The 72,089-nt window shown below is 35.5% G+C and overlaps 2 protein-coding genes and 1 non-coding gene across 5 annotated transcripts; 2 read left to right on the top strand and 1 right to left on the bottom strand.

Annotated features, from left to right (window-relative positions):
• The first annotated feature begins 36,403 nt into the window (after nucleotides 1-36,403).
• Nucleotides 36,404-36,509, top strand: LOC142523501 (small nucleolar RNA R71). Its single transcript, XR_012814691.1, has one exon. It is a non-coding gene; the product is annotated as a small nucleolar RNA R71 (small nucleolar RNA).
• A 12,523-nt stretch (nucleotides 36,510-49,032) lies between these two features.
• LOC142522955 (uncharacterized) lies at nucleotides 49,033-53,542 on the bottom strand. Of its 3 annotated transcripts, none has more exons than XM_075626565.1 (11): nucleotides 53,404-53,542; nucleotides 52,049-52,144; nucleotides 51,829-51,899; nucleotides 51,694-51,743; nucleotides 50,866-50,939; nucleotides 50,722-50,784; nucleotides 50,329-50,416; nucleotides 49,839-49,901; nucleotides 49,626-49,705; nucleotides 49,451-49,522; nucleotides 49,033-49,373 (listed from the first exon to the last, which is right to left on the bottom strand). In XM_075626565.1, exons 2-11 carry the CDS (start codon nucleotides 52,078-52,080, stop codon nucleotides 49,292-49,294), a joined length of 675 nt encoding a protein of 224 aa, XP_075482680.1. In that variant the 5' UTR covers nucleotides 52,081-52,144; nucleotides 53,404-53,542; the 3' UTR covers nucleotides 49,033-49,291. The 3 variants fall into 3 exon arrangements, with proteins under 3 accessions (XP_075482680.1, XP_075482679.1, XP_075482681.1); XM_075626564.1 differs by having other exon boundaries at nucleotides 52,049-52,105; XM_075626566.1 differs by having other exon boundaries at nucleotides 52,049-52,100.
• A 4,273-nt stretch (nucleotides 53,543-57,815) lies between these two features.
• Nucleotides 57,816-58,436, top strand: LOC142521944 (uncharacterized). Its single transcript, XM_075625116.1, has one exon. It carries the CDS (start codon nucleotides 57,816-57,818, stop codon nucleotides 58,434-58,436), a length of 621 nt encoding a protein of 206 aa, XP_075481231.1.
• The last annotated feature ends 13,653 nt before the right edge of the window (nucleotides 58,437-72,089 follow it).

Raw genomic sequence — 72,089 nt, 5'->3', positions numbered from 1 at the left:
TTATCGTTTCTTGATGATGTTGTGGAACAGGGATTTATTTCATTAGCTTCGCGAAGGATGTTAGTTTCTGCTACATGTGAAGGTGAACTTATTGATTTACTGCAAGGATTTAGTCATGAACCAGATCCATCCTTATCTCAACTTAATTGGCCAACATCCAAGAGTAAGAAAAGAAAATTCATGTGATGCTAAACTTGTGATTCAACGGTATGTTTTAATGTTTTTCTTTAAGGTATGAATAATTTCTTCTTCTTCTCCTCTTAGTTTTTTTTTTATATAAAAAATTAAAATATATACTTATATATAGTAATAATAATAATAATTTTTTAGTTCAATGTCGAGTAAGGTGTCAGTAAAATGCACCTGAGACGCATTAGTTAATAATTATTGGAAAATCACAATACACTAGATTTTAATATTCATTATATTCAAAATACAGACTAAAAGAAAAATTAGTTTTTCATATGTACCAATTTATATATATTTTTTGATCAATTAATATAAAATATATAATAGATGTGTTCATATATATATATATATATAATTGTATGTGTTTTCAAATAAAATAATTTCTAAAATTTTTATGAGAATATAGTTAAAAGATATAGTTTGTATGGTTGTTAACATGTATAATTGAAAGAATTCTTTTGTAAAAGTATAATATATACTCACACATCTTTTGTGAGTGAGTGGTGAGAAATGAGAAAAAAATTAATAAACTTTTATTGATTATTAAAAAATGGTTAATTACAAGAATATAACTCCCCTAAAAAAAAAATATTTATTGAAAAAAAAGAAAAAAAAAAGAAGAAGTAAATATATAACGGACTGCAAAATACTTTATTCATTGTAATTTTTTAGATTTGATTAATGTACTATCAATGTGTTCTAAAACATCAATATTGTGTTAAAAAAAAAAAACAAACAAACAAAAAGATTTGTTTGTGCTAGATAAGTTTCAAAGGTAGTCGGATGTATCCGTTATATAAATGTTTATATATATACATATATATACATATATATATATATATATATTTATGGTAGAATGTTTGGATAAAAAATTTTATGTTATTGTAAAATTTTGCAGTCACGTTATTTAAAAAAAAAACAATAAAAAAAAAAAGAAAAAAAAGGGGATTTTTATTCTTTGTAAATTTTCCTATTTTGTTTTCAATATTAGTTTAATTAATTGTCTGCTTTAATACTTAGTCTTTTTCAATGAGAGTTAATATTCATTCCAACTCCATGAGTGAAAACTAGCTATTCCTTAAACATTTTGACCTGAAAGAATATATGGAGTTGAGGCTTTTACAATAATATTCTTGATATTATACATGTTATGTTGGGTGGTGTGAATTATCTTTTTGACTATATTATTATAAAAAATTTAGAAATTTAAAAAAAAATTATATATATATATATTGTTACTTTATATATTATGAGAAAATAATAATAATAATAAAAACACATCTAATTTATATTATTATATTAAACGAAAAAATATATATATATATAAATCGGTATATGATTTTGTTTTTAATGAATATGTTTGTATTTGAATATATAAAAGGAATAAAGAATCTAGGTTGTGATTTTCCGATAAATTTTATTACTAAGGGATTAGTAATAAGATAGTGTGGGGGTGCCAAAAACTTGCTACTACTTAAATAATAATTCACCCAAGTGTAAGTTGTCTGCAAGTAATATATTTCGTAAGTACGAGATCGATCCACAGAGAGGTTATTTTGAGTTTAAATTTAATATTTTATAGATTACCAAATGCAAGAATGAAGTTTACAAATTATAAATTTTGTCAAGGCTTGAGGATTTATTCTTGGTTTATGTAATATTGTTTAACTAAAAGTAAAACAAAAGAAACCACCATAAATAATGGTTCCAAGAAAATTAAACACACACATAATATAATATAGTTCCCACTATAGAAAATAACGAATTAACCGATATTTTATATATGGTACCTATGATTATAATTATGACTATATAAATAAATAATTGCATAGAGTAAATGTTAAATTAAATCATTATATTTCATTTAGAACAACCGGCAGAGCCACGCTATTGCCTAAATGAAATATATTGATTTAATAAGTTAGTTGCGGTAAAGTAAAAGTTAGTTGCGATAAAGTAAATGTTAGATGTTAGTATTAAATCATAATATTTCATTTAGAACAACCGGCAGAGCCACGCTATCGTCTAAATAAAATATTATGATATTATTATATAAATAGATATATATATATAGGATTTATTTTTGGTTTATGTAATATTGTTTAACTAAAAGTAAAACAAAAGAAACCACCATAAATAATGGTTCCAAGAAAATTAAACACACACATAATATAATATAGTTCCCACTATAGAAAATACCGAATTAACTGATATTTTATATATGGTACCTATGATTATAATTATGACTATATAAATAAATAATTGCATAAAGTAAATGTTAAATTAAATCATTATATTTCATTTAGAACAACCGGCAGAGCCACACTATTGCCTAAATGAAATATATTGATTTAATAAGTCTACACTTGGGTGAATTATTATTTAAGTAGTAGCAAGTTTTTGGCGCCGTTGCCGGGGAGGTATAAATTATGTTTATATTTGTTAATTATGTTTTATTTATAAGTATTGTGTTTTTTTGTAAACTTCATTCTTGCATTTGGTAATCTATAAATTAATAAATTTAAACTCAAAATAACCTCTCTGTGGATCGATCTCGTACTTACGAAATATATTACTTGCAGACAACCTACACTTGGGTGAATTATTATTTAAGTAGTAGCAACTGATCAGTTGGAAACTGATTAGTTGCTACATTCAGTTGTGAGCTTATCAGATGATCCTTCAGCTGTACACGTCATCAGTTATCGAAAAGGACTTTCAACCGGCAACAGTACAAGCAAACTGCAACAAATAGTGGGAACGCCGCAAAGCTGCAGTGTACGAATGTCAGAAGAATATTGACGTGGCAAACAACAGATATAAAGATTCAAATTACATTGATTATTACCGTTGAAGAGAAGCCTATAAATAGCAGAGAAGGGCACTTGAAAACCACCCTAACAATCAACGAGTTACTATTTTATCAATCTTTCTATTACTCTACTGTCTCGCTCATATCAAAAGAATTAGAAGCTCACACTTATCATATTTATTCGTAGCATTCTAGGATACTTTTCGAGCTTTCTAGCACAAATTGTTTTGTTGTATATTCGATCTTTAAAAGAGATCATTTGTGCTAAGTCAAGTTGAGTACTTTGAAACATTTTGTAAACTAAGAGTCTGTACAAGTGTTTGTATTGATTAAAGTCTTTTATTGGATATCCTATCCTTGTGATAGAAGGGGTGACGTAGGAGTGATTGAAATCTTCGTACATCCATAAAATCTCGTGTATTCTCACTTCAGTTTTATTCTATCTATCAGTCAGTTTATTTCCGCAATTTATTGTTAACTAATTGATATCTACTGACAAGATTTCGAGTTTCATTTTGTCACTAAATCGACTCAACTTTAAAAAAGATTCTGAAAAACAGTGAGTGTTTATTCAACCCCCCCTTCTAAACACTCTTTCACCAGTTAATCGATCCTATCAAGTGGTATCAGAGCAGTTGAATCTTGTCTCAGAATATTCTTATCCACAAACTGATCACCATGTCTTCATTCAATAAACTACAAATGTTTTCCAGAGAAGATTTTGATGACTGGAAAACCAGAATGCAGGCTCATTTAGCTGCACAAGACGACGACATGTGGTATGTAATTACTGAAGGTCCCATGAAAATCTTAAAAGCAAATACAACAGTTGCAATAACTGATGGGGCACCTCATCGCATTGAGAAGCCCAGAGAGGAATGGACAACTGAGGATAGAAGGAAAGCCAACATTGACAATGTGGCTAAGGAAATCTTATATAAAACGCTGGATAAAGTCACTTTCAGCAAAATCAAAATGTGCAAAACTGCTAAAGAGATATGGGAGAAACTGATTCAGCTTTGTGAAGGAAACGAGCAAACCAAGGAAAACAAGCTATCAGTTGTTGTTCAAAAATTTGATGATATCAAGATGAAGGTTGGAGAATCGATGCACAAATATGATGAGAGGGTCAGTGGATTATAAATGAGCTGAATGCACTTGGAAATGTGTATTCTAATAAAGAAATAGCACTGAAGGTGGTCAGAGGTCTTCCCAAAGAGTGGGATGTCAAGACTATGGCTATGCGTGAATCAAAGAACCTTAACAAGGTTGAACTTCACGATTTGTTTGTTGATCTAAAGGCATACGAGTTTGAACTACAAACCAGAGAAGGGGAACCTTCTACATCAAATGTCACAACTACTTTAACTACTGTCAAGCTGGAACCAACTGGTTCAATTGACAAATCTGCTGATCAGCTGAGCGATGACGTAATGTCATTATTTGTCAAGAAGTTTGGAAGGTTTATGAGAAGAAATCAAGGAAACTTCCAAAAGGAGTATCAGAAAAATCACTCCAAAAAAGAACCTTATACTTGCTACAACTGTGGCAAGACTGGCCATTTCATTGCCGACTGTCCCAAGCCAAAGAAGGACAGTCGAAGATCAATTGAAAAGGAAAAGAAGCCCTATGAGCGCAGAAAAAGAACCAAAGATGACAAGAAATCTCTCAGAAAGAAACATGAGATGCTTCTAGCTGAGGAGAGTAAGTCAAAGTGGACAGAAACTGACAGTCAGGAGTCAGAACCAGAAAACCCAATCAGTTCAAGTGATGATGAAGAAGTAGTCAGGTGCTTAATGGCAGATGATGCTGAACTGAAGTCAACAAGTGAACATGTATTTGACTTCAGCTCTACTGATTTTACTCGTGAGGAACTCATTACCACACTACATAACATGGTAAATGAGTATCACAAACTTGCTCGATCATTTGATAAGGTCAAAGATGAGCAAAATGATCCCAATAATGACAAAACTAAAACTGATGAGTCAGTTGAAGTGTTGAATCTAAAAAGGGAGATTGCAAAGCAGAAAACTGAAATGATTGAGAACCAATCTTTGATATATCAGTTAAAAACTGAGATTTCAAAACATACTGAACTGATTCAAGCTTGGAACAATTCTTCAGTTGCATTAACTGAAATGCAGAATTCACAAAAATCAGTTGATGATAAAACTTGTTTAGGCTTTAACAGTCATGTTGAAAATTCTCAAGTGATACACAGCCAAAGTTGAATAAAAACAAAGGAAAGTACATTACCTTTGTAAAATCAACTATGGTAAATGAATTCTCAGAACCAAGTAAACCAACTGTTTAATCGACTGAAAGTAAGAACAGAGCCAAACGGTATGGAATTGTATATAGCTCTGAGAGTTCAACTGATTCAAGAAACTAGTCACGTAAACGGTTCGGTTACAAAAATCAGCACTCAAGGAATGACTATTACAATTACTACATCTGTAAGCAGTTCAAAAACGATATCAAAAGAACAGTCAGTGAAAAAAGGGTATAAATCAAACTGTTTCTTCCTCACACCACACACTTAATACCCAAAAGACGAGAAAAAATATTTGGAACACAATAACTGGAAAGTCAGTTAGATTGATCCAAGTCTGGGTTCCTAAGGGACTAATCAGTTTAGGACCCAAATGAATATGGGTACCAAGATCATATATTGTGTGTGATTGCAAGTGACAGGTACAAAAAAGGAATCCACCTGGTATTTAGACAATGGATGCTCACGGCATATGACAGGGGATGCAAATCTGCTATCTCAACTCTTCAAATACACTGGACCAAACATCAGTTTTAGAGACAATTCCAAAGGTAAAACTGTGGGTAAGGGTAAGCTTATCCATGGTAACTTTATTGTCAAAGATGTTTTACTAGTTGAGAATTTGAAGTATAACCTGATTAGTATCAGTCAGTTATGCGACAATAATTTCTCAGTTAAGTTTGACAAACACACTTGTTCAGTTAGAGACTCAACTAATGAGGTCATCCTAACTTGCAATCTTTGTGGAAATACTTAAAAAGTTAGTTGGACTGATCAACCTTATGCACCAGTTTGTTTCATTGCTTCCAAATCTTCTAAAAACTGGTTGTGACATAAGAGGTTGAACCACTTAAACTTTAAATCTATTGCCTATCTGAGTAACGATGATCTTGTAACTGGTTTGCTAAAAATAGATTTTTCAAAAGATAAAATTTGTTCAGCATGTCAGTTTGGTAAGCAAGTAAGATCTTCATTCAAAAACAGAGGTTGTAAATCATCATCCTGATGCTTAGAACTGTTACATATGGATCTTTTTGGTCCAATATCAGTCATTAGTTTAGGGAGAATGAAATACACCTTAGTAGTCATGGATGATTTTTCAAGATTTACTTGGATTATTTTTCTCAAATCCAAAGACCAAACTGCTGCACAACTTATTAATCTTTTCAAAATACTTTTAAATGAAAAATCAGTTGGAATTGATTGAATAAAGTCTGATAGAGTGACTGAATTCATCAACCAAAATTTTCAATATTTTTAGAAAATACTGGGATCAAGCATGAGCTCTCTGCAGCCAGAACTCCTCAGCAAAATGGTGTAGTTGAGAGAAGAAATCGGACCCTTAAAGAAACTGCTAGAACAATGCTTGCTGATTCTGGTATTTCTCAAAGGTTTTGGGTAGAAGCAGTAAACACTGCATGTTACACTCAGAACAGATCAATGGTTAATAAGAATAATTTGAAAACACCTTATGAGATCTGGCATGGACGCAAAAGTGTGGTTTCCTATTTCAAAATATTCGGCTGCAGATGTTTTATTCTTAACAATGACAAAAATCATTTAAAAGCCTTTGATGTTAAATCTGCAGAGGGAATATTTCTTGGATATTCTTCAGTGAGTAAAGCTTATAGAATTTTTAATCAAAGCTCTTTAAATGTTGAAGAATCAATACATTTTGTATTTGAAGAAACTTTGCTAAGTGATAAGCCAACTGATCCAGTTGAGCTAGTTGATTGATTTACAGATATCAGTTTGGAGGATGATAATGAAGAAGAAAATCATATCAATCGAAACATCCTTCAAAAACCTGAACTAGAAGTACTAGATCAATCAGTTGAATATGAAGTTGTTCCTGATAATCAGTTGGTGGAGCCTATTGATAATATTCAGTTACCAACTGATACAGCTCCAACTGAAACTAAAGAAAACGTTCAGTTGCAAATTGAAGCAGTTGCTGATATGGATGCAACAAATACTGAGCTAAGATGGAAGAAATCACATCTTCCAGAATTAGTGATACGTGATCCATTTGATCCGGTAAGAACTAGAAATCAAATGCTTAACTTATTTATTCATTCAGCTTTTGTTTCACAACTGGAACCGAAGAAAACTGGTGAAGCTCTTGCTGATCCTAACTGGATAAATGCAATGCAAGAAGAGCTCAATCAGTTTACCCATAACAATGTCTGGAACTTAGTTCCAAGACCAGTTTGTAAAACTGTTATAGGTAAAAAGTGGGTATTCAGAAACAAACTAAACGAAGATGATTCAGTTGCACGCAACAAAGCAAGACTTGTGGCACAAGGATACAGACAAGAAGAAGAAACTGACTACGATGAAACATATGCACCAGTTTCAAGACTGGAAGCAATTAGAATGTTCTTTGCCTATGCATCATTCAAGAATTTAAAGTCTACCAAGTGGACGTGAAAAGTGTCTTTCTGAATGGTCAGTTGCAGGAAGAAGTTTATGTTGAACAACCACCAGGTTTTATCAATCACTCTTTTCCTGATCATGTATATCATCTGAATAAAGCTTTGTATGGTCTCAAACAAGCTCCAAGAGCTTGGTATGAGACACTTTCTAAATTCCTAACTGATCATGATTTTACTGTTAGATCAGTTGATAAGACTTTGTTCAAATTCTCTAAGAATTATCATATTTTACTTGTGCAAATTTATGTTGATGATATTATTTTTGGGTCAGCTAACCCCAAATTATGTGAGAAGTTTGCCAAGTTAATGCAGGACAAATTCGACAGGAGTATGATGGGTGAACTGACATTTTTCCTTGGTTTGCAAGTGAAGCAACTGGAAACTGGTATTTTTATCAGTTAGATCAAATATACGAACAAATTTCTTAAGAAATTTGGCATGGAAACATGTTCAGCTGTAAATACTCTCATGAGTTCATCAGTTAAACTTGACAATGATCAAGGGAGAATATCAGTTGAGAGGACACTCTATAGAGGTTTAATAGGTTCCTTATTGTACCTAACTGCTAGTCGTCCTGATACTGTATTTGATGTTTGTATGTGTGCTAGATTTCAGGCAAATCCTACGAAATCACATTTTTCAGCTGCCAAACATATTTTAAAATTTCTTAAAGGCACACAAAATGTGGAATTATGGTATGCTAAAGACTCTTCTTTCAATTTAGTTGGATATTCAGATGAAGATTATGCAGGATGTAAGCTAGATCATAAAAGCACCAGTGGATCTTGTCAGCTTCTAGGAGATAGATTGATCTCATGGTTCAGCAAGAAGCAAACATCTATAGCTACTTCCACAACTGAAGCATAATATCTTGCTACTGGAAGCTGCTGTGCCCAACTGCTCTGGATTCAGCAACAACTGAATGATTAAGGATTCGATGCAAAATAATCTTCTATATTTTGTGACAATACAAGAACAATTACGATCACATACAATCCAGTTCTTCACTCAAGGACCAAGCACATTGATGTAAGGTATCACTTTATCAGAGATCATGCTATGAAGAAAGCAATCAGACTGGAATATGTGCCAACTGAACAACAAGCTGTTGACATCTTCACCAAACCTTTACCAAAGACTAAGTTTTCTCACTTTCGCAATATTCTTGGTTTAATTGACTTCTCTTAATTATATCAGTTTATTGTTGATATGTCAGTTGTTGTTTATTCAGTTAGTTAACTGTTTATCAACTGATGTCAGTTAATCATTTATCAGTTACCTAATTCAGTTAGTTCTTTGTTTGTCAACTGATGCTAGTTAGTTTTGCAGATAAGAAAAGAAACAACAATATTGAATCGTAACAAAATTTTATTGCTGATAAATTCGAAACCAAGTTACACAATCCATGTGTAGTGCAGTGGAATCTTGCCAAACAGTCAACCAGTTATTCAAATCATGACTTCTGATACTCCTGAAGGTTTCTGTAGTAGAAATAGTTTCAAGCAAGAACCACTCCTTCCTGAGCATCATATGGATCAGCACATCAATTTTAACAAGCTCGGAAATATGATCGACATTAGCAAGTCTCTTATACTTCCCGGCAATTGATCTCTGCTTTGCAGTAGCAGGAAATTCACCACTGTGAATTGATTGGAGTTCATGACCTGTGGTCCAAACGGACATAACTTCCAAAAAGACGTACTTTTCAACAGCCCTCTTAAATCTTTCAAAATGATGAGGAGTCAATGAAGGATGAGGGACGTGGGAACTACTTTCACAATCTATCGTAATTTAAAATGTTATTTTCAAATAATAAACAGTATGATTTATAGGTAGCTATTGAAGAGACATGAGGAAGACGAAGAGTAATCAGTTACCAAATAGATTTAACTGATCCAGACTAAGTTTCTCTTACCCTTGTTTTAAATTTTATGCATTTTTTGAGGGAGAATATCAAATAAATGGTTAACTGAGAAGACAATAGTCAGTTGGTCCTTAACTGAAATGATTCAGCTCATAACTGGTCACTCAGTTGCCGACCTTACTGATCTTCTCCAATAAGTTAACTGATTAATCGAATAATATTCTATATTACATGATGTGACTGATTGTTTACGCATTTAATTGTTGTCTTTCAATGAATAGTGTTTTGAAACGTGGACCCACGTGATCCATTTATGTTCTATACACGTTTTCATCACATACACATGCTTTTATTCAAATTTTCTTGGACTGACACGTGTCCAAAATTTGAATCATCACATACATATGTACTATACCCAGCTCCATTTCAGTTTTCTTTCTTACGCGTACATCAGCATTTAGAGCAAATCACTACGCAAAGCTTATTCTCTTTCGCAGATTACAATTAACTCAAATGGCCAACCAAGTTCCTGCTCACATTCTCAATGCTATGGTTTTTGACTTTGATTCAGTCTTGACTGTGAAGGATGAAGGAATCAAGAATATCTTTCTCAAACTGGAAGCAGCCGGGCTAAAAGGATTACTAGGAAAATTTTCCTAAGAAATTTATCTGAAGGAGATTCAAGACTTCTACGCTAATGGATACATCACTACTGATGGCAAGATCGCTACTACTGTCAATACTCAGTTGCTGATTATTGATGAAGACTTCTTCAGCGATCTTTTTCAGCTGCCTACTGATGGGCTTACATATATCACTAAAGTGAAGGCATCTGATGTTGAAGAGATGCAAACTGTTGGATCGGGAAAATCCTCTAAAAACGTTGATGAGCTGCAATAGCTCATGTTCTAAGAAAATATACACCGATGAATTAGATCGAGTTTGGTATTAAACCAAGCGGAAAACACTCGAAATAATCCTTCGTTGAGAAACACTTATATATTTTATATCTTGTGCAACTGAATGAATGGAAATAGTTAGGGATCAGTTATGGCTTAAATCAATTCAGTTATGGACAGAACTGAACTGAAATCAGCTGAATTGATCAAATCAGTTAAGAACAAAAACAAGCAGTTAAACAGAAATAACACAAGATATGTTTATGGATGTTCGGAGACTTAAAATGCTCCTACGTCACGCCTTCTACTATCTCGGGTAGGATCCACTAGAAGACTTTGATTAATTACATCAACTGTAATAACCCACCCAGCTTAGGACTTACCCAATGCCTAACTGAACTCCTAGTCTAAACTGAAGGCATCACCTTCCAACCAATACTTCTTTAATGTCTATGTGAGAAAGACTACATACACATGTTTTACGTCATTGTGCAAGATGGAATTTGAGTGGTGGTGTGTGCGTGTGTGAGAACTGATCTCTGTGAACTACCCGAAAGTTTTCTCACACACTGAGAGAAATATGCTTCTAATTTAAGCTCATAACACGTTGAAGTATTCCCTCAGAAAACAGGGCTGATTGCTTCTTTAAAGCTGATAGGCAATAAGCGTGCCCTCTCTGTATTTTCCATCAACTCTCATCATCGTCTTCATTGAACTTCGGCTTCTATTTTTAGGCGTTTGGCTGAACGTACAGTGAGACTCATTGAATAAATCCGTTGCAGTTTGAATTTGTTCCCCCAAATAGATATATGGAACATTTGGCTTTAAGTGCTGCTGCAACGTCTCTTATTGTACAATGATCGTACAATAGCTTTTGTACCTTTGTGCACAGCTGGATTAAGCTTGTCGTATCTACAAACTGGTTCGCTCCTAACTGATGTTCTGAACTGGTCAGTTGAATTGGTCTTGATTTGGTGAGGTAAAATCAGTTGACTTGTTAGCTGAACTGATTTCACTGATTCAGTTGAACTTCTCAGTTGGGCTCTTCATCAGTTGGCTGGGCTTTTGAAGGTCTTCTTCTGAACCACCTATCAACTGGACAATCACTTGAACTGTTCTTGATACTTCAGTTGTATTGGTTCAGTTCGGTCAATCAGTTGGTACTTTTCAGTTTACGTCTTTGATAGCTTCAGTTTAGGCTCGGTAACTGATCAGTTCGATCAGTTACAACATCTGCACACTCGGTAAATCATTAGAAACATAATAACAAGTTTTGTTAACATCAAAAATAAGATTGCGAACATGAAATGTTCCAACAATCTCCCCCTTTTTGATGATCACAAAACTTGAACAGTTAAAGCGATTTAAAATACAATTTTAACAGTTAATAATTATCTCCCTTTGTGAGAATAAAAAACGATTAAAAACAATAAAGCGAATGAAGAACTTTCAGTTCGAGGGATAGCAAAAGAAAAGCTCCCCCTCAACAACTGAATAAAACGATTTGAAAAACAATTTTTCATTTCGAGAGATAACAAATTTAAAAGCATTTTTAAAGAAAAAGCTCCCCCTCAAGAACTCAATAAAACTCCCCCTCAAAAAAATAATCGTTTGCGTGATTTAAAAGGAATTTAAGCAATAAACACTCAAGCAGTTAAGGCAACATATAAACTGGAAAAATCAGTTCAGTTACATGCAAACTAACAGGATACATGTGATGTTAATTTAATCCATTACGCGTCCCTTGTATTAATATAAAGCACACCATCTTATGTAAGGGAATTGCTACTACACTTAGCACATATCAAATAACATCAAGTATCAGTCAGTTTATATAAAATAGAACTGAGTGTACCAACAATTGATAGCCTAGAATGCTTAGAATGCTGCATCAATTTTGAGTTTCTTTTGCCATAAGAACAACTAATTGCCTTGGAGTTGATCTCTGTGCTGACTAACTGGTCTAGCTGATGCAAAATGAACTCAACTGATGCTGAACCAGCATTGATCATCTACTCTGATCTGATATGGCAATGAAGCGGCGGCAATTATGATGATTAAGCTCCACTTAACTCATCAGTTTCAGCTGGTAGTTGGCTTTCGTCTGTTGATCAGTTTAACTGGTAAGATGGCAACTAAAATCTTGTCCGCTTGTCAGTTTAGTTATCCTGCTGTCAGTTGAACTAAAAAATCTTGCACACAGCTAAACAACAAAATAGCATGGCAGACATATATAACATCATAGAGGGTTTTGAAAACCTTTTAAAAACATATTTTAAAAAAAAATATCAGTTTTCAAATGTCCTTCTTAGAACAGCTAGCTCTGATACAAATTGTTGGATCGGGAAAATCCTCTAAAAACGTTGATGAGCTGCAATAGCTCGTGTTCTAAGAAAATATACACCGATGAATTAGATCGAGTTTGATATTAAACCAAGCGGAAAACACTCGAAATAATCCTTCGTTGAGAAACACTGATATATTTTATATCTTGTGCAACTGAATGAATGGAAATAGTTAGGGATCAGTTATGGCTTAAATCAATTCAGTTATGGACAGAACTGAACTGAAATCAGCTGAAATGATCAAATCAGTTAAGAACAAAAACAAGCAGTTAAACAGAAATAACACAAGAAAGGAGTAGTGATCAGGGAAAGAATTGATGCAACAACTTAAAGGCTAAGCATCCGTCATGCCCTAATTGATTCAAAAGGCAAAGGGAAAATGCAAGAAGAGCCTAGGCCATCAAATTCAATCCAAACTCACACTGATCTAATATGGAAAGAGATCAATGAGTTTTCATTGACAAAGCTGAAAACCTACAATGATTGGCTTAAATTCAGAACTCAAGTTTTTGCTACACAACTTTTGAAGAAATCAGTTCTGGAGAAATTCATAAAACTGGAGAAGGTTGTGTTCAAAATGGTCAAAGCTTCTTCAATTGTTCAAGCTCTGGAACGGAAGAAATACTTCTTTGAACAGGTGCATGAGAAGAAGTTACAGACAATGCATGTTCAGTTGCGACTCAATTTTGATCTTACTAGTCCAACTGCATTCAATGATAAAGCTGTTTATGACTAACTGGACTCAGATCTTCTCTCGCTCTAGTTGGAAATCAAACAATGGGAAATGGACCAAGAGCTGACTCTACCAGCAGAGTCCCAAAATCTCTCATCTCAAGAGCCAGCTGATCTATCAGCTCAACATCAGGAGCAGTCCAAAGAACCAGTTGTTGAGTCTTCCAAGCAAGCAACTGCTTCCATTTCCAAGGATGCATAACCATCCTCAAATGCTGAACTACAACTCTATTCAGATGCTGAATTATCACTAGAAAATGTTGATGAAGTGATAAAATCAGTTGCCATTGACATTCAGCTACAATCAATAAAAGTAGTTGAGGATATTTTTGGAACTGAAGAACCAATCAAACAGACAGAAGAACCAACTGTACAGACTTTCTCTCAATCTGAAGAGCCAGCTCAGTCAGCTGACATGACTGAACAAGCAATTTTTGAAGAAATTGACAAGGCTCACCTGAACTCATCACAAACTGAAGAAGTGCCAGCTGAAAAACCAGTTAATATTTCAGTTGTTCAACCAACTGAAGAACTAGCTTCTCAACCAACTGATTCTCGTACAAAGAGAGCCAACTGTTACATCTGTTGATCCAAACCTTTCCTCTCCTCAACAGCTTCAACAGGAAGCCTTACCAGAACATGATTCGGAAATGGTGACACTTGTAACAGATACAACTGACAGGGCACTGATCATCTTTAATGAACATAATAGAGAACAAGAACCAGAAACTTCTGAAGCCATGTCTCATGGCATCTCGATAACAACTGAATCCTTATTCGAAGAAATTCAGGCGATCCAGACCAATCTTGTCGGTATAGTGTCTTCCATTTCAGATATCAAGTCAACTCAAGTCTTGCACACTATGAGGTTTGATTCTATAAAGGACAATACCATGGGAAAATTGCAGCAAATTCAAAAGGACGTCACTGCCTTATTTCTTCAAATGGACGAACTTCGGAAAGACAGACTGTCAGCTGAAGCTCATTTCCAGACTCAAGCTTTGGTTACAAGACGCCTTGACTTTCTGGAAAGCACTATGTCCAAAAGAATGGATTTACTGCAAGATACTCCATTAAATGCAGTGTCAAATCTCAACTCAGATGTGCGGGCTTTATTATAAAAGGTTAATGAGTTTGACAAAAAGGGGGAAGAACAAGGAAAAGATCAGCCAGAAAAATCTTCGAAGATCATCAAGAAGAAATAAAAATTATTTTAATGTTTCTTGAAGATTATTTCTTTCTTTCATTCTTTGTAATCTGTACATTGAAAGGATTATTTTATCTACAAAGATTTCAAAGATTATTTTTGTGAGTTTGATCAGTTAATGTATTCCAAGTTTAGTCAAACACCAAAAAGAGGGAAATTGTTGGAAACTAAATTTCGTTTGTTTGACAAATCAATTGCTTAAATCGAATGGATTAACTGATCAAGAAGTTTGAAAGTAACTGAACAAATAATCAAACTGACAGTTGCTTAACTGAAGATTAATGCGCAGATTTATAAAGGCAACTGAACCAGCTGAACTGATCTTACGCAAACAACTGACTGATCAGTTGGAAATTAATCAGTTGCTACATTCAGTTGTGAGCTTATCAGCTATTTCTTATTAGCTGATCCTTCAGCTATACACGTCATCAGTTATCGAAAAGGACTTTCAACCGACAACAGTAAAAGTAGACTGCAACAAATAGTGGGAACGCCGTAAAGCTGCAGTGTACGAATGTCAGAAGAATATTGACGTGGCAAACAACAGATATAAAGATTCAAATTACATTGATTATTACCGTTGAAGAGAAGCCTATAAATAGCAGAGAAGGGCAGTTGAAAACCACCCTAACAGTCAACGAGTTACTATTTTATCAATCTTGCTGTTACTCTGCTGAAATTCTCGCTCATATAAAAAGAATTAGAAGCTCACACTTATCATATTTATTTTTAGGATTCTAGGCTACTTTTCGAGCTTTCTAGCACAAATTGTTTTGTTGTATATTCGATCTTTAAAAGAGATCAGTTGTGCTAAGTCCAGTTGAGTAATGTGAAACATTTTGTAAACTAAAAGTTTTAGTTTTGGCATTATTAAGTCCAAACTGAAGTGGGTGTGTACAAGTGTTTGTATCAATCAAAGTCTTTTAGTGGATATCATATCCTTGTGATAGAAGGGGTGACGTAGGAGTGATTGAAATCTTCGTACATCCATAAAATCTCGTGTATTCTCATTTTAGTTTTATTCTATCTATCAGTCAGTTTATTTCCGCACTTTATTGTTAACTGATTGATATCGACTGACAAGATTTCGAGTTTCAGTTTGTCACTAAATCGACTCAACTTTCGAAAAGATTCTGAAAAACGTGAGTGTTTATTCAACCCCCTTCTAAACTCTTTCACCAGTTAATCGATCATATCAATTATATCTACAATCAGTATCAGTTATATCAAGAATATCAGAAAATTCGGTATAAAAGTTCAGAAATTTAAGTTTTGTCAAACATTGAAAAGGAGGAAATTTTTGAAATTTATGAGTTTCGAAGTTTGACAGCCAAATCCGTAAAAGAACTGACGCAACTGAGAGGTCGTAACTAAAAGAGACTTATCACACTTAAATGGAATAAGAACTGTAGTTAATAGACTAAAATTCTTATAAGAATAAATAAATCTTAAAACTAATGATTCGAAGTTCGTTAAATAGATTGAAGATCATAAATGAAAACTTCGCAAAACTGAACTGAAATGACCTAACTCAACTGAATTGTTCAAACTGAGAAGACTTAGTTAGAACTGGTGTAGTCCAGGTGGACTGATCAGTCGACCAGTTTGACTTTTGTTCAATTAGCCACGTCATCAGCTGCATTTTGAAATACTCAGCAGACAAACTGACAGTTTGTATCAAAGCAGAACAAATCAAATCGACCAGTCTGATACAACTCGTATGTCTGTCAAAATAAAGTCATCTACATGGAATAGAAGACGATTCAACAGCTATTAACTATTAAATGCATTCAGTGTGACAGTTGGAATCGAAGACTATTTATAGATGATGAGTTCAATTGAAGAAATGTTACGAAACGAAATATCAACAGAACAACATTCACGAACAACTATCAGTTATCTGCTATTTAATTTCAAGTTTATTCAGTTTAAAAATTGCATAATTTAGCTCTCACGTCATTGTCGTATTTGTAGCATTCGGGCTACTTATTAGATCTATTTAGTTATCAAATTGATAAGTAAGAAGATAAGCTAAGAGTTTCAGTTTAGCATTGTATAAGTCCAACTAAAGTGGGTTATTATAAATCCTTATAATCAGTCAAATTCTTTTAGTTAAATCCTATCCTTGAGTTAGAATAGGTGACGTAGGAGCAGTTGAAGACTCCGAACATCCATAAAATTCTTTGTGTTCGTCATTCTATCATTATGTTTTCAATACCCTATAAAAACATATTCAATCTATCTTTCAATTTATTTTCGCACTACAATCACTAGTTAACTTATTGATATGGACAAACAAGATTTCTGAATCAGTTCCTTAAAGAACTGATTTATATCCGAAAAATATTAAAAAAGCCAAAGTGTTTATTCAAACCCCACTTCTAAATACATCATCATCCTTAAACGATACTAACAATGGTTCTTTTGAGATTGGGACAACATCGGACATCAAATTTATCTCGAACTCCACTTTACGGTAGGGAATTGTGCCAGAGTGTTCTTCAGTAAAGAAATCTAGAAACTCTTGTACCACTGGAATCTTCTCTAATGTAAGTTTAGTTTTTTTATTTTACATCACTTATCAAATCTAGGTAAACTTCTTCTCCTCTTTTCATGGCTTTCCAAGTCTGGGAAGTAGATAGGAGAGATTTTTATTCCATTAGTTTTCCATGGTAGGTGAGTTTCTCTTGGTTTAGAGCCCAAAGTTTGATTTTTTCATGCGGCAATCTACTAAAGCATGATTATTCGCTAATTATTTCATTCCTAGAATGGGGTTGAACTCCATCGTGTTGATTTTGCTAGGAATTTGTGTTCATTGATACAGACTTTGCAGTCTCGGTGCACCTTAAGTGTTTCAATTATTTTACTAGTCGGAGTTGCTACTCTAAAGGGTTCAACAAATACATCATATGTAAGCTCTAACTTCTTAGAAAACCTCTTAGTTATAAACGAATGGGTGACAACACAATCAAGCAACACATAAGATGAAATTTTGTTGATTATAATGGTACTTATCACAACATTGTTTGATCATCTGCCTCCTGTTGAGTTATGGAAAACACACGAGCATTGAGTTTATTTTCCTTTGGCTTGTTGTGGGTAGCATCAGTGCTTGACCCTGTCCCTTTCTTTGACGACTCGGGACAATCACCAATTATATGTCCCATCTTCTCACACTTGAAGCAAGCACCAATCTCCATTCGAAATTCTCCAAATTGTCAGAAGTTAAACGATAGGGTTTTATGTTTGGGAAGGTCAAATTTGGAGTGGAAGGGGTGCCCTTGAATGGACCACTCGATTGGTTTGGCAGCTTGGATGGTTTTTTTCCTGGGAAGATTTTCCAGTAAGAGGTCGCTTATTCTTGTTTTCACATTCTTGACGCATGATAACGGTATCGACTCTAACATCTGCTCTCATTAAATTAGCAAAGCTTGTGGGCTGGTAAACTACCAGAGCTTAATGGATAAGAACTCCCAGACCACACTTGAAACAACGCATTTTTAGGTATCATCTTCCATGATGGTAAGAGCATATGTTTCGAGGAAGTTGAACTTCAAAGTGTACTCCACCACAGACATACCTGATGTCCGAGTAAAATTCTCGAATTCACTCAACTTTTGCAGTCTCAATTAACCATGATAATATTATTTCAAGAATGCATCTTTAAATCGTCGGCACAATATTTTTCAAGATTATGTAATAGTTGGTTAGACTTCTCCCACAATTTGGGCGCTTTTTATTCTTAGAATGGTGTCACCACATCCAACATAAATTCATTTGACAATTTGAGCAATCGAAGCTAAGTCTCAATATTCTTGAGCCAACCTTGGTTGACTTCTGGGCCCTAGTTTCCATTGAACGTTGGAGCCCTATTCTTCCATGAGTTTCATAGTGATACCTGAATCCCATTCAATGGCCGAGGTAGAGGTGGCTCATTGGTGTTAAGGTTCTTTAATCCTCGCGGTGTTGTTGCAACTATAGTGGCTATGGCCATCAGGTCTGCTTGGTTAAGATTGAACCCAGGTGGAGGTGGTGGCAGCGGATTCCCATCCTCATTTTTGTCATTGTACGTTGGAAAGGTCTTTTGTCCATTTCTTACAATGGTAGCTTGAGATCCTTCCAATTTCTCATTGGTTATCTCATTTTGTTTTTTGTCCTCTAGGTGTTAGGCAGTATAGAGCTTAATATCATTATTAACCATTGTAAGACTTCCCTCAATGCACATATTTTTATTATAGATTTGATTTACCTCCTGCTCTAACTCGAGGTTCCTTTTGTTTAACTCTTCATATGTCGAATCTTTGGATATCATTTGTTGTTTATGCTCTTGTTGTTCCCTAAAAAGTTTTGATCTAAGGTGTCCAATTTCAAGACAACAGTTGTGTTATGATCGGTTAATATAGATGATGTGTTTAGAAAGGGGGTTGAATAAACACTTCGGTTTTTGAAATCTTTTTGGATATGAATCAGTGCTTCAAGGAACTGTTCTGAGATCTTGTGTGTCAATATCGATCAGTCAAATAATAGTATTAGTATGGAAACAAACTGAAGGATAAATTGAATATTTTGGCTAAGATATTGTGATAACAGGCTGAATAAAATGATGGACACAAAGAGTTTTATGGATGTTCGGAGACTTCAACTGCTCCTACGTCACCCCTTGTATCTCAAGGATATGAATTTACTAAAATTAAACGTTTAAAATGAGTTTATAAGAGGCTAAAATAGACTTTTATAAAAACTTGAGTTAACCATTTTCATAGAGCGATGGCAAATGCGAATTAGTTTCTATAGAATCCATTGTACAGTTGCACAAGCGAGGAAATTGGATCTTCATGTTAAAAATTTATATCGGAGACAGTCACCAATAGGAACAACAAGAACTAAGTGCTAAGTGGGAAAAAGTGCTATGTGGGTGGGAGACACCTTTTGAACATGTAGGAGTCATCTCTAGATTCCTAGTGCTACTGGATTGAGGGGCATGACGCGACAAAGACATTGTGTTATGAAAGATGGATGATTGTGATACCCCATCTCACATGGATAAAATAAGAAGTTTAAAATGAGTTTATAGGGGGGCTACAATAAATTTGCACAACAACTTGGGTTAGTAATTTCCATAGAGCGATGACGGATTCAAAGTAGTTACCGTGCCAATTGTCATGTCTCCCACGGAGGGGCCTGGGCAAGGACATGACATGAAGGCATGACGAAGTTTGCAATGCATAGTGGAGAATTTATATGATACATGCAACTATTCCAAAATATATGGTTGCTCTATCCAAATATAATCCATTGTAGAGTAGAACCATCTCAAATCAAACAAACGAGCGATATAAACATTGAACTATGTTTTTTAGGCTTCAATCCATTCATAGATGGGTTTGACACTGACGCAAAATCATCAGTGTCGATGATACACATTTGTACACAAAATACAAACATAAAATGTTGATATTTGTTGTAGAACAAAGTGTTTTCTGTTTTGCCAAAATTTATAGTTGGTTGTAACGGTATAACTAAAGTCTTTTAAATTTTACAGCCTCAGTATCATGTTTTGATTGTTCAACCCAGCTGGAGCAATTATTTCACACCAAATCCCCTCCCTCTAATTTCACTCCTTGCAATCCATGTAAATAGAAACCGTGACCTTGACTCTGATACCAATTTTACGATTGAGCGTTTGTCGATTTACTAAAAGATATAGCTTGTGGTAATAGTAAAACTCAAATATTTTAAACCATATAGCAGCCTGAACGTAAAGTTTTGATTACTCTAACTAACATGGGAAATATGGCATTATAATAGTGTCACTCTAGAAGCAAAAAAATCAAGTTATACCACTAGTGTCTGCCTTTGTGGATGAAGAAACATATGATTAATAGAAAAAGTCATCCGAGAATTTCACTTGACATGCTTTTTAGGTTATAAGCACGGATTATATCATTGTTTTATATTTATTTAACTTTCATATTCATATTTATTTGCATATATTCATCCATTTTTTTCTTATTTTGTTCATTTTTATTATGATGTAGGCTTGATTAAATTATTGAATGAGGAATGAAAGAAAAATAAAGAAATTCAAAGAAGCGCAGATGGAATTTGAAATTGAAAAATGAAGAAGAGGCGAAGAGATTCACGATTTCAAGCAAGATTCCATGCAGAGAGCCGTGTGAGTAGAATTTATGGCGGGTGAAATTTTTCACAAGACACGGTTGAAGAAAGAACCGAGCTAGAGAGTCGTGTGTTGTGAAATGGAGAAAGGAATAATTTTATGTGACACAAGAATCACACAGAGTCGTGTAGAGACCAAAGAGTATGAGAAAATTGAGAAGAAGACGACCTTCGGAGAGCCGTGTAATTCTCTCTATGAGAATCTTGTGTCCATGGTTCGCTGTCGCGGTCGCGGAGATCGGAACAGATGTTACCGTTCCAGTTACAATGAAATTTCGCAGAACGGTCGCGGAACGGATATTTAAAAAAAATATTATAAATATTTAAAAATTAAAAATTTTGGAAAATATTTAGAAATATAAAAATTAAAATAAATATCATTTAAATAGATTATTTGATGTAAATAAGAAATTTAAATATTTTTAAAATTTTATTAACAATTTATTGAACACAATTTATATCGTCTTTATATTTAAAATATTTCCAACCATATCAAAAATTAAATATACTATTAAAAATTATTTGTATTTAATTAATTAAAACTTTAAAATATTTTCGATTAGATATATATAAGTTCGCACAAATTTGAATCAATTTAGAGTGATGGACTAATAATAAGCATCAAATCTTATATAAAATGATGTTACAAATTATTTAACATCAATTAAAATATAAATATTTTATAATTAACTTAGTTTTTTTTCACACTTTGTACCGAAAATTTCTCAATAGAAATAGTTGACTTGCGGTCTCTTCTTTATTAGTCTTTCATTGATGGATGCAGCGGGAAGAAGACTCAAGATTCACCATCTCACATCAACCGATCTGCTTTGATTTCCAATGTTCCTAGTGAAATTAATGTTAAGCTTATTAAATTACTCATATCATATGATAATATGATAACAATGAGAAATGAAATATAAGTTGATGAAAACAAACATTTATATAGAAAGGTACATGTAAATGTTATATCATCGAGACTAATACCATGAAGAATGACGTGGAGGACTAAATGTTATATCATCGAGACTAATAACATGAAGAATGTTATATCATCGAGACTAAATGTTATATCATCGAGACAAACATTTATTTTACCGTCGCCGATTTTAATTTGGCGACGGTTTTACTCAAACCGTCGCCAACTATAGCGACGGTTTTATTAAACCCGTCGCCGATGTTAAATCTTCGACGGTTGAATAAAAACCGTCGCTACATACATAAAACCGTCGCTAGTAGCGACGGTTTAAAAAAAAACCGTCTTGTGTTCCGGTTCCGTTCCACCGTTACATCCCCGTTTTCCACCGTTATATCCCCGTTTTCGGTATATGAAACGCCGATACAAACCATCAACCTACACACCCCGGAACCTCGTCAAGGTGGCTGCCGTTCCGGTTCCGGAACGTCCGTTCCGTTCCCGTTTCGGCGAACCATGCTTGTGTCACGCGATGGCTGAAGGAAAAGGACACAAGATTCACACAAAACTCCAACAGAGGACCGTGGAGATCAATTTGGAATGCACGATTATTAAAGTAAAAAGTGAAAGAAGCAAGATTCCTACAAGATTTGTAATGACCCAAATTCAGTTATCAATAAAGTATAATTTAACATGATTACAATGTTATTAATTAAGAAATTTGGAACAATTAATCTGCCGCTAGTTCGGAATCACCGAAGGTCAGTTTGGAACCAGCGTGCTACGGTGACCCATGATAGTTTTGATCCAAGATCTTGATTTAGTGTCAGAGCCAACAATTGATTCGACGAACAGCGTGCTAGGCACTCAAGCACCTCTAAACTAAGCACGAGTTTCTAGTTTAATCTTTGATCACCAGTTCATGATTCATGCATGCGCATATAGGTTTGTATGCTCATATATTATGTTCTAGACGATTAGGCCGCTCACGTCTTTGTTTTTATCTTAGACACCTTATTCTCACGGGGTACGTCTTAGGTTGGACGGGACAAGCGAACAAGGCAATTATATTGCTAGTTGAGACCGGTGGTTCAAGAGGAGGTTCAATAGTGTTATTTGGGTTTTATTTACCTTATTTGATATGGTTGTATAAACAATGTAAGACTTCTGATTTTCAGTTGTATATGTTTTGATATTATTTTTTTCTGCTGATACATGGAATTTATTATGATAATGTTTATTTAATTTATATTATTGAATGAAAAGAACTTGTTAATGTAGTTGTTCCCGTTAAGGACGCCAAGAAGATTCAATGGAGAGAGCCGTGTAGACCAAATCTTTGAGATTCTCATTTTTAGAAATAAATCTGTGAAGACTTTCATCTCCATGGGAAACTAAATTTCTGAGAAAATATAAATAGAACTTTTATATTTTTCTAGGAGGACTTTGAAACTTTAATTTGGGGGGAAAAAAAAGTCTTGGCAGCTAGGGTTCAATGGTTGATTTCATCCTACATGTAGAGGCACTACCCCATGATAGAATCAAGGGCCCAAATTTAGCCACACATACATGTGGTCTACTAATTTTTTAAAAATTACATATGTGTGTGAATTTTGTCCATCCCCCACATTGAGCATCGAAGCTACTGGGTTTCAACACAAACGGGAGAGATGCACTTTTCAAGCGGGGTTCACGCCTCTCACTTGGATCTTTTAATCTATTTTATTATTTAATTATTAATATGAATTCAAATATTGAACTTGTGTTTATTTTTGAGTTTATGGAGTAATTTGTTTTTATTGAGGTCAAGATAAGGCCAAACTATTAATTTTGTTTACGTTATTCGATTGATTTATATTTTGATTTGTTTTACGTAATTGATTGATATTTAATTTGTTTAAATTTCCAGCTTGAACCGAAGGGAATAGTTTAAAGACTACTTCAAAAATATCGACTTACACATTGTTAAACCAACTAATAATAGTATTCGGAATTTCATAAATATTTAATGTGTTTTATTTATTTAAATTCAATATAAATAATTGGACTATTAAATAAAAATAAGATTATTAATTCTAGAAATATATTAATAATTAAGATAGGTAATTTCAATATTACTTTGAATAATTCTTATTTAACTAAATCAAATACATGGAAATAACTGATAGTTTGGTATCGTTGAACGTCCTGATCATTTTCTTGAAATTTGAATTTTCCCTAAGCTGGATCTAGCATTCGATTAATTTAGTTACAAAATTTTTTTAAATTCATTTTATTTCAATCAGTTCAAGTAATCACAACAATCATTTCATAGATTTAGACTAGATTAAATTAAATAACTAATATCTTAGTAAATAGATAATAGTACTGTTCCGTGAAATGATTTGGATTCACTCCAATTTATGATAACTTGACCTAGGCTGCTTACTAGTTTTATCCCAACTGAATTCGTCGGTCATGGTGCAAATGATTTATGTCATTTTTTATAGGCATAAGGGAACTATATGAGCAGTTGAGGATCTACCTCATTTCAATCTCCATGTTGTGTGCATCATTTCTGTTTGAGACCCGTTTGCTTAAATTTTAATGCTAAGTTCAAATATTTGCACTTGAAAGATTTATGCAAGGAAGCAGGTATGCAACATCAAATTTGCAAGTTTGAATCATTAATAGAGGCAATCAAAAACAAAAACATTTTGGCACAGATGTATTTGGTAGATATTTCAAAGAATAAATGGAGTCTAGCCCATGAAAATGGTTGGTGTTGTGGGTTGATGACGACTAACATTTCGAAGTGCTAAAAAATGTGTTAAAAGTATGCTTGCAAACATCATATTTATGTTATAGCACAATTGACTCTTCGGAGGTACATACAATACTTTATTGAATGTGTCCCAAAAGGCCATCGTATGTTGAAAAAAATCAGGCATATCCAGCTTACGCATGTCATAAGTATGAGGAATGATTTGCAGGTGGTGAAACTCTGAACAAGTGATTGTTCACGGGCTAAATACAAGATTTTTGGAATCCCTTGTTCCTATGCTATTTGCACCCTTGAATGTCACTCATATATCCGAATTTTTTGGATCGTGTTTCTCGCATCTAAGGAGCAGCAGAAGTTTAAAATAGTTATTTATCTAAAATGCTAAGATGCTCGTATTGATCATGTAATTCATCTAAATAAACATCCATAGGGTGTTTAAGAATTCATACCTCCAAAAGAAATCACATTTGTGAATGACTCGAATTAATCTCGTTGTTCAACGGATTTAGATCTTCTTTTATATCCTTACGAATAGATCTCTTACGAATAGATCTTCTTGTGAACTCCTTGATATTTCCACAATTGGAATCCAAATGTTCTCACTTGATTGCACTACAAATCAAGTGAGATTATGCGTTGAGACGAAGAACAAAGTTTGATTTTAAATTGTGTCAAATATATATATATATATATATGTAAGTACATATTTCGGCCGAAAGACGAGGAAAAAAATTCTAGTACTTTTTAAGAAAAACGAGTAGTTGATGTTTCAATTTTAATTGCATTGATTGAATGTGATAGACATGTTTTCATGTTTAAAATATGGCTTTCTACTAGAATGTATAAAATTGTGTTTCAAAGGTTATTCGAGATGCAATCGAGGAACGGAGACCGTGGACCATAAAGGAAAAATATTTTTATTAAATTATTATTTTTAATTATTTAATATATGGTATATTTTATATGTAATTTTTTAAAATTGTATCTTTTGATGTGTTTTTACGTGCCGAGTCGTATTTTAAACTGGTAATCGACTTTTGACGAAAATAAGGACTTTTTTGGAACTCGGCTAATATTTTCGAAAACTTTTCTAAACGAAATATTTTATCTACTTTCTAATTGGCCTAATGAGCCTATTATACCAAGGTTTTTGGGTCAAGCTTTCCACCTTATTATTTAATACCAAAGATTGTTTTCTAAACCCTAATCTACAATAAAAAAAACTCATGCACACCAAGCTCTAGAGCCCTAGGGTTGCTCTCGGCCACACACACACCACACATTAGTACATTCACGTCCGTTTTGAGGCACAATACGCAGCGAGCTTCCTTTCCCTTCTCTCCACCAATGTATCTCGCGTCAAGGATTGTTTTTCATGCCTGAAACATGCAAAGACACGTCTTAATCTTCCTTCACTCATCATTCATACCATATTATGTGTTTTTATACGTGATTGTATGAAAAACATGATCTCATCTTATATATTTTCGTTTTTATGACTTGTACATGATAAAACTCGATTTTTCATTCTTTTAAATCATGCTAATGATGCACAAAGGGGCTGTCAAGGTAGGGCTATTAGATGGGATGAATTTCAATATGTTTAAGGGTCTTAAGATGCATGATGTAGGATGTTATGATTTAGGGTAGACGGGGGCAGCACGTTATTGAGGTTTGAAGGAACTAGGGTTTCGAACTTGGGTTTCTTAGAAGGATGAGGCTAGCTCGGGCTGCGTTTTGGTCACGTCCAAGGATAGCAAGAGGGCTGAGACATGGTCCTAGATGGCTTGAGGGAAGACTGGTGCAAGGCCTAGGGCTGTAGGTGGAAGCTTGGGTTGCTCAAGGCTTAGGATGCACGGGTTTGAGGGCTGGCGTGCATGAGCTGTAGATAGTGGTCTAAGTGGATAAAAGGGGTTTGGTTAGGGTCCAAGCAAGGTCATCTAGGGTCTGTTCCACACGGTTAGAGGCTAGGATCGAAGGGAACCATGGTTTATTGGGCTAGGGTTTTCGAGCAAAAGGGCAAGAAAATTCAGTAGGATATCTAAGATATTCCGAAAGTTATAAACGGCTTGATTTGGGTTGCATAGGGTATGGTTAGGTGTTGATAAGATATGGTTAAAGTTTGATTAAGCTTCGAGTTGATTCGGGATAAAACCGGGACGCAGGTTCAAGTTTTAAAACGAATTGAGAAATTAGTCGAGGAGCTTAATTTTACGCCTAAGAAATGTTTATGGGTGTATTTTAAGATGTTATATTAAGTTTGGATGGATTCGGATTGTCGTTTTAAGGACTAAGGGTAAATTGGAAAAGTTAGTGTTTCATGGGCAAAACTGTCATTTTACACCTGAAAAAAATGTTAGACGTCTTGACAGTGCCCTGAATGCTGTAATGAATGTTAAAATGTTTATTTTAATAGAATATGGAATTTTTTGATAAAAAACGATAAAACTAAAAGACGTGTTACATGCTTGGTTTAAAAGAAAAATGATATATGCATAAATTCTTGTTAGTGATGGAAATGATGAAAGGATTGAAGGAGATGATTTGATTTTGACTAATACGAATACGAAAGGATATTATGATATGTAAGGCCGAAGCTCAGCTGACGGGTGAGAGTGTCGCTGATGTCCCTGCCGCTTGATACCATGGTTATAGGTAAGATTGATCAATCGACCAAAAGCAGAAACAAAAGTCACAATTAATGATATGAATTCAATAAAAAGGGAAACGTATATATGTATGATGAAAGGAAAGTATATGATGAAAGGAAATGATTTAAGTTATTCATATTCATGAAAAAGCTATTTTTATTAAAATTATTTTCAATGTGGCATGTGAATGTATACATATTACTTGTTCCTATGTTTAAGGCTTGCTGATCTTGTAAAACTTGCACTGTGGAATCTTCAATAAAATATCGTTTTGTAAGCTCGAAAATTAATCACAAGTGCACGATGTCAAGTAATAGTATGATGTACGAGAATACGAGTATCGTTCCACTGGAGACTATATTTTACAATTATTATTTTCAGTTATCAAATCTTTAGCAACGAAGTTTGAATGGTTGTTTATGACTAATAAAATTAAATAAAACTCAAAGATAAAATTCAAGAATTAAATAATGAGGTATAGAATCTAGACCAATTAATTAAATTTCAACGAGAAATGAATTTGTTGGAAACATTGGTTCACCTACCCCTTGTTAATTAATTAATGTGTTCGATGGTGATTTATGCTTCCGACAGAATTTCCTATTCAATTGAACACGCCCTCTCAAGCTATGCCAAATTAATTCTACTCGATGAAGTAATTAAATGTCTTTAATTATTTATCAAGAGTGAATCACATATCGATCTATGAAATCCTCTAGTTTTCGCCCTACCGGACTATGACTATCGACGGGTATCCAATTTCATATATCTATGCAAATTGTAGATCCACGGACTATGCTACTCGTTCTTATCAAAGGCTATTCTCTCGAAATCACTCACGATATAAAATTATTATTAAATTCTACGCTTTAATAACACAATGAAAAACAGTAACATACTCAAGAATAAAGCAAAAATCGAAACATAAATTAACTAAATCAAAGTTTGGGATAGGATCCCCTTAAATCCCAACAAATAATTAAGTTTAGCTACTAGAATTCATGGTAAAAATAAACACAACAATGTTTAAATGATTAAAACTAGATTAGAAATACTATTCGTGAAGAAAGTGCGAGGAACGACGCCCGAAAATCTTCGAATCATAAATTCCACGAAATTGCTCCAAGCTTTTTCTCCCTTATTCTCCTCCCCTAGGCTGCTGACTTATGTCTGAATGTCATAAAAATCGTCCCAAATCCCGTCCATATCAGCCTCCTTCAGTAAATAAGGGAAGAAATCGGCCAAAAATCTTTCAAAAAATCAACTCCGCCCGGGCGGACATAAGTTTCCGCTCGGGCGGATGGTTTTCGCAAATCCTGTATTTCAATTTTTCTTTGACGTGCCCGGGCGGATGGCTTTCGCAAAAATCTTTTTTTCTCCCACCTTGCATGCGCCCGGGCGAGTATAAATGTGCACCCGGGTGGATAGCTCTCGAAAATTTCCCATTATTTTCAGTTTATCCACGAATTGCCTTCATTTTCGACCACGGGTAGAAAACATAAATTATGTCAAAACGACACAAAATGCATGAAATCTAAACGATAAATGCAACACAATGGGATATCACATGACATGAAAAACAAGGAAAAATCCACCTATATCAACCCCCCAATACTAAACTTTTGCTCGCCCTCGAGCAAAACAGGTGACACAACAAAAAAGAGCATGACCCAAAGTAGCTCGACAGTGAATTCATAGTCATCAATTAGCCTCAGCGAAACTCAATCATATTCCCTTGTCGATCAACGTAAAAGCACAACTCTTCTCACTTTTCTTGGTCTAGACATTGTTTCAAATAAAACCTGAACGTGTATGTGTGTGTCGTTCGTCCTAGCATCATATACGATAGAGGGATCCATTCTCAACCATTGTCAGAGATTTCAATCAGCCTGTTAGTGTATATCTTACTCTCCTCTATTCCTCTGCACTCAGTAACCACCAGCAGTATTATATATATATATATATATATATATTAATATATATATATATATATATATATATATATATATATATTACTGAATTGGAATACAGTAATAAAAGGACTATATGAGAACCTTTCATTTCAGATTCAAATCCATATGTTTTACATTTTTCATCATGAATAGGATTTCATTCCTTTATTCGGCTCCCCAACATCTTACTTCTCCAACTTTAGCCAGGAATATGATTTCATTCCTTTATTTGGCTCCCCAACACCTTACATCTCCATCTTTATCTCTCTTTTTTTTTTGCGCTGCTGATAGATACATCGATTCAAGAGAATATAGTCAAGCTCAATTCACGCCTTCAAACCTCTCTGTTCCCCACTTTAGTTTTAAATTTCCACCATCTGATCATGCATGCTTCTAGTTCTAACATTCGTGCAAAGAGAATTCAACTTTTTAAATGAAACTTCATTTAAAGAAATGCAAGTATACGACAGACAAGGCATGTTTCATCACCTCTTAATCATCCTTGGCTAACAAGTATTACTTTGAACAGTGTCGGCTGACACACACCAATGCAAAACGACGAAAACTAAATGCCAACGAATAAACAAACAAAGCACCAAAAATAAAGCATACAAAAAAACACCCATCCACTCCCCAATACTAAAGTCGAGCAGTGTCCCAAATGCAACAGACGATAGAAAAAAAGACACAATGGATGCAATAGAACCTAATCATGTAACAGAAACAAAAATAAATAAAATGATCGAAACGAAATGCAAGAAATAAAAGAAGGGATAGAAGTGACTCCCCTCTCAATGATCATCCTCCTCGTGCTCCTCCGGGGGAATGACGCCAGCTTCAGACTCTGGTGCATCGGCATAGTGAAACTGAAACTGCAGCGGGAAGGCTGGCATAGGAGGTGGAATAAGGGCCGGGTCAATAACACTGTAGCTCAGGGACAGACGCAGCATGGCATCAGTAGCGATCTGATATGTCTGACTCACAGCCTTACCACTATAACTGATAGTCAACAAATGCAGCAAATTCATCCATCCGGTCCTGAAGAAGGCGACGTCGAGGTCACGGGGCCGGTGATGGGGGCTGCTGTGGTAGTGGATCGAAAGTCAAGCCGTCCCATATAGGGCCAAACTGAGGAAATGCCTTCCGCCTTACCGAGATCTTCTTTAGCCAGCTGGCGTCATCCAGGGCCTTGGTCGGTGGCAACCACTTATCGTCATCCTGAAAAACTACCCCGGCGCCTGCACACAGCTCGATGATAACATGGGGAAAGAATAATGCCACATTCGGATTGTGAATGCTCAGCTGGATCTGTGAATAAATGATTTTGCCCACGTTGATTGGCATATGGGTCATTAGTTCATAGCACTCCCCTCTCCCTCTGTACGTCGCTAGTGTGCCCGAATGACATCAATCGTGTGGCCAAAAATGCATATCACATCGCAGTCGGGACTAACAAATATTTCTTGACGAACGTAGTGTACGATCCAGGTGTCTTCCACCGAGACCCCGGATAGCAGATTCTGCGCAACATCAAGTCTAAGTCGGGGTTTGCTGCCCATGCCATATACACCGAATCATCCACAGCCGGTGTCTCACTCACCCTATTAATCTCCACAGAACTAAAATCCAACAGCTTCCCTCTCACATATGCTTTATTGTCGCTCCGCTCAGCCGCATTGGCATAAAATTCCCTCACTACTGGTGCCAACGCGGCTTGCGGTTGGGCACAAAATTTTGTCCATCCTCGATTAGTAAACTGATTTAGACCACAAGTTGGAACCCACGCTCTCGAATTGGAGCTCGATGTATTTTCGCATTTTCAAAGTGTTGTCTAGCGCCATCATTCACAAATAAGTGGGAAGTACGCGATGAAGACGAAGAAGCATCATGACTTACCCGAGCTTTCTTTGGCGGCATCGTGGATTATTTGTGAAGAACAAGAAGCCTGGAGTAAGAGGTGCATTGTCGGAACTCAGTGGTGGTCGGAAGCTTCAACAGCGGCCGGAAAGTTGCAGCGGTGGCCGGAAAATTACAGCGGTGGCCGGAAAAACAAAGTGGTAGCCGAAAAATTGACGCCCTTTGTGCTTGGTGAAGGTGGTGACACAAGATTGGACCTGAAATCGGCACAAAACAAGTTACTTGAGCGAGAATGAGAGAGAAGGCGGCGGAATTTCGAAGGGAAGAAGGTAGGGTTTGAATGGGGAAGAGAAAAGGAGAGTCTGCAAATTTAAAATCTCCGCGACCCGCCTGAGCGGACATGAGTTTCCGCCCGGGCGGATGACTTGCGGCTTTTGATTATTTTTTTTGAAAAAGGGGCGTGCCCGGGTGGATGTAAATGTCCGCACGGGCGGAAGCTTCACGGCTTTTAATTAAAAAAATATATCCCAGTTTGCCCGGGCGGACCTTGTGCGCTACCCCCAAATATTTTGTTTTAATTTAAACTTAACAAATAAACTAAAGTATTAAAATCGAATTAAGTAGGGAAGAGAGGCAGTTCTCAATTTATATTCGAGAGCTTGACTATCAGTCAGTTTCATATCATATTTTCCTGGAACCGGGTGATTCCAAGTTGTGGCTCAATTGTGCCACCCATGTAGTGCTTCAGTTGCTGGGGATTGAACGTAAATGTTCCATCATTTCAATCTTGAAGTTCCACAGCTCATAATGGATAAACTATAGAAATCACGAATGGACCAGACCATAGTGACTTCAATTTTCCGGGAAACAGTCGCAACCGAGAGTTGTAGAGTAGGACATTTTCGCCTTCCTTGAGTTCCCTTTCGATGATTCGCCTGTCATGAGCCCTCTTTGTCTTTTCCTTGTATGATAATGCGAGATCATATGCCAGATTCCGGAATTCTTCCAACTGATCCAGTTGAAGCAGATGCCGTTCACCTGAATCAGTAAAGTTAAAGTTCAGTGTTTTTGTTGCCCAGTATGCCCGATGCTCTAACTCTAAATGTAAATGACATGCTTTACCAAACAGTAGCCTATATGGTGTAGTGCCTATAGGTGTTTTAAAATCAGTCCTATATGCCCAAAGAACATCATCTAACCTCACAGACCAATCTTTTTGACTGACACCTACCACTTTTTCCAAAATCCGCTTGATCTCTCGGTTAGACACTTCCACTTGACCACTCGTCTGGGGTGATAGGGGGTAGAGATCTTATGTGTGACACCGTATTTGCTCAAAAGTTTTTCAAATAATTTGTTGCAAAAATGGGTGCCACCATCACTAATGATTGCTCGTGATGTCCCAAACCTATTAAAAATATTTTTTAAAAAAAATTTCAGGACCACTTGGACACATAATCAACCACAACCAAAATATATTTTTTCGTGAACGAACTGGAAAACGGTCCCATGAAGTCTATCCCCCACACATCAAAAACCTCACGCTCAATGATATTATTTAATGGCATTTCATGACGGTTAGAGATGTTACCTGTCCGCTGGCATTTATCACAGGCTAGCACATAAGAACGAGCATCATTAAAGAGGGTTGGCCAATAAAAGCCACATTCAAGTACCTTAGATGCCGTCCTTGTTGGTCCAAAATGACGACCTACGTCACAGTCATGGCAATGGTTGAGAATTTGACCAAAATCTTCCTCTGAAACACACCTTCTTATTATGGAATCTGCACAAATCTTAAACAAAAAATGGCTCCTCCCAAAAATAATGTTTCACGTCAGAGAATAATTTCTTTCGTTGGAGAAACGAAAGATTTGGTGGTGGTGTGCCTGTGACAAGAAAGTTAGCAAAATTTGCATACCAAGGAGAGTGTTTCACCTCAAATAGCTGCTCATCAGGAAACCAATCGTTAATAGCATTTTCTACACAGTCAGTACTAATCAGCTCCAATCTAGACAAGTGATCCGCTACCACATTCTCAATACCCTTCTTATACTTTATTTGTAGATCAAATTCTTGTAACAATAAAATCCACCTAAGTAGGCGTGGCTTTGCATCTTTCTTAGCAAGTAAGTATTTCAGTGCAGAGTGGTCTGTGTAAACAATGACTTTGGACAAAACAAGATGTGAATGAAATTTATCAAGCGCGAATACTACTGCAAGTAATTCCTTTTCAGTGGTTGCATAATTCAATTGAGCCTAATCTAAGGTTTTACTTGCGTAGTATATCGTACGAAATACCTTGTTTTGCCGCTGGCCAAGAACAGCACCAACTGCAGTATCGCTGGCAATGCACATGACCTCGAAGGGTAGATTCCAATCCAGTGTCACCAAAACAGGAGCCGTCACCAAACACTCCTTTAAATCCTCGTATTCCTGCAGACAGTCAGAATTAAAATCAAAAGGCACATCTTTCATAAGTAAGGAAGACGGAGGTTTGGCAATTTTTGAAAAATCTTTGATAAAACGCCGATAAAAACCGGCGTAGCCTAGGAAACTTCTAACTCCCTTTATGGATGTCGGGGGTGATAAGTTCTTGATAACTTCCACTTTTGCCTTATCCACCTCTATTCCATGCTCCAAAATCTTTTGTCCTAGGACAATTCCCTCTTGTACCATGAAGTGGCACTTCTCTCAATTCAGCACCAGGTTCGTCTCCTCACATCTCATCAACACCAGCTTCAAATTCTGCAAACAGTCATCAAAAGAAGAGCCAAATATCGAGAATTCATCCCTAAAAATTTCAAGAAAAGTATCTATTATGTCGTGAAATATATCGGTCATGCATCGCTGAAAAGTGGCAGGGGCATTACACAAACCAAAGGGCATCCGTCTAAAAGCAAAAGTGTCATAAGGACAAGTGAAAGTGGTTTTCTCTTAGTCCTCGGGTGCAATCATGATTTAATTATACCCTGAATACCCATCCAAAAAACAATAAAACTCATGACCCGCTAATCTCTCAAGCATTTGATCAATGAAGGGCAGCGGAAAGTGATCTTTACAGGTAGCATCATTTAATTTTCTATAATCAATGCACACAAGCCATCCCGTGACTGTCCTAGTGGGTATTAATTCGTTTTGTTCATTTGTGATAACAGTAATCCCACCCTTTTTCGGCACAAATTGAACAGGACTTACCCATGCACTATCAGATATAGGATAGATAATAGATGCATCAAGGAGTTTGATAGTTTCTGCTTTTACTACCTCTTGCATCTTTGGATTCAATTTTCTCTGAGGTTACACAAGGGGTTAGTACTTTTCTTCTATCAATATCTTGTGCATACAGACTGATGGATTGATCCCTTTGATATCCGTCACTTTCCATGCAAATGCACTCTTGTGTGCTTTCAAGACTTTTAGCAGTTTGTCCTCCATCACATCTGTCAAAATAAGAAGAAATAATCACAGGAAGTTTATTATTCTCACCTAGATAGACGTATTTCAGATGTGGAGGTAATGGCTTGAGCTCCAGAGTTGGTGGCTTCTCTAGGCTTGACTTCTGAGGGATCAAGTCTCTTCGATCCCCCAAGTCCTCTAATCTCATCCTTATTGGCCTCTTCCATTGCTGGTTGGCATTGAGGTATGCCACTATTTTGGCTTTCTCTGCATCCAATTCGTCTTCTCTTAATTCAGTAGTGAGAGTAGGCTTCCAAAGGGTCCCTAAGAGCATCCTGCACATAGTTAAACACAATAGAATCAAAAGCATCAATTCTATAATAACTAGCAGAATGCAGTGCATGCTTAAGTGTATTAAAAACGTCAAAATTAATCTCCTCTTCTCCCACTCTCAATCTCAAATTCCCTTCATGCACATCAATTAGAGCCTTGCCAGTTGCAAGGAATGGTCTCCCCAAAATCAAAGGCATCTCCATATCCTCCTCCATGTTGAGCACCACGAAATCTGCAGGGAAAATGAATTTGTCTACTTTCACTAGCACATCCTCACTAACTCCCTGTGGATACTTGACAGATCTGTCTGCTAGCTGTAAAGAAGTCCTCGTTGGCTTAGGTTCTCCCAATCCAAGTTTCCTAAACACAGACAAAGGCATAAGATTAATACTCGCACCAAGATCACACAAAGCTTTATGAAAAACAACATCACCAATCATGCAAGGAATAAAAAAACTCCCTGGGTCTTTAAGTTTCGGTGGGATTTTGTTTTGCACCAAAGCGGAGCAATTTTCAGTTAGATTTACCGTCATGTGACCCTCCAATTTTCTCCTGTTTGCTAAGATATCCTTCAAAAATTTAACACAACTAGGCATTTGCATCAAAGCATTGGCAAAAGAAATATTGATATGCAAATTTTTAAACACCTCAAGAAACTTACCGAATTGCGCATCAAGTTTTGCTTTTTTCAATGCTGCAGGGAAAAGAGGAGGTATAACAATTTTTGATTGTGCAGTGGGTGCTGGTGTAGTGTTTGAAGACTTACCTTTGGATGTCTCAGTCTGTTCATCCGATACTTGACTTTTTTCCTTTTCTTTAGACTCTAAAATTTTCCCACTTTTCAACTCGATGGCCTTCACTTGCTCTTTTGGATTGGTCTCTGTGTTACTTGGCAAGGTGCCCGGCTCTTTACTTGCTATCATATTTGCTAACTGTCGAATCTGATTCTCTAGCCCCTTTATCGATGCATCTTGGTTTTGGAGTCTAGTTTCAGTGGACGAGATAAACTTAGACATCATTTGCTCCAAATTAGACTTTTCTTCTCAAGGAGGGTCAGATCTGTACATCGGTTGTTTCCCATATGGTTGTCCTCCTTGTGATCGATTCTGACTGTTTTGACCATCCCATGAGAAGTTGGGATGTTGCCTCTATCCAGGATTATATGTGTTCGAATACGAATCATTCCTTGGACGGTTTTGGACTCCCACTTGATTCACTAGTGCCTCTTCTTGCACATAGAAGGGATTGTCATCTTGACAGTCCTTCACAAAGTGTTCACCTCCACATTTATCACAAAATATCTCTTGAAGACGCATAGTTGTGCCATCCATATTCAAACTGTCCAATTTTCTGTTCAAGACATCAAGTTGTATAGTAATAGCAGAAAAGTCAGTTACCTGGTGAACTCCTGCACTTCTCCGCTGGATGTTCCTTTCAGATTGAGGACGATAGCTGCTAGCAACCATCTCCTTCAATAACTCGTATCCTTCCTCAGCAGTTTTTCTCAATAGGTTCCCACAAGCAGCAGCATCTATCATAGTACGATTAGGAGTGAGTAAGCCATAATAAAAGGTTTGAACGACTAACCCAAGTGGCAGTTCGTGATGAGGGCATCTTCGTAATAGATCTTTGAAACGCTCCTATGCCTCATATAAAGACTCTAGCTCGAATTGAACAAATGTGGTGATATCTGCCCGCAACTTCATGGTCTTAGATGGAGGAAAGTATTTAATGAGAAATGCCTTCGCCATGTCCTCCCATGTGGTGATCGAACCTACATGCAAACAATTTAACCATGCTTTAGCTTTGTCACGTAAGGAGAAAGGAAATAAACGCAACCAAACAGCATCATCAGAAACTGCATTAAATTTAAAAATATCGCAAATTTCAAGAAAATATGCGATGTGCGTGTTTGGGTCATCTACTGCAGATCGTCCAAACTGACCTATATTCTGAATCATATGAATTATATCTGGCTTTATTTCGAAGTGATTTGCCCGCACAATAGGCCTCACAATGCTGGGGTGTGCACCATCCAAAGAAGGCTGGGAATACTCTAGCATCGGAATGCGGCGTGTTATCTCAACATGTCTATCTTCATGGTGTTCCTCCTCATGCTCGTGCTCGTGCCTCTCCATCAGTTCTTTCAGTCTCTGCTGATGTCTTCTTCTGCGGAAAGTTCTTTCAATTTTCTGGTCAAACTGCTCAAGCTCCACGTCTAGTGACTTTGGCATGCACTGGAAAAGATATCTGGAATAGAATATGAAGTGTTAGCTCAAGAAAAATAAAACAATGCTAAAGAAAATAACTAAAAATAAAATTGTGAATTAACAGTCCCCAGCAACGGCACCAAAAACTTGATAGAGTAAAACTTGCACTGTGGAATCCTCAATAAAAATATGGTTTTGTAAGCTTGAAAATTAATCGCAAGTGCACAATGTGAAGTAATAGTATGATGTACGAGAGTACGAGTATCGTTCCACTGAAGACTGTATTTTACAATTATTATTTTCAGTTATCAAATCTTTAGCAACGAAGTTTGAATGGTTGTTTATGACTGTTAAAATTAAATAAAACTCAAAGATAAAATTCAAGAATTAAATAATGAGATATAGAATCTAGACCAATTATTTAAATTTCAAAGAGAAATGAATTTGTTGGAAATATTGGTTCACCTACCCCTCGTTAATGAATTAATTCATTTGATAGTGATTTCTGCTTCCGACAGGATTTCCTATTCAATTGAACACGCCCTCTCAAGCTATGCCAAACTAATTCTACTCGGTGAAGTAATTAAATGTCTATAATTATCAAGAGTGAATCGCATATCGATCTATGAAATCCCCTAGTTTTCGCCCTACCGGACTATGACTATCGGCGCGTATCCAATTTCATATATCTATGCAAATTGTAGATCCACGGACTATGCTACTCGTTCTTATCACAAGCTATTCTCTCGAACTCACTCGCGATATAAAATTATTATTAAATGCTATGCTTTAATAACACAATGAAAAACAGTAGTACACTCAAGAATAGAGCAAAAATCGAAACATAAATTATTTAAATCAAAGTTCGGGGTAGGATCCCCTTAAATCCCAACAAATAATTAAGTTTAGCTACTAGAATTCATGGTAAAAATAACACAACAATGTTTAAATGATAAAAACGAGATTAGAAATACTATTCGTGACGAAAGTGAGAGGAACGACGCTCGGAAATCTTCGAATCTTCGACTCCCTGAAATTGCTCCAAGATTTTCTCCCTTATTCTCCTCCCCCAGTGTGACGCCCCAGATTCGACGACTGTCCTCATTGTACCAAGACGAGTCTTTCCAGCGTGCTTATGTCCTCACTCACACGCACCCTGGAAAACTTCCCAGGACGTCACCCATCCCAAAATTGCCCCAAGTCAAGCACACTTAACTTTGGAGTTCTTAACGAAAAGAAGATGCACCTTCGTGATATGAGTAGTACCAATCAAATCTTTTAAGCCCTCTTCAATTGTACAGTCCATTACATTGAACAGTCTCGGAATCCCTCTCATTCCGGTGTGGGATCGGTTCATTCATGTTCCCTCCACCTAGAAGCCTGCCAGGAGCCACTCATTGTCCGTGCAACTGATGGCACCGGCGATCACCCCCGCCCTCTTCGGCCCCGGGCCTCACATGCCCACCAGCTTCCGCTTGGTTCGTCCCCGAACCACACCGTACTAAGAGAGGTCGGCTCCGATACCAACTGTAAAGCCCCAGATTCGACGACTGTCCTCACTGTACCAAGACGAGTCTTTCCAGCGTGCTTATATCATCACTCACACGCACCCTGGAGGTCACCCATCCCAAAATTGCCCCAAGTCAAGTACGCTTAACTTTGGAGTTCTTATGTGATGAGCTACCGAAAAGAAGATGCACCTTCGTGATATGAGTAGTAGCAATCAAATCTTTTAAGCCCTCTTCAACTGTACAGTCCATTACATTGAACAGTCTCGGAATCCCTCTCATTCGGTGTGGGATCGGTTCATTCATGTTCCCTCCACCTAGAAGCCTGCCAGGAGCCGCTCATTGTCCGTACACCTGATGGAACCGGCGATCACCCCCCGCCCTCTTCGGCCCTGGGCCTCACACCCAGGATTCTGAATTATGTCTGAATGCCATAATAATCATCCCAAATCCCGTCCATATCAGCCTCCTTCAGTAAATAAGGGAAGAAATCGGCCAAAAATCTTTCCAAAAAATCAACTCCGCCCGGGCGAATGGTTTTCGCAAATCTCGTATTTTAATTTTTCTTTGACGCGCTCGGACGGACATAATTTTCCGCCCGAGCGGATGGCTTTTGCAAAAATCTTTTTTTCTCCCACCTTGCATGCGCCTGGGTGAGTATAAATGTGCGCCCGGACGGATAGCTCTCGAAAATTTTCTATTATTTTCAGTTTATCCACGAACTGCCTGCATTTTCGACCACGGGTCTTATGAGCAACAAGAAAAAATAAATTATGCTAAAACGACACAAAACGCATGCAATCTAAACGATAAATGCAACACAATGGGATATCACATGACATGAAAAACAAGTAAAATCTACCTATATCACTTGCTGAGTCAATAGACTCACTAGGTGTGAATGATAAAGGTGAGGATTTGATTTTGAGACAGGAGGGTTGATTGAATGAACTGGCTGGGCGGGTGGTGTACTAACCTGACGACCTTTGCTATTTTTTCCGCATAGTTATTATTTTACATTACTCTAGAGATTTTGATGATTTTTTGAAGTAAGAGTGGTTTTTGAGAGGATTACGACGTTGATGCTACGTTTGAAAAATGCTAGTTTTAGGTTTGGTTTGACGATTTTATATTTTGCACTGCACTTTTGTGTTTTAAATAAGAGATTGGTTGCTTTATTTTGATAGCGAAAATATACATATGTATAGTATAGTTCGGCCGAAAGCATTTGAGAAAAAAAAAACTGATATATTTTAAAGAAAACGAGTTAGAGACGTTTCACTTGTACACTCTAAGTCCATCAAAACTCTCCACGTTTTTTAAAACCAATTTTTGATTCATTAAGTAATCCCAACCGATGATACTGCGATGATACAATATCATCGATGTGATGATTATAAATAGCTCATTATTATGATATGTGGTTTGATGTTTGACCCACTGAATTCATTTAGGGTGACTGCAAATTTTGGAATACTTTAACAGAAATTTTGCGGTTGTACTATTTTAAGAAATCTCTCTAAAACTTTCAAATAAATGGAATATGCTTATAAACTTTTTTATAAGCTAAATGATCGATCATATCAAACTCATATTGCCAAATTCTTTGGATTTGACCATCTCAAAGGGAATAGGGAAACCAGTGTTTGTGAGAGCATCAATGGTTCATGGATATATTTAGTCATGAATTCACATTTATTTGTGATTCAAGACAATAATTGTCTCTTATTTGGTCTCATCCTAATTAGTCTCATTCTATGTATCAATCCCTTGATCATAAGAATTTCAGAACTCAATTCTGATTGAATACATCAAATTAAATCATAGTAAGAAAATCTAGTAGCATCGCTTCATGATTCCCTAGGTATAACTGATAGTGCTTGCAAGAACCAATTTAATATGGTCAGCCTACAGTACGGTCTCTTCATCACATGTATCTCGATCGATTTTAAAACTATTGGTATATCGAGGGTTCAACAAGATTTGATAACCATGTGAAGTATCTCAAAGTAAACATAGTGACATCGTGTGTGAACTACAGAACCCTTCTTTCTAAAGCAAACATTTTGTTATGGCTAGAGACTTCATAGACTATTATCACTTCAGGTCACATAAGATATCCACGCCTATATGCGAGCGATGAATCCACTAAGACAATGCATTGCCTCCAATATGTTTTGTAAATACACCCATTATCGTCACTTGATGACCCTTATGGTGTTAGTAAACGAGTCAAAGCATATAACTAGCACAGAGCATCAGTGTTGTCTCGGGTCATAAAGACTATTGGTGTACAACCATAAACACGGACTTATCCACTCGATAAATAATAAGCAATTGGAAGTCCGAGTAAGGGTAGCTCGATGAACTCTTCCTGTGAGCACCCATATAAATATGTTTGAACATTTTTTTGTTCATACAAGTGAAACGTGGTTAATAACATCATATATATTAGTCTCAGATTTAAGTAACATTTATCTTTCTTTTATATGGTTGAATCGACTAAGAACATGTTTAGAATATACAGTAATTAAATATGTGCTTCATGACAACTATAAAATTTATGATCTCGTATTTTATACATATACAATAGCATACTCAAGTTCTTTATCTATGTAGCTTGCATGGGTTAACAAATAAGGGTTTTTCAAAAAGAATGTAAATTATATTCAAAAATATTGTTTTTTATAGAGTGAATAAATGCCATAACAAACAGTTGTCTTATGGGACACCAACTCTAAAACTGACAACATTTTTGCAGTTATGGTACAACATGTCTGAGTACTTAACAACATATGAGAAAAATCTCAATCTCTTGCTGACGAACAACACTGGGATCCACCCACTTTTGAGTTGAACCCAACTTGGTTAGACGTGAAATACGAAGATGTGATCGTGAGAGAATATCTCGATTGAAGACTTATATGGATAGACCGGTAATAAGGGAGACAAAAAACGAACAAAAAAATACGTGAAAGTGCCATTAATTTTAAATTTATCAGGGTTTTTTTATTCAGTTGTTACCATTAATAAATAATTGTTCTATTGATATATTTTATTTCAGAAACATCGTACGAATGTCATACCCAAGGGTATCGATGATGAAGAAGAAGGAATGAAATAATAGTTATGTGTTCATTTAACATGTTTTTTATGTTGCTTCAATTTTTAGCCTTATGTAATAGTATATGTTTTTTGTATTGTTGGCGGAAGAGTTAATTGGTATTGTGTACTAGCAGTAGTGTATAATTAAAATTTTCTTTTATGCATTAGCATTATATTTTTTTGTTAAAAAATAAGCCTTGTTTAGTTTAAAAAATTAATTTTAAAGCATTAGAATGTAGTCAACAAAGAATATTTCAGATACGAACAATTTAGTATTGTTATAATTTGATTTGGTTATCTCATTCTTTCGATTAAAATTTTATATACATTATTTAATATATACTCGAAGCCATTTTACAAATTCACAACATATTTAAAAAAATTATAAAAATAAAATATTATGATTCTCCTTAATATTAGAAAATTGTAATTTTAATTATGTAAGTTGGTCTGTTTTAGGTTTTTGTCATGTAACTTATCAAACTTTAATTTTTCATCCAGTTATTTGTTTTTTTTTTGGTCTTTTTTTGTTTGAAACCACTAAATCCATCTGTTATTATTTATTTGACATTGACGGTTTCCTACGTGACTCTGTGACAAGAATAAAACTTGTATTGCACTCATTAAAATCTACATAAATAAAAATAAAGAAAAAACAAAAATAAAAGTCTCTAAATTTGAAGTATTGACTTTTCTCTTTCTTTTTTATCAGATGAATTTTAATTATGTTATATTGGTTTTATTCTCGTCACATCAGTCACGTAGGAGATGATCAGTACCAAATAAATCATATTTGATGGATTTAGTGGTTTCAGAACAAAAAATAACGAAAACAAAACATAAAAATTCAAGTTACTGGATTTAAAATAAATTTTAATAAGTTACAGGACTAAAATCTAATAAAGACCAACTTATATGACTAAATTTATAATTTTCCCCTAATATAGTATGACTATACTTTTGATTATATTATGATATTATTATTTTGATAATTAAAATATTTAGTGATATATAAACTTGTTTAAAATTTTGTACTAAGTAAATATCAATTCAATTCACTTAAATTTTGATATTGTTGAAATTGAGTAAAAATTCTATTATTTTGATAATTAAAATATTTAGTGATATATAAATTGTTTAAAATTTTGTACTAAGTAAATATCAATGCAATTCACTTAAATTTTGATATTGTTGTAATTGAGTAAAAATTCTCCATGTTATGGTAATATAATGCTATTTAATGACGGTTTCTAGTTTGAATTATGATTTCATCTAAAGAAAATTGATAAGATTTTTATTTATTATATATGTCAGTAAATAGGAAAGTGTTTAAATTCTAAATAAAGAATGTGTAATGATAATAATTTCACATTTTAAAATAAAAATTAAAATAGGGTGTGATTAACACTTTTCGAAGAATATTGTACAATATATTAAATTTTACCAAGCAATATAAATTTAAAAAATATGATGAGAAAATTAAGAAAATTTAGTTAATAAAATAATTAAAAATTTCCGAAAAATTACATTACGATATAAATTACAAATCTTCACACGCAACAATATATATAATATAAATAATTTTATTTAATAAAATTATAACTTTCGGTTCCACAATCACTTGGTCGACGTTGTCGCTCTGCTCTCTCTACACAATTCAATATTATGAGGTTTGTTTGCTCGTCTTCTCACTATAGTTCTTACTATGAACGTCATTATCATCATCTTCAGCTTTGATGCATTGTCGATCTAAATAATCTGGATAAGGGACAAGTGATCAAATATTTCTACTTGGCCACACATCATGAACATGTTGTCGGCGGTCGGTCATTATTCAGAAGAACTGTGAAACTTTTGAAATTTGAGCAAAATGGAGTCTGGTAACCCTAGTCATCAATCGAATCATGGGAAACATGTCCCGATACAGTTGGTGCTCTAGCTGAGTAAACCCACCAGATGGTCCTGCAGTATTAAAATCACTAGATATACCAATAGTACCAAACGCACCATATGGACCAGCAGTATTGAAAACACCAGATAGACGAATGGCACATAATCCACCGGATAAACCCGCAACTTCAAAACCACAATATGACCCTACAATATGAAAATCAACAGATATATAGAACAGCAGTACCAAATGCATCGGATGGACCAATGTTATCAAACCCACTAGATAGTCCAGCGATATTAAATCCATCGGACGGCCTGACCATGTCAACTCGACCTGGTGACACAAGAACAAGTCCTAATGATGACTGATGCGAATCAAGAGAAAGTGTACAGAAATTGTTTTAATAATGATGTTTCCGGCAACAAAAAAATCGTATCGATTGTTCGGAAACCAACCACATGCATAGGTAGGCTTGCTTATAGGTTCCGAGGTTTCGGTTCTGGATCCACCGATGCTGGAATCAACACAGAACCGGTTCTATACCGGTTATGGTTCCAAGGTGTACACTTTGGAACCAATCCGATGCACTACCCAATTCGATAGTGGATGGACCAGTTCCAAACTGGTTCCAATATGTTTTGGGTTATTCCGACATTGTTTTAGAAAACCAAATAATAATGGGTCAATATTATTTTTATTTACTTCGACAATCCATCATAAAACTGATACATTTTTTAAAAAAACAACATTGATTTCTATATTAAATATTTAAAATTCATTAAGATTTACTAAAATATATTTGGAATACTCTACATATTCTTTGGAACTTGAGCTTTTGAATTCGTCTATCGCTGCAACCGCCTTATTTTCTTCTTTTTTTTTTGGTTTCAAAACAATCTTGTAAATATGTTATCATGCTAAGTGTTTCCGACTTTAAATTAGTTTTTTGGCTGCCAACGATTTTTTCGCATGCTGAAAATGCTTACTCGATCGGAAGCAACATTTGAAAATTGAATTATCAAGACATCTCTTGCAATTATAGCTAAGACTAGATAAAGTTGCGAATTTACTTTCCAACATTCTAGAATGTCGAAATTTTGTGGAGTCTCAAAATATTGACTTAAATAGATCTCGATCTCGATGTAATTTGTTGTTATAACTACTTTTCCTTTCAAAGTTTGTTATTTCAAAATTTAAAAATTCAAAATTTAAAAAGAGTTGATTGCTCGTATTTTTCCTTTTTTGTCGGCTTTTCCTATGGTTGCTTACTCACTCCACCGTGTTCGTTACCATACAATTAAAATAATTCTTGGAGTGACTAAGTGATTGGCTTCTTTTTGACCTTCACCATTCCTCCCAAACAATTTAGCATAATATTCAAAAAAATAACTCTAAACCACCTTCACTTTGACTATGATCAAGTAAGGTTACTAAACTATGCACGATTGGATATCTTCCCAATATTCTAAAAATTGTACTTCCATATTTAAAAAAATAACGCATAAAATCATCATAACGATATTCAATAACTTTAAAAAAATATTGAAAACTATAGGTAAAAACATGGTGAGTAGGGTAGTTAAACCTAGAAAAATATTCGGTTGACTCATTAAAAATTTTCAACAAAGAAACACCGTTACTCAAAATATCTCAATCAAGGTCATGCAACAAGAAACATAGTTATTCAAAATATCTCAATCACTGTCATGGAACATTAAAAAGTCTAACGCAACATTGTTTGGAGATACCAAATCTTTGAAACGTAACAAATTACCAAGTAAGTGCTACGAATAATTCCACCAAGTTTCAACAGAAAGAAGAAATTTTTTATATTTAATCTCGTTACCAATGACTAATTGTTTTCAATCACAACCATATATTTTTTCACGTAATAATTTCTCACATATTTTGAATTTTCTAAAGCAGAAATCATGCATTTATAAAATACAAATTTAACACATAAGTTGATAATATGACATGTACATCTAGCAAATTACCATCTAAAATTAGTTTTAATGAATATTTAAGGTATTATATCGCATAATTATTGGTAATCGCATAATATAATTTGATCAACATTTTTTCTCTTTGTATGCCATAAACATCAGTAACATTTAAAACATATCTAACTATATTGCATTTAGTATTTTATGATTCTATTGTATCTAAAGATAAAAAAATAATTCATATTTCAAGTTTCATCAATCCAATGACATATAAGAACAAGATAAGATTAAAATTTTAAATTAGTTCAAATATCAGTCGTCAAACTAAATTTACAAGTAATATTTGAAAGATACAAAATTAATGACTCTTTGTATTGTTTATACATATCAAAAAATTAATCCTTAAGTGTGTGCATATAAATTTTATGGAAACCAAGTTGAATAGTATTAATAAATTTAACAAAACCTTCTTGTTCAGCCATTAAAAAGGTTAGGCAATATTCTGCAATAAATTTAACAATGGATCTTCGAGAAATTTCTTTGATAATTATAAAAAAAATTTGCATTAAAAATTAATTTGTAGTTGAAATGATAATCTCCTGACATGTTGTAGAGTATTATGATCAAATTTATGTATCTTGACTAAATGTTTTTTCAAAGTTACGGTACCACTGAACCGGCCTGTTAAGCATGCCTATATGGGATATAATGCATACCAGTATTTGCTCATATCTTTGCATATAATCATCATCAATTTGCCTCGATATGCCATGTCGTTCACCTTTCACAATATACTTTTGTGATATTATATAGGCCATCGTTTTCAAGGAAAGGCACAGCAATAGATTTTCACCTTATTGTATATATCTCCACAATCTCAAAACAAATCAGGGACAAACACATAGCAAATTATTATTTTATTATCAATAATTATTTATAGATCAATATTGTTTTTATTGTAAACGATCTAGATAAACTGAAAAAATTTGAAAAAATCACAAATATTTAAAAAATATAAATACCAAATAACTGTAAAAAAATTCAAATTATAATTCATAAGTACCTCATCATTGTTGATATGATCAAAACAGTCCCATGTAATTCTCGCATATATAGTAGCATCTCATTAACTAGATATATGATCTCATCAATAATATGACATAATTATTGCAAAATATGTTTTGTTTTTGATAGTTTGTTATGAATGAGTTCCTTAATGTTTAAAAAAAATTATAATTTTTTTTAAAAACACACGAACCTTATTTGTTTTTATTTCCATTCGTAACTTCTACTCTTTAAATAAAAATAAACATTACTGTATTATTTTATTTTCTACTCAAATTTTCACCAGTTATAAGGAAAAAGCACTATCATGTTATAATTTTAAATTATAACATTTTATAATATTTTATTAAATTCTTCATAATATGATTAGACTTCTACACAAACAATTCCGTGTTTTCCAAAATAAAATCAAATATATATTTTAGTTTTTGAAACATATCCCTAAAGAAATAAACCAGCATGTACTAACTAGGGGTGTAAGTTAGTCAATGTTGGGTTAAGCGTGCATGAATACTAATATTATTGGGATCATGAATAACCTCCTGAGAATTCTCGTGTGTCAAACTATTAACATTGCGCAACTTGATTTGGTTGGCTTGATGGGCCGCAAAAGAGTGTCGCTATATCTTAACGGGTATTAATATCTCTACTCGAGACATGAATAGTGGTAGAGAAAGAGTAAGTTTGATCACAAAGGAGACAACACCAACAAATAGACACACACACCTCCCCGAACTCATGGGTCTAATAGCCGACCCATTAGTATCCCACCCAATTAGGTGCACTATACCCTGCCATGAATATAAAAAAATAAATTTGTTTCTTGATTAACAGTTATAACTTTTAGTCTGGTGGTAAGAGTTTGATCTTTACAATTGTTATTAGAGTGCGGTTATGAGTTTGAGTCTCCCAATAAGCGTATTTCTATACTTTTTGGGGGAAATGTTAGGTTAAATGTGCATGAGTGAGAGTAATACCATAATAAGTGATCTGTCGGGAAGTTCTTGTACATCAAGCTGCTGACATTGTGACGCTTGATCTGGTTGGCTAGCTGAGTCATAAAAGAGTGACGTCAGATCGTAACAGATAATAGTGCCTTTGCTAGTGATAGGACCGGCTGTAGAGAAATAATAAGATTGATCTATAAGAAATATGAGACAGTACTAGCAGAGATTGACACACACCTCCCGGGACTCATGGACTTAACATCCAAAATTATTAGCACTCAATTAGGTGCATCTTTAGTTGTTATGAGTACGAGGAAATAAAGTTGTAATTTGACTAATAAATATAACTTTTAGCCTAGTGGTAAGTACTTGATCATAACGGTCAATTTACTTGTGAGTGACTAATGAGCAACTCGGTCAAAACTCGACTCGAACTTGATTTGACCGAGATCGAGTCGCGTTTGAGTAGCTCGAGTATTTTTTTCGAGTTTTTGAGTTTCAATTATATGTGTTTAGAAGAATGACAAATAACAAATATTTTTGTCAATACATATCCAAACTCGAGCTCGAGCTCAAGAACTATATGCTAAAATTCAGACTTTCGAGCTTTTCAAGTTCTAGTAACACGATATATACACGAGTCGTGATCAAGCTTCAAATGAATTACTAAATCATGTTCAAGCTAAAACTCGAATAAACAAAATTTAAATTGAGTCGAAATCAAGAAGTATGGTTCTCGAGCTCAACCCGGCTCGTGTGCATCCCTAGTTTTAATTATCTAGTAAAGAAGTTTGTGTGTTATGCTGGCATAAAATCATACTAATATAAATTTATGTAATAAGTTTATTTTTTGTGTATAATATATTTTTATTTAAAAAACAGGTTTAGTTTTATGATTTTTCTAAGAAAAAACATTCTTAAATATTTGATATAATAATGAAATTTCACAATTTAAATGATGTATAAAAAATTTTGAAAGTTATATTTTATAATATAAGATGGTTGAGAAAAAGATTTAAAAAAAATTGGCAATATATACTAAAATTATTAATAAATATACGTAATGAGATTTATAAATCAAATACAATGTTGGGGAAAATTTTGAAATTTTCTTACCATACCAAAATTGCTTACTATAATACCCTCATTTTTATAATAGATATAGATATTTTTTTCTTGGATTAATTTTTAAAAATAATTACAATTTAGCTCCCTATTTTGTTAGTCCAAAATGATTCTGCTCCCTCTTTGTGGTGTGACAGAAATAACTTTCCAACTTCGAAATGTAATACTCACAACTACTACCATTAAATGTACATACAAACTGAATAATCAAACGTATCTGATCCAACGGCAAGAAAAAGAAATTCGTTCGCCAAAACCAAAAACATTATCGACTAAAATGAATCTCCACCTCTCTCTTCTTTTGAGTATATTACCCTCTTAATATAATAATATAATTTTAAATTCAATTATTTAATTGATGTAAGATAGATAATTAGTAGATAGATAAATAAAATAAATAAATAAACATGACATATGATAAGATTAATTATCAAATGATTAGTTATTTATATCTTGAAACTATGCCTTAAATGATTGGATTCAGAGGTGAAAACTTGCATCGTTTTAGAGCAAGAAGCAACGGGAATGTGCAACTGCACTCTACTTATTTACAAATTTACACACACCAAGTCTATTCTTCTTACTTATACATTCACAGTTTAGCTATACTCCATACAAAGATGCTAAGACAAACACAGGTTTACAGCAGTATGAAGACGAACACAAGGTTAAAGCAGTCACAGGTTATATATCCATACCATCGAATATTTCCCCATCTTCCTCACGACTCAACTCATCAACAAAAAACCATTCTCCCGCCAAGTTGCTGTGACAAAAGGGCGATGATTAGGCCAAGATAGATTTTCGTCATAGATGACAAATTATGAGATAGATCTAATTTACCTTAAACAGCTAAAGCGAAAGCTCACAACACGCTTGAGCTTTCTATTGTAGAAAAAGAAATGGTACGACCATCTGAAAGAACAAATAAATAATAATATAGAAAAGGAAAGAAACATATATAAAGATCGAGTTAAGTAATGTAACAACGGAATGGCCCAATTATGTGGAAAGTTACATGGCTCCTTTTTCAAGGAATGGATCTGCTTCAGCCTCCGGGTTGTAACTATATATTTCACATTCTGCTAGCTTCACAACCTGCATCAAGAACTCGTCAATGAATCCGCACCTCGATTTTAAACTTAGAACGCAACTTAAGTTATCTAATATGCCAACAGCTAGAGCTTCCATTTTTTTTTCTACTCTGTTTTTCATATAATGTCAAGTGTACCTCATCCAATGCCTTGTACAAGGTCTCCGGCAGGGGTAAACCCTCATTATCCTTGAGCCACTCCTGCAATCCAAAGTGTGCAGAAACGAGGTAAGACACTTAAGTCAATACAACCAGTGTAGCGTATCAGAGGCGCCACTCCTGAAGATCCAAATTTATGACACTGAAAAGACCAAGACAATACATGGCTTCATTTTCCAAACCTCATTTCCATTCCTGGAAATAAAACCAAATGTATATATCATTTTCATTTTCTTCCCATGATATTCACATTTTGCTACATAGTCAATTACTTAAAATCCGAAGCATAATTCATTAAATAATATTTAATTACTTGAAAGTTTTTAAGTTATATTCACATCTCTCCAAAAATACTCTATTATGATATTATGTTTTAAACCAGCAGGCTACATTTTAAATTTTAACATACCCTACACGGTAGAAAGCTTCTTTCCTCCACACTTCAGATAATTTTGAGTAAAGAAAATACCTTTGATGCCTCAAACATGTAAACATCAAATATCTGCTTAAAACTGTCCCAGCTTTCTTCAGTGAAAAACTCATGAGCTCTCACTGCACTGGTAAACCAAAAGTTGACAGATTGTAGCATGAAACAGGAAACCGTAAAAAAGTATCGATTTAGGGCAATAACTCAGAGATATAATATCAAGCTTATGTGGGAAGTGGAGATACTTGAAATCTCAGCTCCTAGAAGAGCGACAGTGATCTCAACTGTCTGTCAAACCATCTGACAACACTCCCAAGGTTTTCAAGGTCGGATTACACAGCGGGATGCCATGACGCAAAAAAAGCTGACAGTGGCATTACCCATAATCCTCCTCTCACATAACAAAATCTGATATAACATTAGATACAGAGTTACCTGAAGTCATAATCTGGATACAGATGATTAAGAGTAAGAAGCAGATAAATCAACGTCTTTCGGCTGCAGCATAAAAATAAGAAATTGAAGAACAAAGAAAGGGAAATAATGCACAGGTGACCATAGCCTATTTGATTTTGCAACCTGGATCTACTAAATAGATATTCAACAGGGGAAGAAGATTCTGTATCCGAAGATTTTCCAAGATAATCAAGAATCTGTATTAAAACATGAGAAAGAAAAAAGGATCATTAGAGACTTGAGCAAAAGCAGGACGCATTAAGGATTCAGATGAATTCTACAGAACGCAAATTGAGAAAGTGAAAACATAGAGACAAGACAAAAGAGCATAATGAACAGCTCGCAGGCTCACAAGACAACAAAAATTCATAACGAAAAGTCACTTAGGGTGAAATAGCATAACCAGTTTAATTAGACTGCCACGACAACGTATGAGGAGTGAGAACCACATGTATTTGGAAAAAGAAGTTATCACAGAAAGAATCATTTTAGAATTGGGCCAGATGGACACTCGACCCAACAAACAGCCTATCATGAGCAAGGAGATCGCAGTCTGTCGATGAGCAGCGCTTCAAACAATTAGCCGCCAGAGCTGGATCGTTATCGAGCGAAAACGAGGTTCAGAGATTTATTATCAGCTAACAGGAACATATTGCAGTGGAGGTTGAGCTTCAAAAAACGAAAACTTAAATTATCAAAATAGGTCAACAAGGGAGCAAGACTCAAAAGGTTAACCACACGACAAGTTCACAAATTATGCAAGCAAATCTCCCCGACAAGAGATCTATCACACGGGACCATAACCGATTGCTATCCTTGTTGGAATCTTCTTCTGCGATCTCCTTGCTCGTGTTGGGCTGATTGTTGGGTCGAGTGTGCATTTGGCCCATGATTAAATATAATATGTAGGGAAAAACTAAACTGAAACTATGGCAATGAAATTGAACTCACCTCATTCTCCAAACTGAGAGAGAGCTTCTTATCTGTTCCCGTATGTTTACCTATAAAACACAAAACAAACAGAACCCAAGTTTTTTATATTCACATCCAAGCATATTGTTTACTCCTTATTTGAATAATACATACAAGAATAAGCTTCAAGGCATCCTTTGATCGTTCGTTCTCCAAGATTCAAGTGGCTCAAGAAATGATTGATTCTACAGAGACACAAAATAGAAGTGATAATTGTTCCAGAGAAAATCAATGAGAAAAGCAAATTTGAAGCATGGCATGCAAACATATAGTCTGTACTAGTATGGAAAGTTTGTGGTAAAATGAATGATTCCATCAAATCTTTAAATCTTACCGATCTAGCGGTGTGTATTCCAGGTACTTCATAATGGATATATCTCACCACGCTGCACTGAATTTTATGCAGGTTGCAAAAGTTATAATGGGGCCACTGTATCAAGATGAGATTCACAAAACTTCTTTTCACCATTAATTGGTTTTAAAGTTACACTCAGAGTCAGGTACATCAGTTAATCATAACTCAGACTAAAATTTTTAAAAAAAATTACCATTATTCATCTTAATACATTTGTTAAAGATTCAACAGTCTGTTTAGACCTTTCTTTTAAAACTTATATTCTGGGTCGGAGTAGACGGATGAAAGGCACATAACAAGGCAAAACTTATGTTCGGGGTCAGAGTAGAAGGATAAAAGGCACAAATTAGGTAAAATTTATGTTTTCAACTATAACGACTAATACTGAACCAGATACTCGGTTCTTAAATTTCCTCCATGTTGGCCATGGAAACCACAAAGTACAGTTTTACAAGCAAACATAAAAAACACAGCACTTAACAATCTACGCGCAATAAAAGCTTCATATCCATATTTCCCAGAAATTTCTGGTACCGATTAGTTATTCTAGCCCACAACACTGGTCACATAGACATTTTATCAGACATACGGTACAACAATGGCTTCCTCGTGATATTCAAACACAAACCAGAAGATTTTTCCATCCATATTCATGCTGAAAATTCATCAAACACGTGGAAATCAGTGTATTCCTTTGAAAATTTCTATCCACACCAATTGTCCACCCACCACCAACTTTTATTTAAGCGCACTCACATCCTTCAACGTCACCCATGTACAAACTCATCGAGGTATCTATTATTTTCAAGCCTTAATACACATAGAATGATAGAATACACTGCTGCGAATCTCCACCACACTACATGATTTCAGGCAAGGGACTAATTTCTTCCCCCAGCAGGCTTGATCAGCCAGCTCCTGGACATCATCATGCACTGAAAATACGTAGGTAATCATAAAAATTCCCCATCGCCTTCAAACCCCCAAAATTGCCAAATTAATAGATATGATATTTTAAAATTCCACCCTCTTACTTAACCCCAAAAAAAAACAAATAAAAAAAACCCCTAAATTAGGCCTTCACCCACATTTCCAAGAACCCAACAATATTAAAATTAAGAACAACGAAGAGTTTCTCCTTTCCAGTCTAAAATGTCCAGTTCATGAAATTCTCAACATTTCAACCTCAGCGCACTTCACAAATTAAAAAAAAAACATAAATCTCAGGCAAAATACAAGAGACATAGCAAAATAAGCACTTACCAAAGCGTTCAACTCAAAACTACACCAAAACAGGATAAGTAATAAAATTTTTTGAAGAAACATACACTAACCCTATCGAAACGTTCACAGAGGGAAGATTCAAGAACATTAAATTTTGAATAAACACGCGAGCTGTCCACCGAATGGTTAAGGAACATTAAATACGAATATTCGTATATATTTTTCATGATTGTTTTGGTTGTTGGGGGGCTAGAGGAGTTTCACGTGTACCCAAGTCGTGAGAGCGACTTTAAAATATACTAGTTCTGTGTGTCATCGATATTTTTTAACAAGAGATTGATATTAAAATTTACAATTTAAAAATAAAATTTAAATTTCACAAATTTTGGTATAGATTTATTTTAGATAAATTTAATTTTTCATTAAAAAAACAAAAAAGTGTTTTTTAAAAAGAAAAATAAATATTTTGGGATTTTAAAAATTACATCAAAACAATATTTTGCTTCTATACCACTCAAATATTATATATAGCATAGATATAATTTTGATATGCTTCTTACCTATTTTGTTCACATATGTGTCTGTCATAGATGTATGCACTCACATTAGATATGATAGGGAAGATCAAAATTATATATAAAATAAGTGAGTTTCACCACAATAGTGAGTACATAGGTGACCAGTATATCAAAGCCGAGTGCATATATATATATATATATAGTGTTAATTAAAGTATATATATATTTTTTTTAAAGTATATATATAGTGTATATACTTTTAAAAAAATGATATATATACTTTAATTAGCACTATATATATATATATAATACTTTATATATATGGTTCCAATCTTAAATCATGTCGAAAAATCGAGAAACTATCTCGAGGTACCTTGGGTACTCGAGGAACCAAGCAGAGAAAAAAGAAGAGCAAGTCAAAGCAGTTGCAAGTTAGTGAAGTTGTTAGTGGAGTTCGACACTTGTTGGAACGCCCGAAAACTCGAACACACAAACTACATGTATGCATGAACATTTATTTGAAATTATTTAAATGTGTGATCTAGAAGCATGTTTAAGTATTTGCATGGTTTAATAATTATTTAATAGAATGTTATGAATGTGAACTTTTTGTAGTTGAATACGAGATGTACGGCAAAGACGATAGAACCGGTGAAAATTTTGATAAGGTTTCTACTTTTAGGAAGTTATAAATAGAAAATCTATGTTTAGTAAGTACAAATAAGGAAAGCGGCAACTTATTTATAATAAGAGACAAATTTAATCGGTAAAAAATTTTTATAAAGAAAAAGAGTAGTTTCGGGCGTGCAATATTAGAAACGAGTAGCACCAAATTTTTTAAATATTGATGGGACTTTTTAGTATGATTAATTAAGTATTTAACTAATTTTTTAATTGGACCTAGATTAACAAATATTTAATTAAATACTTAGGACTCATTAAGTAAACTTAAGCCCACTAATACTAATTAAATAGAATCCTACCCTACCACTCCCCAAAACCGACGTCACTTTCACCTTGGCAGCACACACTCGCACACACTAGAACTCCAGAAGTGGCCGACACTTATGGTAAGCAAGGGAATGAGGAAAGTTTTGTGTCCCGTTCGTCTCTCGTATCTCGTAAGAATAAAGGAGCAAGGCATGTTTTCAACCTTTCTTTATGCACCATTCAATCCATATTATTGCATGTATGCTGATGTTGTGTGAAAAGTTTATGAGGATGTTGGTTTCAAAGTTTTACGTATGTGCATCTCATGTTTTCCAAAGAATTCTTAACGTTTTGCGAATTGTCGAAGGGGGATGCAAACCTCCTTCTTTCATGATACTCATCATATGAGCATCTCATATTCTTTCTACTATTTGTATATTCAAGGACCTTATATATGCAACTAGCATGGGTATACAGATAAAGATGTGCCAAAACAATAATTTTAAATATTATTAAAATAAATATTGTTTATACATAGAGTTTAAACATGAACCATCGACCAACAATTGGCTCGACAAGCACCTACTCTAATATTAAAGATCAAGTCGATGTGATTCATGAAAATAAACGCACTCAAAAACAGAGACAAGCCCTCGATTCGATGAAACAAAGAATTTTGTGATGTCCCGATCTTTTAAAACAAGTAACGATTTTGTGATATTCAACTTTAAGCTATGAACTTAGCAACAAATATTCGTGACTGAAACAATTTAGAATTAGACGAACCTTCAAAGAACTTGTCTTTGACAATCTGTATGAGATCAATCAACAAAAGCCACAAAGAATAAATCTTTAATAAGTTTTGATGATACCCCAGGATGTCCCGGGTCATGGACAGTACCCGGGATGTCCCAGGCCATGGATAGTACCCGGGTCAGGAGGATGGATTGTTCCCGGGTCATGGGTGATCCGGGTCAATAAGACGACAATCTGAGTAGAAATCCAGATCTCGAGCAGCCCGAGACATAACCTCCCCGGGCTATTGGATGCTCGAGCTCTCATGTAAGTTCTCGAGAGGCATTCTACCCGGGCTACTTCGATATAAGTGCCGCATTTAATTATACCAACAAAGTAGGGCGTGGGCGGCCGACCTATTTCTGACACCAATCCAAGTTGTTAATAAAATCAGGTAGGCTGGATGTGACTAATATGAAGATTTGATATGTCAGAATAATATGATATAATCAGCCGCCCTACTATAATTAATGAGCAGCACAAAGAACGAGATCATCATTAAATCTCCTATTATAAATACCAAGTTTTCTCTTTGCATTTACTCTCTATTGAGATATTGAATACACACATTTATTGCTCATTTACTGCTCACACCAATATCACAACCATCACTTGGGTACATTGGTCTTCTTTGCTTGAATCATCCACTGACTTAAGCATCGGAGTGGTCACGCAGGACACCCCTCCGGCGCCCATTCACAAGGTTACTCTCTTGGTTGCAGATCCTCTCATCTATCCCAGGGATTAAGCTTTTGATCTAGACGTCTTGCTCTTATTTATCTTAACCTCTTGATAGCAGATCCGTTGGAGCATCCGACCCGGCTCATCCATTTCACTCGGATCGCATCATTGGCGCCGTCTGTGGGAAAGAGAGTTATAAGACGTTGATATGGCTCCTACCTGGAGGACGAACCAAGACACTTCTCGGATCCAGGAAGAGAATAACACTCGTCTTTCTGGTGCAGGTGGTCCGCCACCTAATGATCCCCAGCCTACCATCAATTTAACACCTGAAGAGTTGACCAAGATTGTAACTGATGCTGTGAAGGCAGCCATGGAGAAGAGAGCCCCTACTCATCATTCTACCCATCCAGAGCAGGAGCGTGAGCAGCTGCGGGAGGATCAAGAGGAAGAGATAAGGGAAGAAGAGAGGGAGTCAAGCGCAGGTTCTAAATCTCCTACTGTGGCAGAAGAACTAGAAGAATTGAGGAAGAAGGTGAAAGTGTTGGAGGGGCAAGTCGGCTCTAGGAACAGTGCTCGAATTGTCATTAAAGGTTGCCCATTCTTTGATGTCATCGTCCGGGAACCACTTCCCAGGCACTTCAAGTCAGCAAGGATTAAAGACTACGACGGGAGTTCTGACCCTGAAGAACACCTCGCCAGGTTCGAGAACATGGGCATGCTACATTGTTATGGGGACTAGATTAAATGTAAGGTGTTCCTGACCACCCTAGTCGACTCGGCCCAGAGGTGGTTCGAAGGATTGGCGCCTCAAAGTATCCAATCCTTTGAAGATTACCAGAAAATATTCTTGCACCAGTTCAGCAGCAGCAAGAAATATAAGAAGATTGCTTTCAGTCTGTTTGAAGTGAAGCAGGGCCAGGATTAAACTTTAAGAGCATACATTAAAAGATTCAATCGAGTAGCTTTGGATGTCCCTGCCTGCGCCCCCGAGACTAAAACTACTGTGTTCATGCAGGGGTTGTGGGAAGGAGATTTCTTTCGATCTTTAACAAAGAAATTGCCCGGAGATTTTGAAGATCTCTTATCTCGGACGGAAAAATATATCAATATGGAAGAAGCCCAGAACCAAAAAAAGGGAAGCCTTGAAGAGAGCCCGGGGAGATCGGGTTAATAGGCCCGAGAAGAGAGCTCATAAGAAGAATGGTTCGGGGCATTTTTCTCATATCCCTTTGAGAATCGCCCGGGACCGGGAAGTCCAAGAATATAGCTCAGATTTGACCCATCGTCCGGGTCCAAAGGCATCGTTGTCGAGACCAGAGAAGAAAGGATATTGCACCCTTCACAAAAAATGTTCACATGACACTAGTGAGTGTCGAACTTTAAAAAGAGAATCTAATCAGCGTTCTGCACCAAGATCTAACACACATAGTGAGCCAAGGCAACCACCCTGGTTAGCCCGATGCCCCGGGCCTAGCAACTCTGGAAGATCGGTGGATGTCCCGAGTGGGAGCAGGAGAGAGGAAGGAGGGTCCCGGGAGAAGAGAAATAAACAACCAGAAAAAAAAGATTCCTCTCCAATTTGAGGAATGATAAAAATGATTTCGGGAGGGTCCACAGATGGTGACTCCAACCAGGCTCGGAAGGCAAGAAGTAGAAGAGAGTGTTTGGAAATTGATGGGAGTGGAAGGAATGAACCGGTCATAAGTTTTGGTCCAGAAGACCTCAAGGGAGTCAGTCTACCACATAACGATGCTCTTGTCATTCAAGCCTGTGTTGCCAATTATGATGTATTAAGAGTTTTTGTTGATAATGGCAGTTCTGTTAATGTTATCTTCAAAAAAGCTTTGGTGCAAATGGAGTTACACGAGTACCAGTTGGAGGCAGTTGAGACTGCCTTGTTTGGCTTCGCGGGTCACGCTATATATCCAGAAGGAGAAATAACATTACCATTAACTCTGGGATTCGGAGATTTGCGAAAGACGGTCATGACAGTCTTTACAGTGGTGGATGCCCCTTCTTCATATAACATTATCCTTGGAAGGCCAGCTATGAATGAGATGAGAGCTATGGCCTCCACTTACCATCAAAATATCAAATTTCCAGTACAAGGACGAGTCGGGGAAGTCAGGGGAGATCAGCCTTCTTCCCGGAAGTGTTATGGAGAAACTGTCCGGGTAGATCAAAAGAGGCTGGATTTGACTAATATGAAGATTTGATATGTCAAAATAATAGGGTATAATCAGCCGCCCTACTATAATTAATGAGCAGCACAAAGAACGAGGTGATCATTACATCTCCTATTATAAATACCAGGTTTTCTCTTTGCATTTACTCTCTATTGAGATATTGAATACACATATTTATTGCTCATTTACTGCTCACACCAATATCACAACCATCACTTGGTTACATTGGTCTTCTTTGCTTGAATCATCCACTGACTTAAATATCGGAGTGGTCACGCCGGACACCCCTCTGACGCCCATTCACGATGTTACTCTCTTGGTTGCAGATCCTCTCATCTATCCCAGGGAGTAAGCTTTTGATCAAGACGTCTTGCTCTTATTTCTCCTAACATCTTGATAGCAGATCCGGTGGAGCATCCGACCCGGCTCATCCATTTCGCCCGGATCGCATCAAGTTTCATTTTTAAGAACAAAGCAAAAGACTTGAAAAGTTTGAGAGAAAACTCAAAATATTTTTGTGTAAACTCAAGATAATTGTTTACAATGATAAAATTTGTGTATATATTACAAATCTAAAAGATTTTAAAATCTAGTTACCTAAATAATTTTGACTCTAAACTAGGTAAAAATCAAATCTTCCGTGGGTGAAAACGCTCGGGTGCTAGATTCTACCGCTCGGGCACCGAGTGTTCTTGACTGAGCGCACTCGGGCGGTAATATTTTACCGCTCGGACGTGGAGTGTTTTGGAACTCGACAGTGACTGTGGCACTCGGGCACGATATTTTACCTCCCTAGCTCCAAGCACGCGCTCGGACGCAAAGTTTTACTGCCCTAGCGAAGAGCTCTCGGGTCCGAGGTCTTGATTTGGCATCCTTGATGAAACTTAAAATTAATAATTTATTATATGATAAAACCTATATTTTAAAATTTAAGCTTTATTGAAAATATAAAATTATGTTATTTTAGTATTGTTTGTTTATATTTAATTGTCTTACTAAATATGTTTTATTTTCAGATTTTCTATGTGTTGGTAAAATAATGATAACTCAAACTATAAAATTCAAGTGGAGGTGATTCAAACATGTTTGGAATCCTTGACAAATTATCTACAACTTTGCAGAAGACATAAATGCCTAAAAAGTTGATTAAGATGATCAAATTGTGCAAATATCAAAAGGAGGACAAATTTACTTTTACTATGACCAGCATATAGTAAAAAATCATAACTATTCCAATATTTAACCAAATGAGGTGAACCAAAAGGCCAAATTTATCTACAGACATTTCCCCATACGTTTGCTGTTTTGAGCAAAGTCCAATTCGGAGATTAAATTCGTTGAACATAGCATTCAAAGAAGGGCCAATGAATTGAAGTTGGAGGAGACAAAAACTACTATTACAACTACATGGCAATAATGGAATTTTAGACCTTTCCTCTCATTTGGACTATAAATAGAGCACTTGTGCTAGCTTGATAATCATCATATCTCATTATAAAATATAGTTTGTGTGTATAAAAGTTCTAAGTTTAATATATTTTCTTTTCCAACTATGAGTGAGGGTTTTAGTGTGAATCAAAAGTAAGCTCATAGCAAGTTAAATCTACTATGTCAAAGTGAAGAGGATGAATTCTTGTTGAAGTAAAATTGTTTATATTTTGTATATTATTTCTATATTTTTTTCATTTAGCTAACTTCTTTTTATTGTAGGTGTAAAAATGAATTATTTGTTGTTATCAATTTATATAAAATGCTTGATACCATTAAAGTGGTTATCTTGATTTGTTGTTTAATTTTGATACAATAAATATTTCATCAATTATTATTATTGTTAATATATATAATTATATCATATATTTCATTTAGATGATAGCATGGCTATGTCGGTTGTTTTAAATGAAATATTATGATTTAATACTATCATCTAACAATCTAACATTTACTTTCCCGTATCTAACTTTTACTTTTCCGCAACTAACATTTACTTTGCGGCATCTAACTTTTACTTTTCCACAACTAACTTTTATTTTTTCCGCATCTAACTTTTACTTTTCTGCAACTAACTTTTATTTAACCGCAACTAACTTATTAAATCATATATTTCATTTAGGCAATAGTGTGGCTCCGTCGGTTGTTCTAAATGAAATATAATGATTTAATTTAACATTTATTTTATGCAATTTTATATGCATACAATTATATATATAATCATAGGTATTATATATAAAATATCGGTTAATTCAGTATTTTTTATAGTGGGAACTATATTATATTATGTATGTTTTTAAATATTTAATTTTCTTTTTAATGGAACAATTAATTATGGTGGTTTTCTTTGTTCTACTTTTAGTTAAACAATATTACATAAACCAAGAAGAAATCCTCGAGCCTTGACAAAATTTATAATTTGTAAACTTCATTCTTGCATTTGGTAATTTATAAACTAATAAATTTAAACTTAAAATAACCTCTCTGTAGATCGATCTCGTACTTACGAAATATATTACTTGCAGACAACCTACACTTGGGTGAATTATAATTTAAGAAGTAACAAGTTTTTGGCGCCGTTGCCGGAGAGATATAAATTAAGTTTATATTTGTTATTTATGTTTTATTTATAAGTATTGTGTTGTTTTTACTTGTATGAGTATTTTGAGTCAAAAAAAGTGGTAGACTTATTCGAGTATCTGAAAATAATTTAAACATGGATGATAATTCAAATAATCAAGATAATAATAATAATAATAATAATAATAATAATCAATAACATGATCAATTAAGAACACTTAGGCACCATATGAACCCTATTAGAACTAATGCTCCATCTTGTTTAGTTTTTCCTCCTGATACATCTAATTTCAACTTTAAACCTCAAATTATTCAACTTTTACCAAATTTTCATGGATTAGATTTTGAAAATCCATATTTACATCTAAGAGAATTTGAGGAAGTTTGTAACACTTATAATGATCAAAATTGTAGCATGGATATAGTTCAATTAAATATTTTGCCTTTTTCTTTAAAAGATAAAGCTAAAACATGGCTACAAAATTTGAGATCGAGTTCAATAAGCTCATGGGAAGAAATGCAACAACAATTTCTTAAAAGTTTTTCCCTTCCCATAGAACAAATTCTTTTAAAAGACAAATTACTACTTTTTCTCAAAAACAAGAAGAAACATTTTATCAATGTCGGGATAGATATAAAGAATTACTTAGTACATGCCCACATCATGGTTTTGAAACATAGAGAATAGTTTCTCACTTCTATGAAAGTCTAATACCTAAAGATAGGTAAATGATAGAATTCATGTGTAATTGAACTTTTGAAGATAAAAACCCAAATGAAGCAATTGAGTATTTGGATTCATTAGCAGAAAATGCTCAAAATTAGGATAATATAGGTACAATAGAACCACGAACAACTAAAATCAATAATTCAACAAATGAGGGTGGTATCTATAATCTTAAAGATGATATAGATATTCAAGCTAAACTTGCATCTTTAGCAAGAAAAATTGAGTCAGTAGAAATGAAAAAAGTGGTTAATTAAAAAGTATTCAAGAAATTGTTTGTCATATATGTGATACACATGATCATGCTACAAAAGATTGTCCAGCACTACCTTCGTTTAAAGAATGTCTCCATGAACAAGCAAATTATGTTAACAATTATAGAAAATCAATACTAGATCTTTTTTCACAATCATTTAATCCTGGATGGAAAAATCATCCTAATTTTAGTTGGAGGAATGATAATAACGCACAATCTTCACAACAATATTTTCAAAATAACCAAAATCATCAAGGTTATATTCCCTATGTTACACCTCCAAGAAAGAACTTTGAAGACGTAATTCATGCATTTATCCAATAACAAGAGTCTATCAATATTCAAAACAGTCAATCTATGAGTGATTTGAAAGAAACTCTCGCAAAATTTGCATCTGCACTTAATATTCATACAAAAGGAAAATTTTAATCTCAACCTCAACCTAATCCTAAAAATCAAAATCAAGAATTAAATAACAATAAAATTGATCAAATAAAAATCTGTTATTACCCTTAGAAGCGATAAAATAGTTAATGATTCATACAGCAATGAAAACAAGGATCATTTAAAATCAAAGAGTAAGGATGATAATCATGATACTTTTGAGAATGATGATACCTTAAATTCTAAGAATAATATGATGAATAATAAATAATCTGAAATAGTAAATGAGTCAAATAAACATTCACCATTTCCTCGTGCATTAACAAATCATAAAAAACAAAAAAGTGATTCTGATATCTATGAAGTTTTTAAACAAGTAAAGATAAATATTCTATTATTAGATGCTATTAAACAAGTACCTTCCTATGCAAAAATTTTAAAAGAGTTATGTACTGTGAAGAGAAAATTGCATGTGAAGAAGAAAGCATTATTGGCTGAACAAGTAAGTTCTATTCTTCAAAACAATTCTAGTTTAAAATATAAAGATCATGGTTGTCCAACAATTTCATGTATTATCGGAGAAAATAAAATTAAAAAAGCTTTGTTATATTTGGGAGCAAGTGTGAATTTACTTCCTTATTCAGTTTATGAAAAACTTAATTTAGGAGAATTAAAACCCACTTGTGTTACTCTTTTACTGGCGGATAGGTCAATCAAAATACCTAGAGGTATTGTCGAAGATGTGTTGGTCCAAGTTGATAAATTTATATATCCTGTAGATTGTATTGTTTTGGATACACAACCAATAGAAGTACATAATGAAATTTCAGTAATATTGGGACGACCATTTCTGGCAACTTCAAATGCTTTAATTAATTGTCGAAATGGAATAATGAAATTGTCTTTTGGAAATATGACTCTAGAACTTAATGTGTTCAATTGATGTAAACAACCAAGTGTTAATGAAAATGAATATGATAATGAAATTGAAACAATTGTGAAAGAAAATATACAAGAAGAAAACTTAAATCAACAATCTGAAGTTTTTTCAATAAAAAGTTTTGTGTCTGAAAATAATTTTAAAGAAGATGATAATACAAAACTTGAATTAAAAATTTTACCATTAGAATTGAAATATGTATTTCTTGGTGAAAATAAAACATTCATGTTGTAATTTCTTCTACTCTTTTATCAAATCAAGAAGAAGATTTAACTAAATTACTTAAAAAATATAAAAAATGAAATTGGATGGACTTTGATATATATAAAAGGTATAAATCCTTTAATTTGCACATATAGAATTCACTTGGAAAAAAATGTTAAAACATATCAACAACCACATAGAAGGTTAAATCCACGTATGAAAGAAGTTGTTAAGGATTAAGTATTAAAATTATTAGACGCTGGAATTATTTATCCAATCTCATATAGTAAATGGGTAAGTCCAACATAAGTAGTACCTAAAAAGTCATGCATCACTGTTATTAAAAATGAAAAGGGAGAGTTATTACAAGTTAGAATTCCATCTAGTTGGCGTATGTGTATTGATTATAGAAAATTAAATGATGCAACAAGAAAAGATCATTTCCCACTATTTTTTTTAGATCAAATTTTAGAAAAAGTAGCAGGTAATTCTTATTACTGTTTTCTAGATGGGTATTCGGGGTATTATCAAATACCTATATCATTAGAAGATCAAGAAAAACTACTTTCATTTGTCCTTTTGGAACTTTTGCATTTAAAAGAATGCCATTTGGTTTATGTAATACTACGGCTACTTTTCAAAGATGGATGTTAAATATTTTCAGTGATATGATTGAAGAATTTGTAGAATTTTTTATGGATGATATAACTGTTTTTGGAAACTCATTTGAAAATTGTCTTAAAAACCTAGAAGAAGTATTAAAAAGATGTGAAGAAAAAAATCTTGTTTTAAATTGGGAAAAGTGTCATTATATGGTTAAATCTGGGATTGTTTTAGGGCATGTGATATCTGAAAAAGGAATTGAAGTTGATAAAGCCAAAGTTGATGTTATTGCTAATTTAACATCACCAAAAACAGTCAAAGAAGTTCGATCATTCTTGGGTCATGCAGGATTTTATAGAAGGTTTATAAAAAATTTCAGCATAATATCTAAATCAATATCAAATCTTTTAACAAAAGATACACAATTTGAATGGACTCAAAAATGTGAAAATGCTTTTAAAAAAATAATTATTCTTTTAATTACATCACCTATTTTATAACCTCCAGATTGGTCTTTACAATTTGAATTAATGTGTGATGCAAGTGATTATGCTATATGTAGAACCCGTAAATCAGACTACGTATAAGTCATGCATAATTTCTAGTATTTAAATTAAAATGATTTTTATTGCATGAGTATTTAAATTTCTTTCTTTAAGTTTAATTATTTTATTCGGTAGTTTATTGGTTATCCTTTCAGTTAATTAAGTGAGGCCAGACTGGAGTTGGAGTTTTGAGATAAAATTTAATATTAAGAAAACATTCTTAGAATTTATTTAAGATAAATAATAAGTCAATTTAATGTAAAAGAATGTTTGAGAAATTATTTAATAATTTGAGATAAGTAGTAAATAAAGTTCAATAATTAATTTCTCAATTCACTAAAATATTTAATGGGTAGATAAAACACTAAAGATTTAAAATACATTATTTAAGCAATATTTCCCCTCCACTTAATAGCATAATTTCGGCCACCTCATAGGTGATTTAATATTTCTTTGGCAACTCACCACCTTTGACTCTTTCCTTATTATTTCTTGGTATGATAACCCCATCACTTTTAATCACCATTAATTAATAATCAATCAATATCTTAGCCTTGTTTGAGTAGGAGGAATCGGTCATCATATCACCCCTCAATCCCACCTAATGACACCTCATTCCTTATCTAGCTAACAACTAGGATAGAAAGTTAGGAGCTTGCCATTTTGTATCCAATTTAATTAGTAAACTCCCCTCACTCCTAGCCATTCTCTCCCCACCATTATCACCAAAATTCAGAGCTTAATCAGAGCAAAAATCGTGAGACTCCTAGCAAGAAACAAGAGAGAAAAATCGAGTAGGAAAGAAGAACACTCCGTCTCCGCCGCGCCGCGTCGTCGTTTCGTTTGTTTTTCATTCGAAACAAACCAAGGCATGTTTATATTTTTCCTTTCAATCTTCAATCAAGCCATAATATGATTTTAAACCTTTCATGATCAAGATTTTATGAGGTAAAAACCGAAATATTTGACAACACATTTTTGAAACATGTACAGAAAGATTGTCTTCCTTGTGCTCCTCACGGCTTGGCTTCTTTTGATGGTTTCAGGTGGTTGGCTCGAGTCCAGGCTTTCTAGGCTGCATCTAGGATTGATATAGGGTGTGTTAGGAAGGGATTTGACCATTGGTTAAAGTGTCTTCTTCCCCCAGCAACTCGAATGGGCAGCAACTCGTCCATAAGGCATTTTGAGTCTCGGGTTGCATGATTTTTGGTCTAAGGCAAGTGTTCTGATCGTGGCTGCCCTATGGGCTATAGCCATGGTTAGAACCCTCCCTTGACATGTCTAGGACATGACTAAGATGCCCTTTCATGGCTTGGTTCACATCCCAATCGGTTTTTTAAAATAAACAAGAACAGCCCCCTTCGATCCCTTTCATTTTCTGCATGAGTTGGTGTTCGGTTATTAGGTTGGTATGGATCTTGGTTGGCTTCTGGCCCTTAGCCATGGTCCATACCATACCCCTTGATGTCTAGATCATGCCATGGTCAATCAAATGGCCGCTGGAATGGTCCATGACAGCAAACAAAGCAACTCGCCCCACGCGCGCAGGTTCGCATCTCGGGTGGAAGTTCAGGGTGATCCATGGTGTTGCTTGGATTGTGGCTGGCCTAGGTCCCTTAGCCATGGTTCAAGCCACACCTTAGGATGTTGGTAAGAGGTTCTGGATGGTGGTTCAAGCCCCAATGGCCATTAGCCTTGCAAACAAAGCAAGAAAACGCGCCAACAGCTGCTGTATTTTTTTTTTACAGCAACTGTACCCGCGGTTCAGAGGTGTGTTTCGAGTTCTTGGTTGACTTTCAGCCTATGGCCTTGGAGTGGACAGTACCCCATTGAGTTAGGAAGGTCATGTTTTTGGCCGTTTGTGATTTGGTCAAGTTTAGAGGTCGTACGAGAATTTACGGTGCAATGTGCCAAAGTGATTCTCGAAAGAGCGTTTCATGTTTTTGGCCTCCATTAACCAAATTTCGAAGTACTGAAATGTTAGGAGCATTATTTCATCATTTTAAGTTTATTTTAATCATGACTAAACGATGGTTTGGTGTTGGTTCGGGTTGGCACGGAGTCATGATTAAATACCAAGTCATTGGGCGTAATTGTCTCGTTTTGGAGTCAATTACAGAGTTTGGGCAAGTAAATCATTTGCATATTTTTCATGTTAGATTTAAGTCGCAGCGAGTTTGGGAACGATCCAACCCATTCGGTAAAATTAATACAGTATATTTAATTATGTTATATAATTATATTACGTGCAAAAATATAAAATATTCATTTTTGAGATTTATGCGATATTGCTTGTGGCCACTTCATTATCATGGGATTATTACTTCACCCGGTGGTCACTTACCTGTTCAGTTCAGTTCATTTATTGGTACGCATATCCAGTCCAAGGGCTGTGATGATCTCCACCGCCCAGTATATTGTGGTTTAGTCTGATCAGGCGATCCAGTTCAGTTCAGTTCAGGGGCCACTTGCGTAGAACATAATCTCAACAGAAAATTTATAACATGTTATTTTATTACAGGGCTCGATTGAGCAACCAGTTCACTTATGATTTTCAGTTCAGTTGTGCACGTATTATAATTACTCATGACATGATATTTTTACATTACGCCAGACTCATGATATTTTTACCATGCATGCAATTTTATTATTATTACTTGTTATTTACGATATATGCATGCTGAGTCTTTAAACTCACTAGACTTGATTGTTGTAAGTACTGATGAGGTCGGGATCGAGGGCGGAGACCAGTGAGTCATCTTGGGTCGGCAGTAGTGGAACCCGAGGACCTCATTTTCAGCATTTCCCTTTTTTATGCCCAAACATTTTATCTTTGTTGGATTATTTTAAATTGTTATTTTGCAAACAATAATTACTTCCGCTGTGCTATCTTGAACATTAAACTTATTTATCAGTTTATTTTACGAATGAGGCAAATTACTTATTTTAAAAGAAAATTTTAAATTTTTCCGCAAATTTTCAAGTACGAATTTCGGGCCTCTACAGCTGGTATCAGAGCCTATGTTCTTGTAAAGGGTTGTACTACTACTGACCTCGAGAAGCTCATGAAGTCACGTCTTCGGTCTGTAAGTTTTACGTTTACGCATTTCGTTTACAGCATGAAATATTTTAACAGCATGTTCTCATGAAATATTTTATGTTCAGATTTTGATTATTCAGTAGTTATTTAAAATTTTAAAGAAATTATGGAAATTATGCATGTTAGTTACGTATGGGTTATGTATGGAACAGTATGCCCCCTAGACGCATTCTTGAGCGTACGAGAGATGATGAGCCTCGCCAGGAGGACAGGGAGTATCAGAGACAGGAGAGGAACGGACCTCCACCCCCTCCACCTGACATGAATGCCCAGATGCTAGCTGGGATGACTCAGTTCTTCGCACAGTTTGCGGGAAACAATGCTGTGGCAGCCAGGCCGACAGGGCCCAAGGCTACTTATGAGCGGTTTATGAAGATGCATCCGAATGAGTTTTCAGGGACGTCTGATCCAACGATTGCCGAGGGCTGGATTAAGTCCCTCGAGGTTATCTTCGAGTTCATGGAGCTTGGAGATGCAGACAGAGTTCGTTGTGCCACCTATCTATTCGGAGGAGATGCACGCCTATGGTGGGAAGGAGCATCAGTAGCTTTGAACTTGGCTACACTGAGTTGGATGCGCTTCACGGAGGTATTCTACTCCAAATATTTTACTGATGAGGTGCGTTCCAGATTGACCAGGGAGTTCATGACCCTGAGGCAGGGAGATATGACCGTTACGGAGTTCATCCGTAAGTTTGAGAGGGGTTGCCACTTTGTGCCCCTGATCGCCAATGATGCTGGACCCAAACTGAGGCATTTTATGGATGGTCTGCGGTCGATCTTGCGCCGCGATGTTAGGATGGCTGGCCCTACTACTTATGATGTTGCCGTCTCCAGAGCTCTAGCTGCAGAGCTGGACCAGCATGACATTGAGAGGGATCGTCAGGGTAAGCGACCGGTTCCAGTACCACACCGTCCTCCTCCTCCTCAGCAGCAGCATTAGAACAAGAGGCCTTTCCACAGCCCACCCAAGAACAGAGGACAGCGGCAGTAGCAGCAGGAACGTGCAGTCCCGAGGACCTTTGAGCACCCTGTCTGTCCCAAGTGCACACGCTGCCATCCTGGAGCATGTATGGATGGTTCCGGGAAGTGTTACAAGTGTGGTAGTCCAGACCACTTGCTACCGCAATGCCCACAGGGAAGTCTGCCTACCCAAGGCAGAGTCTTTGCTCTCCATGCAGCGGAGACGAACCCAGACACCATGCTCATGACAGGTATCTTACAGCTTTAAGTTTATATTTGAAATTCGATGTTTTGGGAATCTGGGTTAATATTTTGAACATAGAATTGACGATAGGATTGCATGCTCTAATTAGTGTTATTTTTGGGAATTTAGTTTAGGAGAACTCTGGCCTTTGCATGTCTATAAGTTAGTTCTAGTAATTATTGGTTTCAGCTTGATGTTCCAACCTTTCAGGATAATTTTTATATCCGGTTCCGCTACGAAAGCTTTGATAGATTCAGGGGCTACTCACTCGTTTATTTCGGAGGTCTTTGCTAACTTCCTGAAGGTCAAGACCGTTGGGTTAGATGTGGCGTATTCAGTAGTACTGCCTTCTGGAGAGGAGATGACAGCTACCAATGTGATCCGAGACATAGACCTCGAGCTTCATGGAAATCTTGTTTATGCGGATCTTATCGTACTGCCGATGCCAGAGTTTGACATCATTCTAGGGATGGACTGGCTATTGCGGAATAGAGTTTTGATTGACTTCCAGCGGAGATCTGTTCTATTCCGACCGCCTGGGATGACGCAGTTCTTATTCGAACCAGACATGTACTTTCCTTTACTGCGCATTATACCTTGTGTCCAGGCTAGGAAGCTCATGCATAGAGGGTGTCGGGCGTTTTTAGCAACTTTTATATCTGTCCCCGAGGCACCCAGTCAGTCAGCTTCAGATGTTCCGATTGTTAGAGACTTCTTAGACGTTTTTCCTGAGGACGTCTCTGGTATGCCACCCGAGAGAGAGGTGGAGTTTTCTATTGAGCTTATGCCAGGTACGGCTCCGATTTCAAAAACACCGTACCGACTAGAACCGACAGAGATGGTAGAACTTAAGAAACATATTCAGGAACTTCTGGACAAGGAGTTCATTCACCCGAGTTTTTCTCCATGGGACGCGCCAGTCTTGTTTGTGAAGAAGAAGGATGGTTCTATGAGGCTCTGCATTGACTACAGGGAGTTGAACAGGGTGACAGTGAAGAACAAGTATCCACTTCCGCGGATTGAAGATTTATTTGATCAGTTGCAGGGAGTTTCGGTATTCTCGAAGATTGACTTGCATTCCGGTTATCACCAGTTGAGAGTGAAAGATGCCGATGTTTCCAAAACTGCTTTTAGGACTCGTTATGGTCATTTTGAGTTCCTTGTGATGCCGTTTGGTTTGAAGAATGCGCCAGCGATCTTCATGGATCTCATGAATCGCGTATTTCAGCCATATCTTGATCAGTTTGTGATAGTATTCATAGACGACATTCTCGTCTACTCGAAGAATCAGGAGGATCACAGCAGACGACTGACCACAGTGTTGCAGACCTTGCAGAAGCACAAGTTATTCACCAAGTTCAGTAAGTGCGAGTTGTGGCTAGAGAAGGTGGCATTCTTAGGCCACATTGTTTCTAGCAGCGGTATTGAGGTAGACCCAGCGAAAGTTGCAGCAGTCAGAGATTGGGTTGTGCCGCAGAATGCATCAGAGATCCGCAGTTTCCTTGGGCTAGCAGGATATTATCGGAAGTTTATTCGGGAATTCTCCTCTATTGCCGTTCCACTCACATCATTGACAAAGAAGAATGTTAAATTTGTGTGGAGCGATGAGTGTCAGAAGAGCTTCGATACTTTGAAGCAAGCTCTTATCTCAGCACCAGTTTTGGCCATGTCGTCAGGGCCTGGAGATTTTGTTTTGTATACCGATGCTTCGAAGCTCGGTTTGGGCGCAGTGTTGATGCAGCATAGGAAGGTGATAGCGTATGCTTCTCGACAGTTGAAAACCCATGAGAAGAACTACCATACCCATGATCTAGATTTGGCCGCCGTGGTATTTGCCTTGAAGATTTGGAGACATTATTTGTATGAGGAGAAGTTCCAGATATTTACCGACCATAAAAGTCTCAAGTATTTCTTTACGCAGAAGGAGCTGAACATGCGTCAGAGGCGTTGGTTGGAGTTAGTGAAGGATTACGACTGTGACATTAGCTACCACCCGGGCAAAGCTAATGTAGTTGCGGACGCATTGAGTAGGAAGGTCGCAGTGATGGCTCATTTGACGATTCAGAGACCTCTTCAGTCTGAGATGTAGATGTTTGATCTAGAGACTTATCCTCGAGGTAGAGTTCCCCGTCTATCTACCTTGACTATTCAGTCCTCTCTTCTAGATCGTATTCGCAGTGATCAGTCAGCAGATGAGCAGTTGACAAAGTGGAAGCAGAGGGATGAGGCCAAGGGCAGTGTCTTGTATACAGTCAGCAACGGTATAGTGAGATATCGCGGCAGAATGTGGGTTCCTAACAGTGGTTCTATCCAAGCAGATATTCTATCAGAGGCCCATATGTCGCCGTACTCTATTCATCCTGGGAGTACGAAGATGTACAAAGACCTGCAGTTATTGTATTGGTGGCCTGGTATGAAGAAAGACGTCAGACGGTTTGTATCCGAGTGTCTGACATGTCAGCTTGTGAAAGTAGAGCATCAGAGACCAGCAGGTATGCTCAAGCCTCTTCCCATTCCCGAGTGGAAGTGGGAGAATGTGACCATGGACTTTGTGACCGGTTTGCCGAAGTCAGTCAGAGGATCAAATGCTATCTGGGTGATTGTTGATCGTCTTACCAAATCAGCACACTTCTTGCCTATCAAGACGACTTTCACCATGATTCAGTATGCAGAGTTGTATATCCGGGAGATAGTCCGACTTCATGGTATTCCAGTTTCTATAGTGTTTGACAGAGATCCCAGATTCACTTCCTCATTTTGGAAGAGTTTGCATTCGACTATGTGTACGAAGTTGTTGTTTAGCACAGCTTTCCACCCTCAGACAGATGGGCAGTCAGAGCGAGTTATTCAGATTTTGGAGGATCTCCTCCGCGCTTGTGTTATGGATTTCTCTGGGAGTTGGGAGTCGAACTTGCCATTAGTGGAGTTCACCTATAACAACAGATTCCAGTCGTCTATGGGTATGGCTCCGTATGAAGTACTGTATGGTCATAAGTGTAGATCTCATGTTCATTGGGATGAAGTAGGGGAGAAATCAGAGTTGGGTCCGGAGATTATTCAGCAGGCTGCCGATGTAGTAGTCAAGATCCGTGATAAGATGAGGACTGCTCAGAGTCGACAGAAGAGTTATGCGGACCAGAGGAGGAGAGA

Source organism: Primulina tabacum, chromosome 13 (assembly GCF_025594145.1).
Source record: "Primulina tabacum isolate GXHZ01 chromosome 13, ASM2559414v2, whole genome shotgun sequence".
Taxonomy (NCBI): Eukaryota; Viridiplantae; Streptophyta; class Magnoliopsida; order Lamiales; family Gesneriaceae; genus Primulina; species Primulina tabacum.
This window is presented reverse-complemented; position numbering and strand designations above follow the sequence as displayed.

Bases quoted from the DNA above. Each gene is read 5' to 3' on its own strand.
- LOC142522955 (XM_075626565.1), bottom strand. From the start codon at position 52,080: ATGAAGTACCTGGAATACACACCGCTAGATCG. The intron at 51,900-52,048 runs GTAAGATTTAAA...GTGTCTCTGTAG, and splicing joins GAATACACACCGCTAGATCG to AATCAATCATTTCTTGAGCC. The intron at 49,706-49,838 runs GTACACTTGACA...TTCTTGATGCAG, and splicing joins TGTACAAGGCATTGGATGAG to GTTGTGAAGCTAGCAGAATG.
- LOC142521944 (XM_075625116.1), top strand. From the start codon at position 57,816: ATGATTTCGGGAGGGTCCACAGATGGTGACTCCAACCAGGCTCGGAAG.